Source organism: Oryza glaberrima, chromosome 12 (assembly GCF_000147395.1).
Source record: "Oryza glaberrima chromosome 12, OglaRS2, whole genome shotgun sequence".
Lineage (NCBI taxonomy): Eukaryota > Viridiplantae > Streptophyta > Magnoliopsida > Poales > Poaceae > Oryza > Oryza glaberrima.
The window spans coordinates 12,527,579-12,599,667 of record NC_068337.1 but is presented as its reverse complement, the minus strand read 5'-3'; the positions used below and the strand labels follow the sequence as shown (position 1 = coordinate 12,599,667).

Genomic DNA, 72,089 nt, shown 5'->3' with positions numbered 1-72,089 from the left:
TTGTATCGAATACGAATACGGTGTGGTGTTGTGGACGTAGCTAATTTGCTTATGCCAATGAGGTCACATCTAAGTCTAATCTAATCAAAACTAATTAAATAATAATAACTTTCTAGTCGTCAGCAAAAATTGCGTCTGTGTCAAGCGGATCCGTTAACTTATATGAATATGTGATTGGAGTCCGTTTCAATTTGTGAAATTCGTGGCAAGCGCATAATTAGCATCCTCCAGCGCATGCTCCTCCGATCCGCTGCGGCGTCCTTACGGGCGGCAAGCCAACTCCGTGAGCCACGTCTGAGAGACCACGTCAGCCATCTCGAGATCGTCCAGCCCGCCCTACCTCGCCTCTTCTTATTTCTCTCTTTCTGCAGGATTTCCTCGACCACACTGCCTACTAGAGGTGAGGTGTAAGTGGGTCAGCCGTGAACTTATTTATAGGCTAAAATAAACGGGTTTGCGGCTTATTTTAGTCTATACTAAAAAAAATACTCATGCGTTGCAACGGGTGAAGTCTATTTTAATCTTATTATTGGTATATGGTTTAGATAAGATAAAATTCACTGTGCGAGTTCTCTTGGACATATATAATTTTAGAAAATCATGAGCTGTAGTTAGGAGTTCGATCATCTCAAGTTAACATACAAGTTTTTTTAAATAAATTTCTTATATGATTCCTTTTGTATTACCAAAAGTGAACAATCTTAGAAACCGACTCAAATACGGATATGTATTTCTAAAAGCAAACGAACTTAAAAACCGACTCATACACGGATGACATACCAAAATACTGGCAAAAACATTTTCAATTTTTATAATAGTAGAGATAGAGAAGATATATAGATTAAAACCAAAACATAAAATTAAAACCGACTAAAACACGTATGACGGACCGCGTAAACATCTTTAATTTTTATAATAGTTTTAGGAGAACATGAGCTGCAGTTAGGAGTCCGGTCATCTTAAGTTAGCATGCGAGTTTTTTAAATAGATTTCTTATATGATTCCTTTTAGATTACCAAAAGTGAACGATCTTAAAAACCGACTCAAATATAGATATGTATTTCCAAAAGCAAACGAACTTAAAAACCGACTCATACACAGATGACGTACCAAAATACCAGCAAAAATATCTTCAATTTTTATAATAGTAGAGATAGAGAAATGGGTTTCGTGGGTTAGCCGCTTACACCCCGACCGCCTACCGTGGCGCGAAGGCACAATTTTCGATGCCACGCGACGGCACGCCAAATAAGCTGATGGAGAGCTGCAGCTTCGTCGTCATCGTTGCTTGTTGCTTCTACGAAGAAGGCGCCATGCATGTGGAGGCTAGGAGGAGTGCAGCGCGACGTGACGGATCGATGACCGGCCGCGTGATCTCCAGACTCCGCATGCACCGACCTCGCCGTGCACTAGGCCAGTGCTGCACGCTTGCTGGTTGTCTAGGAGACAGGAGAGATATAGCAGGGAACGCTTCACATGTATTCCTACATGAAGGTGGAGAAGCCGCACGTATATGGCACGTAACGTGGTTAAATTATCGGTGCCGAGAAGATCCATACCACTGTTCCATTATCAGCTCTCGCGGCGCACGTATATGAAACGTAACGTTTTTGTCCTCGTTTCATACATAACAGAGTTAATCCGGAGACTGGTACGGTTGAAGGGACAGATCCTTATAAGTTGGTCCCACTTATACTTACCTAGTGAGGTTGTGCTAATATTAGTCCTAACTTATTTTTAATGGTACGGGTTTAGAAAAGTAGGAAAAGTGGTTGGATGAAAAAATTCGTACTTTACGCTAGATTCACATCTTAGTCCTAGCCTATATATTTTTAGTGCTGGGGTTAGTTGCAATGCATGGCCATACTACTAGTAGAGCAGAAATTATGTTAAGTTTTCTCGTGTAAAACAGTTACTTATTGCTGGAGTTAATTTTGCTGAAATATGAAATATCTAGCTATATTTTCAGGAAAAAGTGATACTTTTGATAAGATTTTTCGTTTTAGCGATCATTGTCTAAAAAGTTGATGTTTTATTAATTTGCCACATAATATCTGTTGGAGGCATGCCATGAAGCCCTTCGGCCGGACCTGCCGAAACCATAGTACCAGTAAGGATTCAAGCCAAAGACGTCAAGACCATTCAGGCGAAGCCCTATGGTGAAAGCCATAAGCGAAGATGGCGAAGGCTGGAAAGCCGCGTCGGTACTCCAAAAGTAAAGGCATCTCGAGCAAAGGTATCTCGGGCAAATTACAAAGACTTCGCTATGACGAGTTCGGCATCAAGGAGGCCCAACAGGCCTCCCCCAGCCTTTTAGGCCCGTTTGCCATAGACCAGGCCCAGCCTATCATCCCATTAAAGGCCCATATGTGCAAATGACACTGTATACCCATGTAAATGTCCCTTTCATAAGGGCAACCATGTAAAATCCCCTGTAACCCTAAACCCTAGAAGGTGCAAGCTTGTGCTAAGGCTATAAATAAACCTCTAGGGCCATGTAATGGGGGGATCCCCAAAAAATTTTACGAATCAATACAATTGCTTTTACATTCCAACTACTGTTGAGAGAACCACGCCTTTCGACGTGGCATAGTTGTTCATTCGACAACAGCTGGCGCCGACCGTGGGAAACCCAGACCGAAAGGGCGAAATGGGACCCCTTTTGCCACACCCACACCCTTCGCCACAGTACCTGCGAGGTACGGCGACAAGGGCTGGGGGCGAAAGTGAGTTAAGTCCAAGCTGGGGGGCTACGAAGCCGCCCAAGCCTCTAGACACCTTTCGCCACACGCCACGCCCTTCGCCATAGTACCAATGAGGTACGGCATCAAGGGTTGCGGGGAACAGGTTTCGCCCACCCACGCCCTTCGCCATAGTACAAATGAGGTACGGCGTCAAGGGTTGCGGGCGAAGAGGTTTCGTCCACCCACGCCCTTCGCCATAGTGCCAATATGGCACCGCGTCAAGGGCTGCGCGTGAAGAGGTTTCGCCACACGTCATACCCTTCGCCATAGTACCGATGAGGTACGGCGTCAAGGGTTGCGGGTGAAGGGGTTTCGTCCACCCACGCCCTTCGCCATAGTGCCAATAAGGCACGACGTCAAGGGCTGCGGGCGAACAAGTTTTGCCCACCCACGCCCCTCGCCATAGTACAAATGAGGTACAGCGTCAAGGGTTGCGGGCGAAGAGGTTTCGTCCACCCACGCCCTTCGCCATAGTGCCAGGGCAAAGAGGTTTCGCCACACGCCATACCCTTCGCCATAGTACCAATGAGGTACGGCGTCAAGGGTTGCGGGCGAAGGGGTTTCGTCCACCCACGCCTTTCGCCATAGTGCCAATAAGGCACGGCGTCAAGGGCTGCGGGCGAACAGGTGTCGCCAACCCACGCCCTTCGCCATAGTGCCAATATGGCATGGCGTCAAGGGCTGCGGGCGAAGAAGTTTCGCCACACGCCATACCCTTCGCCATAGTACCAATGAGGTACGGCGTCAAGGGTTACGGGCAAACAGGTTTCGCCCACCCACGCCCTTCGCCATAGTACCAATGAGGTACGGCGTCAAGGGTTGCGAGCGAAGAGGTTTCGTCCACCCACGCCCTTCGCCACAGTGCCAATAAGGCACGGCGTCAAGGGCTGCAGGCGAACAAGTTTCGCCAACCCACGCCCTTCGCCATAGAGCCAATATGGCACGGCGTCAAGGGCTACGGACGAAGAGGTTTCGCCACACGCCACACCCTTCGCCATAGTACCAATAAGGTATGGCATCAAGGGCTGGGGGCGAAAATAAGTTGCTTCCAAGCTAGGGGGCTACGAGGCCACCCTAGCCTCTGGAGCCTTTCGCCACACCCATGCCCTTCGCCACAGTACTCGCAAGGTACGGCGACAAGAGCTGGGGACGAAAATGAGTTGCTTCCAAGCTCGGGGGCTATGAGGCCACCCTAGCCTCTGGAGCCTTTCGCCATATCCATGCCCTTCACCACAATACCAATAAGGTATGGCGTCAAGGGCTGCGGGCGAACAGCTTTTGCCACACGCCATGCCCTTCGCCATAGTACCAATAAGGTACGGCGCCAAGGGCTGCGGGTGAACAGGTTTCGCCACACCCACGCCTTTCGCCACAATACCAGCGAGGTACGGCGACAAGGGCTAGGGGCGAAAATGAGTTAAGGAGTTGCTCCCAAGAGCAGCCGAAAGAGATTTATCATTTTTCAAGATGCTCCGAGGGGCCGGCAAACTCAATTGGACACATGAGTGTCAAGCCGCCTTCGATGGGCTAAGGCAGTACCTTCAACATTAGTGTAAAAATAAGTTCGGAAAAGCATTTTCTGCCGATTCGGTGTGCCGAAAGAGTTCATTACCGGCAATAACAAGCGGTTTGACTCCGAGAAGTCCAAGAAAATGTGCGAGGGGCTAAAACTTGAAATCGAGTTCACATCGGTTGCACACCCGCAGACAAACGGGGCAGCCGAAAGGGACGACGACAAAACCCTAGCAGCACTAAAGAAATGACTGAAAGCCGGTAACAGTTAAAAAGGTCGAAGTGCTAAAAAGACCGAAAGCCGACAACGGTCAAAACGATCAAAGTACCTAAAAATACCTTTGCCAAAGGCAAAAAGGGGAAAGTACGAGCCGAACAGCCGTAACACACACCACACCCCTTTTATTTGCCAGAAAGCACAAGTTACAGATAAATTCCATTGCCCGCTAAAAGGCATTCGGACTTTACATCCGATTCATTAACAAAAGCAGTCCTCAAATGGCGAAGGACTACCCACTTGAGCATCTTCTTCATCGCTAGTTGTTAGATCAACACAAAAAATTTAGCGGTGAAGAAGGAAAAACGGGGATTATGCTGCGTCGACGCTGGGCAATGGAAAACTGACGCTCAGTCATATAAAATTCATGGGTGTCTTCGCCTTTTTTGTGTATGATATTTCGTGGAAAAACCCCAAGGAAAACGTTTGATCGACGAAAATGCCAGGGGGGCGATACGAATCGACCGAAGCACAGCTCGCCGAACGTTGAAACCGCGACAACTCGTTTCCGGAAAACATACCGATCGTCGCTACACTCGACTTATGCAAATACTTAAGCGTTTCTGGACGCACATGCCAAAAGTCGAGAGCGAATGATGAGGGCTGAAAAGTCAATGTGAATTCCTTTCGCTAACACGCAAGGGGGCCGACACGCCTCGCCCTTCCGAACGTACAAGTTACAAAATGCGATGATAGCGAAAAGAAACATAAAAACACGCACAAGCTCCATCGGGCAAAAGCACATACGTGTTATACAAAGGAGCAAAAAATTACATCATCCGTTTCAGAACATTTTTGCCTCGCCCCTACTAAGTCCTGCGAACACGGTTCGTCATCTATACTGTACACGACTCTAAGGGGGGAAGGAAGCGAAATACACACCGACGTCAAGCAATAACAACTTGACGATTAGTCATTTCGAAGTCTAACCAAAGTGTGGCAATGTCATCGCGGCGCTGGATGTGGCACCAGTCGTAATCCTCTAAGGTTCGACCAGGATGTCTTCGCCTCCAATTCGCCATTTTGACAACCACATAGCTACATAAAAGGCGAACGCTTGATCGACGAAAACGCCAGGGGGCCGAAACGAATCGGCCGAAGCATCGCTCGCCGAACTTTGAAACCGCGACAGCTTGTTTCGGAATAAAGATACTGAACACCGTTACATTCAACTTACACAAAACACAAGCGTTTTTCCCAGCGCAAAATGCTACGAGTCGAAAACGGAAGTCGAAAGCTGAAAAGTCAACAAATCTTTTCGCCAATCCCCAAAAGGGGGCTGAACGCATGACTTTCGGCGAAATCCCCGCTAAAACAATAGGGAAAAGGGGAAAGAAAAAAATACAAGTCAAGAATCGCGCAAAGCAGACAAACTTGGCAAAATATAATCACCCAGTGTCATAATACAGCTTCGCCATTCTCGAAAGGCGAACGCTAGTGTTCATATTTTTTCTGCAGGAGTCTAAAAAGTGGTTTCGGCAGGTACCGTATAGTTTGCACGGTCTCGGCCGAAGCTCCTTACTCACCCTTGCCCGTGAGGGGCTTGTTGGAGGCATGCCATGAAACCCTTCGGCCAGACCTGCCGAAACCATAGTACCAGTAAGGATTCAAGCCAAAGACGTCAAGACCATTCAGGTGAAGCGTTATGGTGAAAGCCATAAGCGAAGATGGCGAAGGCTGGAAAGCCGCGTCGGTACTCCGAAAGTAAAGGCATCTCGGGCGAACTACAAAGACTTCGCTATAACGAGTTCGGCATCAAGGAGGCCCAACAGGCCTCCCCCAGCCTTTTAGGCCCGTTTGCCATAGACCAAGCCCAGCCTATCAGCCCATTAAAGACCCATATGTGCAAATGACACTGCATACCCATGTAAATGTCCCTTTCATAAGGGCAACCATGTAAAATCCCTTGACCCTGTAACCCTAAACCCTAGAAGGTGCAAGCTTGTGCTAAGGCTATAAATAAACCTCTAGGGCCATGTAATGGGGGATCCCCAAAAAATTTTACGAATCAATACAATTGCTTTTACATTCCAACTATTGTTGAGAGAGCCACGCCTTTCGACGTGGCATAGTTGTCCATTCGACAACAATATCATAAGACAATCTATCTATCTATCTATTATATACTAAAACTCCGTTAAACTTCCTAGAAACGCTCTTAAGTCGCCACGTGGCATTCCTACAAATACTCCTAAGCCGCCACATGGTACTGTTTAATCTCACCGTCAATTTTCTATTAAATTGCTAGACTTATTATTTTACACCATTAGATTAGATCTATTATTAAATAAATTAATAAATTCCTCCTACTTATATGATACACAGAGTATAACTATTCTATGGTACGTACGTACGTACCAACGATTGAAAGCAATTACCTGCTGTTCAAAAAAGAATCATACAAAAACTTAGATAAAAAAAGACAGTCAAAATACATGCATCCATAAAAATAATAGATGGTCAATAGAAGTACGTAGGTGAGAGAGAGAGGACAGGAAGAGACTAAATTGTTTATTCAATCTAATCTAATTGTTTAACTACTAAACGCATCGATTTAAATAAAAATCGAGGGCTATGTTTTTTTTAAAACTATCTATCTATGTATATATCTATTATATGCTAAAAGTCCATTAAATTTTCTACAAACACTTCTGAATCGTCATATGTCACTTCTACAAACGCTTTTAGGATGTCACTCGGCGCTTTAATAAATCAAAGAAAATCATAAAAATTCTAAAAAAACAAAATCTAACCATCGATTTTCCTTTAAATAAGGTGGAGCCATCATGCATTCTCTACCATTAGATTCATCTTAATAAAAAAGATAAGACAGGGAAAAGACCCATGTTTTTCTAAGGTGGACTCGGATGGTCTATCATGCTATACAGCACGTCCGGTTACAAGCCGGTTTGGCCGCGGCGGCAAGTTTATCGCTAATTAACTTATCTCTGGATATACGTAGCACAAGCTGATTAGCTCCCATATTATGGTACTACTAACTTATAGCTATATTTATTATATACACGGCAATATATATAAATGGAAGCTAGGAGATTAACACTAAGATTATACATATATAGCTAATTAAATTAGTTATACATGATTTGTCAAAGGAGATTAACGGCAATATAACATAGCTAAGTAAATCAGTTTTGCATGATTTGCGGCAACATTACATAGCTAATTTGAACCAATCCATTTGGCAGTCTCTAGATAAATTGTCCAGCTTAAATCGGTGTATCTAAGATCTAATCTGTTTTAAGTCATCGTGATGTCTTTAAAATTTAAAAAAAGATTTTTTAAAAAACAAAATACATGATAATCGGTTTTAACATAAATCGTTTAGAAAAATTAGAAAAACAAAGTCCCCTCCACCTCACCCTCACCATCACATACGCACAACACTTTCCGCCCCCTCCACTTTTGGGCTTGATTTCTCCGCTCTCCACTTCTCTAACAATGATAAAAGAGAAACAAACAATAATATCGAAACATCCATAGTTATATTAAGCTACACGTCTCATATCTATTCTAATTGTTGATCTATACATAATTAAATCAACAAATTAAGATTCATAATAACTGGTATAAAATAGAAAAAAATTGTCAATAGGGGATAAATTGAACCAATTGTAGAACATCTAACAAATTTGTAAACAAATGGTTCTTAATTTTCACTTAAACTGAAACAGCCGTTGCCATATCAATTAAATTGGCCTTCCCTCTATCTATGATGCCATGGCATTATGAGTTACTTCACGTATTATTATATATGTAATTCACACTAAACTAGGAATATCTAATTGCTTAAAAGTAATATTTGTTAGTATTAGATTTAAATTTTAAGACTCATATTGACTAGGCATATTTAAAAAGCTCTATAGGTCACACGTATCATAGGGAAGCGAGGTCTAGTTTATGTATATCTCCTTCGCATTTATTGATCATATAAAGTATGTGTAACAAATTACGTCAATATGAACAAATTAGAAAGAGGGCTAGCTTGATAGTACAAATAAACATATTTATTAGCAATAATTGTTTTTTAAGATTTGTAAAACAAGGCTCTAAACATTCAATTAAAAAAGAAAAAACATCTTACTTTTTATCCAAACTTAATTTATTAGAAATGTATGGTAAACAAACAAACTAATTAAGTCTACCTTATTTTTAATAACTAGGAAGGCTGTAAATATTAGTTGTATAGATGAATTAAGTACTATTATATATAGTATAAAGCTAACAAATAGCTTAGAAAATTTATTTGAGCAATACCGATATCATAAAAAAATTTGTGAGGAAAATAAACTTATGAAGCATGGTATATGCCATCCGTTTGATATTCCACCCATATAAATTCATCAAAACATAACCATGATACATGCCCGCGCGTATGCGCGGGCTACCTTCCTAGTTATTATATACTAAAAGTCCATTAAACTTCCTAGGAACGCTCTTAAGTCGCCACGTGGTATTTCTACAAATACTCCTAAGGTGCCACATGGTACTATTTAATCTCACCGTCGTTTTTCACTTAAATTGGTGGACCCATTATTTTACACCATTAGATTAGATCTATTATTAAAAAAATTAATAAATTCCTCCTACTTATATGAATACACAGAGTATAACTGTTCTCTCGTACGTATGTACACGTACGATTGAAAGCAATTACCTACTATTCACAAAAAGAATCATACAAACTTAGATGAAAAAAGACAGTCAAAATACATGTATCCATAAAAATCGATGGTCAACAGACGTACGTAGGGGAGAGAAAGGACGACTAAATTCTTTATTCAATCTAATGTAATGGTTTAAAACACTAAACCCATCGATTTAAATAAAAATCGAGGGCTATGTTTTTTAAAACTATCTATTTATCTATCTATTATATGTTAAAAGTCCATTAAATTTTCTACAAACACTTTAATCATCGTATGTCACTCCTACAAACGCTCCTAAGACGTCACATGGCGCTCTAATAAATCAAAGAAAATCATAAGAATTCTAATAAAAATAAAATCTAACCATTGATTTTCCTCTCAATAAGGTGGACCCATCATGCATTGTCTACCATTAGATTCATCTTAATAAAAAAATAAGACAGGGAAAAGACCCATGTTTTTCTAAAGTGGACTCGGACGGTCCATTGGTCCATCATGCTATACCGTGCGTCGGGTTATGAGCCGGTTTGGCCGTGTCGGCAAGTTTATCGCTAATTAACTTATCTCTGTATATACGTAGCACAAGCTGATTAGCTCCCATATTGTGTTACTACTAACTCATAGCTATATTTATTATATACACGGCAATATATATAAATGGAAGCTAGGAGATTAACACTAAGATTATACATATATAGCTAATTAAATTAGTTATACATGATTTGTGAAAGGAGATTAACAGCAATATAACATAGCTAATTCAATCAGTTTGCATGGTTTGCGGCAAACATTACATAGCTAATTCGAACCAATGCATTTGGCACTCTTTAGATAAATTGTCCAGCTTAAATCGGTGTGTCTAAGATCTGATCCGTTTTAAATCAACGTGATGTCTTTAAAATTTAAAAAAGATTTTTTAAAAAAACAAAATACATGATAATCGGTTTTAACTTAAATGTTTAGAAAAATTAGAAAAACAAAGTCCCCTCCACCTCACCCTCACCATCACATACGCACTAACACTTTCCGCCCCCTCCACTTTTGGCTTGGTTCTCCGCTCTCCACTTCTCTCTATATATTTTGGAGTAGCAATGATAAAAGAGAAACAAGCAATAATATCAAAACATCCATAGTTATATTAAGCTACATGTCTCATATCATAGTTATATTAAGCTACATGTCTCATAGCTATTCTAATTGTTGATCTATACATAATTAAATCAACAAATTAAGATTTATAATAACTGGTATAAAATAGAAAAAAATATCAATAGGAGCTAAATTGAACCAATTGTAGAACATCTAACAAATTCGTAAAGAAATGGTTTTAAATTTTCACTTAAACTGAAACAGTCGTTGACATATCAATTAAATTGGCCTTCTCGCTATCTATGATGCTATGGTATTATGAGTTACTTCATGTATTATTATATATTTAACTAACACTAAAATAGCAATATATAATTGCTTATAAGTTATATTTGTTAGTATTAGATTTAAATTTTAAGACTCATATTGACTAGGCATATTTAAAAAGCTCTATAGGTCACACGTATCATAGGGAAGCGATGTGTAGATTATGTATATCTCCTTCGCATTTATTGATCATATAAAGTACGTGTAACAAATTACGTCAATATGAACAAATTAGAGAGAGGGCTAGCTTGATAGTACAAATAAACATATTTATTAGCAATAATTGTTTTTTAAGATTTGTAAAACAAGGCTCTAAACATTCAATTAAAAAAGAAAAAACACCTTACTTTTTATCCAAACTTAATTTATTAGAAATGCATGGTAAACAAACAAACTAATTAAGTCTACCTTATTTTTGAATAACTAGGAAAGCTGTAAATAATTAGTTATATAAATGAATTAAGTACTATTATATAGTATATAAAGCTAACAAATAGCTTAGAAAATTTATTTGAACAATACCGGTACGATAAAGAAATTTGTGAGGAAAACGAACTTATGAAGCATGGTATGTGCCATCCGTTTGATATTCCACCCATATAAATTCATCAAAACGTAACCGTTACCATGATACATGCCCGCGCGTATGCGCGGGATTATAAAGTTTACTTAATTCTAAAGATATTATAAAATTAAAATACGTCGTATCTATTATATACTAAAAGTCCATTAATCTTCCTATAAATGCTCCTACGCCGCCATGTGGCGCTCCTACAAATGCTCCTAGATCGACACGTGGCATTTTAGATCGCTGGCCGCTGCTTTGCTGTGTTCACACTTATATGTCTGTGTCTGCTGCGGGTAGTTATTTTTATATTTGCAAATTTACACAGTAGTTACGCACCACTTACATATGTATTAGGATGTAATGTTGGGATTTACATACGTAATATTAGGACTTACCTACGTAATTCTGGTATTTATATTGTCAATACATTAAAATTACATATGTAATTTAGGGACTTACAATGTAAATACATACCGACTATTTTTTTAGAGTAAAATATGACGCCATAAATATAGCTATCCCATAAAAAACAGAAGGAGAAGGAAATAAGGATGAGCGAGGGAAAAAGAGAGCAAATAAATAAGACCTCCAGAACGATGCGACTCTCTCCCTCCCCCGTGCGGCTTGGCTCGGTTTGTAGACTGCCTTCTTGAAAAAATAACAAAAAAGGGCTGATAATTTTCATTTAAAATGATGGGCCCATTTTTTAATTATTAGATTATAGTCACCATCACATGGCACTCCTATAAACGTTCCTACGCTGCCACATAGCACTCTAATAAATTAGAAAAAACATTAGAAATTCTAAAAAAAGATTTTCAATTAAAGCGGTGGACCCATTATTCTAAGCCATTAGATTAAATCTATTAAAAGATTGCATCCCACCTAACCTTCCACCAAATAAAAAAACGGTTTTACTACATTTCTATCACCAGATTTCTGGCTCCATAGCAGTCAGTTTTGTGGCCATTGGATACACTGTGAGATTCGTGTCAAGTTAAATCTATTGTGCTCATACCATCGCTAGCCACTGCTTTGCTGCGTTCACACTTATATGTATGTGTCTGCTGCAGGTAGTTATTTATATATTTACAAATTTACATAGTAGTTACACACCACTTACATATGTATTAGGATGTAATTTTAGGATTTACATATGTAATTTTAGGACTTACATATGTAATTTTGGTATTTACATTGTTAATACACTAAAATTACATATTTAATTTAGGGACTTACATTGTAAATACATGCCGACTATTTTTTAGTGTAAAATATGACGCCATAAATATAGCTACTCCCATAAAAAACAGAAGGAGAAGGAGATAAGGATGAGCGAGGGAAAAAAGAGAGAGCAAATAGATAAGATCTCCAGAACGATGTGACTCTCTCCCTCCCCGTGCGGCTTGGCTCAGTTTGTAGACTGCCTTTTTTAAAAAGAAAGTGCCTATAATAATATATTATAGTTGTTGGTTTTTTAATTAATCGGCACCTATAATAAATAATAGGTACGTATAATATTGGTGTTTGTTTTTCTCTAAAACCGACACATATAATTGTTTAAAGGTGCCGATTATATATTCGGTCAACATGCGAGAGTGGGTTTATCTATTTCGGCACCAATATACCAACCTTTATGTGCTTTTTTATAGTAGTGCTTCCTAATTCTCAAATAAAAAGAAATAGACACCAAGCAAGAAATTGGTGTCAATGGTTTCTGCTAAGCATACTTGAAGAGACTCGAAACCGGGTTGATGGGTGCATCATGAATGCCAATAACCACTGCCACCGTGCTATGACCACATCTTTAATAAAAACGTTATTATGTTTCTACGTACAAGAAAATATCCGCCAGCCTCCTGCTAAATATATGTAAATTATATAGGATTACATATAATATTAACTATATATTAATTAAAAAATATTACATGAAAATATATTTAGCTCTATCTTTCTCATCCAAATTGTCTGATTTTTTTTAAATAACTAATAGTAGCCACTGTATTCATTTACGAATCTTCAACACTCATATTTTCTTTACAATTTATAGATACATTAACTATATTTTGATTAAACAGATACCACATGAAACCAAAATTTACATTCTTCTATGTCATTCTCATCCAAATAGTCTTACAATTAGTAAAAAAAATAAATTTAACAACATAGATTATTCCATCATATATTATCTCACAAATATTCATAACTAATAGAAGAGAAATATCACTCATGTATTAACACATGCATGTACGAAGGATTACTGCTCGAGCTTTTTTTTTCGTGTGGTTCTTGCTACTTAAGTATTAGACCTTTTAAGAGGTAGATGTAATCAATACAAACAATATGATTGGATAAAGTGCCAAATTTTCTTTGAATTAAATGTTATAGCTTAAAGCTAACAGTTAGATAGAAAAAAATATATATCCAAGCAATGCCGATGAAGAAAATTTGTGAAAAGATATATTACTTTTAAAGTGTGGCAGTTGTCATTCGATTGATATTACGGCCTTATAAATTCTTCAAACAAATATAATCATACATGCCCACGCGAATGCGCGGGCTATCTTCCTAGTTAGAATTAAAAAAGTTACTGGTTTTTATTGGCATTAGTGCATAGTCTGCACACTAAAGATCATTGATAGGCCGTGCGCTGGATGCAATTTGTAGCGGACAACATGACAACTTGGATATCTTTATATATGAGCAGCAAATACGAAGAAGGTTCGGCTTAATTACAACTTGGCTAACCAAACTATGATTGACGTGCTGTACTCCGCCACAAGATAAGAGTTCCTATCACGGGACATTTCTCTTCTTTTCGTACTGAAGCTAGAGAGTAGATAATCCTCCTCTCAGTCTTAAACAAGATGCCGCATGCATTAAACAACTTTGGTCAGCAACAACGACCACACACGAGCGAGCCTTCTTATTACTTCGTTTTCAAGCGTAATTAATTAAATGGCTCCAACGTCATTTTCAGGATTATCTCAATTTATTAATTCCGATCCAACTATAATTTTGTTGGAAATTTGCTATAATTTTGTTGGAAATTTGCTATGCTGGTTAATTTATGTCCAAAAAAGTTACATTTAACTTCTGTTCCAAATCAGAAGTACATCGTGGCACGATGCAAAAATATCAACCACTAATTAAGTATACAAAAATGGGGAAAAACTACGAAGAAATTAATCAACTTGCCGTCACGGAACAGCTTGTACATCGTTCGTGACATCGTGTGCGACGACGACTACACCGGCGCTCCGCCGCCGCCGCCGGCGGCGACCTTGACGTCGGCGCGGCACACGGGGCACGTGGCGTGCGCGCGGAGCCACCCGTCGATGCACGCCGCGTGGAACGCGTGCCCGCACGCCGGCAGCCGCCGCACCGTCTCCCCCCGCCGCACGACGCCGATGCACACGGCGCACTGCTCCGCCTCCGCCGCGCCGCCCGAACCCTTACTGTACTCGAACGCCGGGATGGCGGCCTCGACGTCCTCCTGCCTGAGGCCTCCGCCGCCGCCGCCGCCGTTGACCGCCTGCTGCTGCAGCCGCCCCACCGATGGCGGCATCACGGCGACGCGCAGCGCCTGACCGGGAAGCAGCAGAACAGGCGGCTGCTGCTGCTGCTCCTCTTCCTCCTCCGGCGCCGCGTTGTTCAGGCACAGGCACGTGTACAGGCACATGGCGGCGAAGAGCACGGCGGCGGCGACGGCGGCCAAGACGTGGCTGGCGAACATGAACAGCCCGGCGGCGAAGCCGACGGCGAACGTCCACAGGAGGAGCAGCCTCGAGCAGCGCCCGCCAGACCGCGCGGCGGCGCTGGGCGGCGGCTCGCCGTGGCGCAGCCGCAGGACGACGACGCCCCGGCGAGCGACGACGACTTCCATGGTGATGGAGACAGCCTACGTAGACGATGATTAGTTAGTTGGCTAATGGTGGTTGGCAGTTGGTTAGGAATTATGTCTGCGTGTTAGTGTGTTTATATATGAATGTATGTATATTTGTAAATTGAGCCAGGGCAAATTGATTTGGTTCACTGCTGTTTGAAAACTCTTCTTCAAAACTTGCCCGTCTGTATATATGAATGTTTTGAAGTTGCAACCATGCGATCGAATTGTTACATTCTTTAGGACCCTCCACGTGCAGAAATCATATGATCATATTATCAAACTAATATAAGTTGTTGGACAGGTACCATCACAAGATACCATGATTACCATCAAGGCATCAACTAACATTAATATGGTACTCTAGGTGCAGATGTAAATTTTCGTGTCAAATGTTTGACCGTCTATTTTATTTGAAATTTTTTTATGATTAGTATTTTATTTGTTATTAGATGATAAAATATGAATAATACTTTATGTGTGTCTTATTTTTTTATAAATTTTTCAAATAAAATGGATGGTCAAACATTGGATACGGAAATCCACAAATGCACTTAAAATGGGATGGAGGAAGTATGTCTTTTAGCAAGGGGCGGAGCTATAGGAAAATATTACTGGGGTCACTCAAATTACACTATATGGTTGCTCTCCTCTGCTTAAGGGTGATGAACAGTAATTAACATGGTGTTAGAAACTTTCATCCAGATCATTAGACCCCGGTAATATATAGTAGCTCCGCCCCTGCTTTTAGTGTATTTGTAGTAGGGTTTGTAGTATGGTAAGCAACATATAATATATACATTGTGTTTTAGCAATGTATCTAATCCATATTTCAGTTATTACAAAATACTAACGTGTGTTTTAGCAAAACGTATGTGTACATTGCATTGTATTTTCAACAGATTTTCGGCAACTTTCTTCAATCTTGTGCGATACTCGTTCAACATATTTTCTTAGTTTCGCATCCAAAATAAAAATTCTACTTCAGCCCAAGAGGAGAGAATTGCCACGGTATTTTTGGGTACAGATTAGTTTTGCAATTATGATGTGCAAATAGCATTGTTAAAGCTATTTTATCTCCTCTACATGTTATTTTCTTACTAGTTTTGTACATGAGTTATTCTTCAAAAGCTTGGTTTGCTGGACCTGGTGAGTGTGGCCTGTCCACGATTGGACAAGGTGGTCAAGGATGTGTTTTAGCTGGGAACATAGGCGGTGATCTAGATATCTAGTCTCACAATTGATAGTCCTTAATACTTTTCCTGTGATCACTTTTTTTTAAGTGTATTTTGGTTATGTGCATCTTAGCTATAAAAAAGAGTGTTAGTAATTGACTAATACTAATAAAGCTTCCATTATCTTAAAAAAAAACTCTAGGACAAAGGTGCACTACCGGAAAATGGACTATTAGTGACTACCCCTTACTATCACAAAAAGTCCAAATGCCGTCACAAGGAATTTTAGTGACAACATACCGTCATGATATGCCCCTCACGCTTGATTGGTTACGAAATCCAATATTCCGAGTGTGGCCTAGGAGGATTTTTCCTCGCTCCTTGGGGATCAATCGTGAGATTAATTCCCATAGAATGGGATACACACGTGTGCGCGTTTAGAGCAAGTTTAATAGTATGGCCAACTACTAGCTCCAATTCATCTATAGTTAATCTAATAGCTCATCTATACAATAGTTACATACTACACTATTAATGCATGGTCCCACCTGTCATGCACACACTGCGTCTTGGAGTCCGTGCTACAGCTGGCTACAAATCTGTAGCCCGCTGCTCTTCTCTCTCTTTATTTATCTCCTTAAAATATGTTTGCAGCTGGCTTATAGTGCTATTGTACTGGCTCTTAGCGGGAGTCGCCCACTTTCCGTGCTTGAGGTCCGTGGCGTCTAATCTCTACCCAAAAGTGTGCGCTGAACGCACGTTTTCCGTGTTTCGAGGTCCGTGGCATATAATCTGTACCAAAAAGTACTGTGTGTAAGACACGCACGTGTGTGCATGCGATGGTGCAAGTGTGGAGTTGCATTGATTTGTGTTCTTACTTGTACCTCCAAAAAAGCAAAGTGAAGGGACCTGTAGGGTAATTTAGGACATGTTTGAGACATGTTTTCGTGTGGATTAACTAGTACATTCATTGCTCTAATTAATTACACAATTACAAAGAGTATATGCGTAGAATACGAATACAGCATGATTATATTTAAACCAGCAGCTTGGATCAGCTCAGGGATGTCATTTTAGGAAAAAAAATGATAGTGTCGGAAAATCATTTTATCAGATATGACAAACTAAACGGTAACACGAGAACATTTCAAGAAAAGAGAAACATTTATATACTAATCTCAGATAATAACCACCATCTTTCCCCCCACGGCAGACATCTCTCAAATTTGAGATGACTTCCAGCTTAAGGCCAAAACTTTACATGAGTTGTGCAGAAATTTACAGTGCAGAGTATGAACTTTCATGTCATAACCCTATGTCTTGAAAAGCATATCACTGTTTCCTGCAAAATAACACTTACGTCCAGAACTCTGTTCTTTGCAGTTCAATAGTTCTGCCCCCTGGATGTAACTACTTGTCAGCACACCTGAGTGGCATCATTGCAGATACATAGTATTCAAGATAGTTTCTCCAGAGGACGCAAACATCGATCTGTCCCGCAAAACATCAGGAACGCAAGAGCGGGCAGCCATCATTGTCGGTCCCAAATCGAAGATATCTTATTCTGGCTGCTCATCTCAGGCAACTGCTTCGGTATCTCTGATTGCAACTTACCAGCATGTTCCCTAGATGCCGGAAAGGCAAGAGAGAGGGAGAGGGAACCTGGTGAATCGGTAGGCAATGAATGTTCCTTACTCCGATTTTCTTCAACCTTAGGGGAAAGAAATGAAAACATGGTCTTTCTGGGAGAATTGTTGTCCGTAAGTTCTAGCTCAAAATCTGGCGCATCACGCTCAGGCATCTCCTCGTCATCCGATATATTTACAACGTTTCCTGCATCCACTGTATTTAGATCAAGCGGAAATATGCGCTTTCCATTACACTTTGAGCTTCCTGCCAATGACTGGTCAACTGAATCATCGAAGGAGGAAGATACGAGGGGATGCACCTTGGATGATAGCCTTCCATCACTTGTATTCTCACTTAAACTAGAATTTGCAGACCCAACATTATCCAATTTAATCTTTTTCTGCTCTAGTTTTCCATTGACTTCATCAGCCCAGTTTGCTACCTCAACATTTCTTTTGTGTAGAGTAGCTGTGATGTGCGAGATAAGATCTACTGTACCAGAGTTCACCTCACTACTATTTATATCTACATCCACAAGGTTGTCAGCTTCATTGAGGTTGATTACTCTGATGCCCTTTCCTGGTTTATTAACAAAACAATATGTTGGAGGTGAAAAGTATGAACCCACATTCACGACGTGTTCACAACAGGAAAGAATTACTTACCTATCTCATATACTGAGGAAACAGAGCAAGTAACTGGCACTGTATTAACATCAATAATTGCTTCACAAGCAATACTATTGGAAGAATCCTTTGTATCTTCATCTCCTGAGCAAGACAATTTCTGCACAGGAATAGATAGATAGTATACAGTAAATATATATTTTGAGCAAACATCTGAAAATATTTGAAAATTCAAGAATAAATTGATATAGTAAACATTAAATATATTTTTTGAGCAAACATCTGAAAAAATTTTGCAAACTCAAGAATAAATTGATAAGCAAGAAGCTGAAAAAGCGTGTGCAAGCAACAGGCTCCCACCATGCCTGATAACAGTGGCAGCCTTGCAGGATGACAATCATATGCACCAAGTATCTAGCTATTTTATGGAACAATCCAAAAAATCAAAATTAAACGTAAATTTGAGCTGTAGCATAAAATAATGAGTCGCAAAGCAGATAGCCACAAGCCATCACCTGTTGTTCTGTTGCCAGATCAGTACTGTTATTTGTTGAACTGCTGGCTGTAATTGGAACCTGATGGTGATCTTCTGATTCATTTCGACTCACAGGCTGATTTGATTCGGTCTCTCCATTTGAACACCTTTGATAATTGGTTTCTGTACTCTGGGGACATTGGTAGTCCACACAAGAAACTGACTTCACCAAATCGTGGTCTGATTTAGCACCATTGTTCTGGCCTTCGGAGAATGAAGGGCCAGATGTCAAAACAGAGATGCTTTCATCCACGTCCATCCGATCCGTATTCAGATTGGGCTCACAAGTACTAAATGGTACATCAGGTGGAATGTTCATTTGATCTTTTTTTCTAACTCTGAATACACCCCAAAGAAAATAGAACATGTTCCATCCTGAACCAGTACAAGGCAACATAAAGGTCAGTCACAGTAAAAACTATGACTAGATAAAATCTCACTCAAATTAATGGAAGAATGCTTACTTTGGAAATTCTTTGACAGGATATTGGAAGGGAATATGAGCAACTCAGCTGTTTCTATGTTTCCTCTGAGAGCTAAGTCATTCTTGAGCATATTTTCAACTAATTTACTGTAATAATTTTCATAGCTGCAGAAATAAAGAAATCAAACAAATTTAGCTAGAACTTTGGATTGCAGTAAGATGAGATGTGAACAACTCAAGCAAATATATGCAGGATCAAAGCTGCACGGAACACACCTATCAGTATCTCTAGCAAAGAAGAAAAGACCAATATTCTCGTATGAAGGACCATTTTCCTGAAACTGTGTTGGCCATGAGTTCTGACGAGGAAGTTCCTCCAGCTGGACTTTTGAAGGGAATTTCTTTGCAACTTCCAGCACTTTTGGTGAAGCAGAACATGATAAGTGAGCTTGAAAACCATCACATAGCTCAGGAGATCTTCCAGTCCTCCGCAGCTCAAAACCACCTCTGTTAAAATAAAGTTCACATTGTGTTACCTAACAAAATGATTCACAATGCTTGGCTGATGGCAGCTGAATCAACAGCAAACTTTTTGCAAAAAGCGAGAAATGCTTATGAGATATAAAAGGAGGAAATTCTTACTGCCATATGAAATCCAACTCTGGAACAGTTGAAGATTTGTCCATCAGAGCATCTGGCATAGTTAAGCTGCCATCAACTAATCTTCCTGTCTTGACTGATACAGTCTGGCACTCATTGGGTTTCAACTTGCTACCATCTGTGGAAGCTTTGTTGCTCGAAGTGTTTCTCATATCCTGCTCATTGGTTTGCCCGTACAATTGTGAGGGCTTCTTTACATGGCCAAATGAGGTGGATAAAAGATCTTTAGGCCTACACATTGGGTTGTGAGAAGGACCACATTTCACAATGTGCTCAGATTGATCTGCTGGTCTGGAAGCAGCTTTTTCAGCTGCTATCATATTAGTAGCTTCAAATGTTTTATTCCTTTTAGCAGAGGAATCCTTCATGTTCCGTTCACTCATAGGTTTTACTGCAGATAAGCTAAGTTTGTCAACAGAACAGAATTGTGTAGAATGGCCTGCTTCATTACAACACTGACAACGCATCGAGCGATTGATACTAGAACCACCTGGTCTCAAGCTTGTTGGATCCTTTACTTTATCATCCCGGTGTGCGGGATCTGTGTTCTGGATTACCTTTCTCTGGGCCCCAGAACCAAGAATACCAGAGGATTTCTCAGCACTACTTACAGTTGTACTTCCAGGAGCTTTTGCTACAAGTTGCTTATTTACCTCAGAGTATCCTGAAAAAACAAAATGAAGTTAGCCTACACCAAGTTAGCCAACAGCATGTCAAACACAAACTTACTCCAAGCAATAGAGACATGAATGAAAAGGGAAATATACCAAGAGAGTTTCTTCCACCTTGTCCATGAGTAGTGCTTAAATTACCTGTAGTGAGATGCTGAGCTTTGGATTCTTCTTTAGATGAAACTTGGGTAGTCATCGAGGCAGTAACGGAGGGGCACCCTAATATAGAAGTGTCTCGGTCACTTGTTACATTATGGCTCACCGGTGGATTCACGACTTTTGACTCCTCAGTAGGAGGTAAAATCGAAGACTTTGCTTTATTTGCTGATTCACAAGATTTAGGCTTCTTAAAAAATGGCGACTTAGCAAGTATGCCCACTGGCCCCTCTTTTTTCGCAAGAAAGGGTATATGGTCCTTCATATTGTTGGGCTTCTGTGGAACTTCATTCACTAGCTGTTTCACCTTGGGGACCTTTGAGTTGTTGAAAGAAGTGGATTTGGAAAATTGACCTGCAACAAACCTTTCTATGTAAATTTTCTTTACCTAAGTCTGCAGGGAAGGCAACCAAACCATGGTAACATAATTTGAACATTTTACATAGGTAAAGTGTCTGAATTGAAAGTAATAATGGAAAAAAATTTACCACGAAGTGGTGGTCCCAGATTCTTGGCAGCGTCAAATGCCAATGAAGTTGGTACTTTGGTAGCGGCTTGCTTTCCCTTCTCTACATCCAACCGAAATGAGCTCTCACGCGACAATGGCAACCTTTTTCTGGACTCAGCTCCCATGGATAAACCACAACGTTCAGTAATACTTTGTTTAATCGAGGAAATGATCCCTGCACCTTCTTCCTTCCTCTTCGAATTGCTATTATTGCATTGGTTTGTTGAATTCAACTCTTTCTTATCTCCATTTTCATTCTCCACTTCATTTTCAAAAGAACTTCTGTTCTTCAAAGCAGTGTCAGGTTTACTAATTTTCCCTTCAAGGGCTTCTGAGGTTTCATCTTCATAAGAATTGCTTTTTGATGCATTGGCAATTTTGTTGGTTTTCCTTTCAAAGAACTGGCTTTTTGAGGCACCAACCTTCAGCTGAGATTTTTCTAGTTTCTTCTTCTTTTCATATTCCAACTCATTTTCGCACTCTTCACACAACCATTCACCCTCTGGAACCTCTTCCATCATTACCCGCATACAATAACTGGAGCAAAGAAATGAGACAAAATTTAAGTAGATTAACAATACCCATATTCTCAATGTGGAAAAATATTCTGAAAATAATACTCCTAACTGGCTTGTCTGCATAATAACAGTAGTAGTTTATTCCTGTCCTGAGACACAAGGCAGGCATCCTAATTGTGGCTTGTTTGCAAACTACAAGTGCAACAATCTTAACCATCATGGCATGTCATCAAGCAATCAAAGATGAGTAATTATACATAAAAAGCAACGGAACAAATAAGCCTTACATATGCTCAGCACCATCATTGCATCTAGTGCAAACAGCAAGCCTCTCCTCCTCACCAACATCTCCACAAATGTCACACACTTTCACCTATTGTTGTCAAGTGAAACAAAATATTTAGCTACACAAAAAGATTTGTCATAATTTTAATGCACAAAATTAAAGGTTTTGAACTCACGTCCTCAACTTCTTCAGAACTCTTGTCCTCAGAAGATGTGGCATTCACATGTGTATCAGACACCTAATGGATATTGAAACCATGTCCAAGGAATTTAATTTTGAACACAAATTCAAAGGAATATAAATCAAACTGTATACACACATTATGTTTGGATCAACATGCCAAATTGCCAAACATCAATTGCTAGATTATGACAGAAGCATGACTTAACCACAAAAAAGAAAGAAAATACTGGACATCTGTTGATGGATAAAATATGTACTAGTAGTTGCAGATAAAAAAGGAAAACTGAAACTTACATTATCCATAGGATCTAGAGAATTATCCTCAGGATTAACACTCTTTGCTGCTGCATGCCCAACAGAAGTATCTTCCAGTGTGCTGGATTTTTCATAAGCTTCACTTGCAGAGACATCCTTGCCTGTTGTTTCAATATCAAGCCCATCCTGTTTCACACAAAGTGTAGCTTGCCTGCCTCTCCTATTATCACTTCCCTTTTCTTCCCAAAAGGATTTCTTGCAACCAGTTGTGCTTTCAGTAACCATCTCTGTAGCTTGATGGCAAGCTTTCTCAAACAAATCTTTGGGGTTTGTCGACTGATCTTGACCTTCTGTCTTCCTGCTAGATGGCGACAACGCCACATCAGAAGAATTACCTGAGAGACAAGTTTTTGGTAAGTTAAATCCACCAGTTCTACCAATAAGGCAATAATGCTTTTCTTATTAATGTGTAAATAAATTAGACTGAGTTTTACCAGCCTGGTCTTCTTCTTTAGCATGGTTGCGATTTTGAACAGCATCTTCACCACTAATAACCTTATTACCACTTAATCTTCTAGAAGATGGAGGTGCTCTTCTCCCCCTCTTTTTCTTTACAACCATATTAGAAATAAGTTTAATCTCTGAGATACATGAGCCATCATCATGACGACGTTCCAAACTGTGCCTCTCTTCTGACCCCTTTACTGTAGATGTACAACCATTAGGTGCACTGCCTGCTTCTGACTCCATCAGGACTGAAGAACGGTTACAGTCCGTACAAGAACAGGGTGCACAGCATACATTGAATGTCCCTGATTCAGGTTTCAAGAAGGTTAGAAGGAATGTTCTTCTTTTCTCAAAAAAAAAATTATTACAATAAATAAAATTATATCAAAAACAAGTGCTAATTCTTAATCCATCTTTCCAACAACCAGTACACACATGAACTTGGGAAGAGAGTAAAAAAGGAAGGGGGGGCCTTGACATTTTACAAATAGGTGAGTACACGATGAGGTAATCGCGTACATTGAAAATTCAAGACATATTCTTAAAATGGATCCAGATCAGTTGGAGTGCATGAAAATATAGGTTAGATAATTATTATTAGTCAAGTGAATGTTACCCAGCTACTGGTTGGTATACAAATATCAGATAGTACTGTTAATTTCACAGTTTAATAGAAGAGGTCGAAATTCTTACATTTTAGGTAAATAAAATGCACACCTTTCAATAAAGATGCACAATTTTCTGTTCTCAAATTGGCGATTTTATGAGGACTTGAACATGATGCAACTCAGGCAGATTCACCTATATTAGTAATATTTCATTTTTCCAGTTTCTATCACATTTTTAAGATACCATATTGTCTAGGTTCAGAAACAAGTATGAAGCCTGAAAGTTGGCATGTGTGGTACAGGAAAATACATATAAATTTGATGTAAACCTGTGTAGAACAATACTGTACCTAATGGACTACAATGCATATATCTCGGAAAGAAGAAAAACTCAGCAAGTTTGCTATATAGTTAATAGCCTAAAATTCATCAACGGATCCCCTAATTATTAGAACTGGTGTGACAAGTGTTGGATCTAACATGGGGCATGGCCCCAAACCTTTTTGGGAACCATCAAACTGTTATTAGTATTAAGGTTAAGCCAAAATTTCTAGAACAGAAGCTAGGGTTAACACAAATTCGAGAAAAAGCGCGTGGGTATAGAGAGAGAGATGGGAAAGAGGACGTGCGCAACGGATGCGGCGGAAGCAGCAGGACGAGCGACGGCGACCCCTGCTCGCTTCGCTCGCGCGATGGATGGGGATCAGTGCAGGCGGCGGTGGCGGAGGATGTGCTCACCAGGATGGATGCGGCGGAAGCAGCAGGACGATCGACGTCGCCCTGCTCGCTCGCTCGCGGGATGGATGGGGATCGGCGGAGGCGGAGGCGGAGGCGGTCGGCAAGGGCAAACTGACGAGGAGGCTTCGCGAGGGTAATTTAGTAATTTCGCCTACCACGGATTGCTTGCACATCACATCGTTGGAAATCAGAAAAATAGAAATTATGTATGTCCATCGGTCCTAATCCCATTTTTCGAATGGAGCCGGACCTGCCCTCTGAGATGGTGAATTTTTATTTAACTTTTTTAATATAGTACATAACGTTTGAGCACTGCCCAATTCGGCATGGCTCACGGAACGAGCCGTACTTTGTTGGCCATGAAAACGAGCGGATAATTTTCGTCCACTCAAGAGAAAAAGAATATGGATACTTTTCGGAGCGGATAATTCTCGTATAGTTTAGATACGGATATGAATAGGGTATTTTCTCCCGGATACAAATACGCACATGGTATTAGGGTTTTCGACGGATACAGATAATAATACGAATATCCGGTGAACAGTGCTATTCGGATATCCACTGATATCATGAGACATATTTCATTTCTTTATAACGCTACAACCTTCGATCTATCCTTCTAGATTTTAATAGCATGCCATCTCTTAACACTAGTCCACATTATTAATATTATTTAAATTTTTAAATATTTTTGAAACGTATACTATATTTTATATAAAATGAACTAATTATATATGAAGATGAGGTGGTTTTCGTGTTCCGACAGAAAAAATGTCTTAGTATTCGTGTCCGGTCATATTCGATTCTTATTTATATTCGATATAATTCGTATTTGCGTCCGTATATGAGCTATTTGTATTCGTTTTCGTATCTGACAAAGAATATGGAAATAAAAATGGTATGAGTATTATCCGTCTGTATCCGCTCCGTTTTCATCCCAAGCACGGAGCCTAACGAGATGTTGGGTCATGTCGTGTTGGCATGGCACGATAGATTACGTGGGTTGTGTGGAGATCGGTTAGCCCAAATTTCATATATATACCAAGAAAAAATGCGAACAAAGTCCGTGTCATCTAGTCGCACAAACTTCGGCGAAACTCTAGCAAGGTCCTCCGCTCACTAATAGCACATTTATCTTCCTCCTCTTCAAGCACCATCGTGACCCTTCACTTCCTATTCACTTCGCCCCGAGCCGGTGAGCCCCCAATGACCGACATGCTTAGTGATCGTGCTCGAGAATGGGGTTGGCCACACCACAATGCTACCGTCTAGTCCTACGTCGATAAGTGTCCACCATCGCTTCCTCTGCCCTCAGCCCCTGGCTTTCTCGATTCTTCCATTCTCCTTTCCTCCTGGCTTCTGCTCCAACGGCAGTTGCTCGATTGGCGGTTATTCACCCGTCGTCGATTGCAATTGTGCCACACGGGTGTTAACGACCAAATTTGGTAAATTCTATCAATATTGGCATCGGAGGTGAAGATCAGATCGAAGTGGAATCCAAGATGAAGATCGTTGCGGAAACAGAGTAAGAATCGGCTGCAGTCCAAATCGGCTAAGGTCAGGTCGGCAGAGTTCGAGTCGGACGGGGCTAGCCGATACAGCCGATTCCGATAATATGACTCGGTGTACGTCATCGGGTTCAAGTTGATGTGCTTCAAGATGATTGCCACGCATGGATAGAGTCCTGGGGAGGCAATTGTATCTATTAATTAGGATATTCCTTAGAGATATGTTTGGGCAGAAGTCTGCCGTAAAGACTTATGGTATCTTAGAGTTTGTTAGAGATAATAGTCGTGTCTGTTATGGACGTATCTTGTAATTCTCGGGTAATAATAGACCCGAGCCCTATGTAAAAAACAAAAAAAAAGACATCTAATACAATCTCGGCGCATCGCCACCCTTTTTACTTTACTTTCGATGAGTTCATGCTCTCGGGTTGAGCTGCATCGGTTCCGATCTTCAACAAGAGGTAAAACTTGTCATGACGACTTATGTTCTCAGGATTAGTGCTTCCATCTTTATGATACTCTAATCTTGTCTATATAATTCGTCGAGTTATCATATATCTCACATAATCTTCGATAATATCTTTATCTAACCTGTAATCGACTAACATCTGTTGATGGAAGGCAGCCGATTAGGTTAGACAATGACGTTAACTTAGATTATGTGATATATCTACCGCTCTATGAAACTTCCAGCGGCTTGATTGTCTAGATATTGTTCTTCTTTTAATACTTAATGCTGCATCAGTTGAGTTTGATCTATTAAGTCATGCTTAGAATTGCAATCTCTAACCTGCTTTCTGGTTGCCGATTAGGGTAGTATCGGAGTTTCAGCCGATCTTATCTGATTTAACTACTTTTATTCCATATGCTTAATCTATATGTTAAATTTGCCCTTTATGTTAAGATCTTGTCGCATCTAAGTATATTAGACTTCTGTTTGGTATATTTTACTTGCTTTAACATCTTAATATAGAGTAGTATCGGAGTATTAGCCAATACACGCTAGATCCATTTGATCGGCTATGCTATAAATGCGTATAATCCCACTATTAATATATATTTCGATCTAAGTGATTTATACTATCTCGGTAAGGCGACCGATCTATCCCAATCACTTGATTTAAGTATATATCGATATAAGGATTATATATCATTAATATTTACAGCCGATCGAGTAGATTTAGTTATGATTTGCTTATTGATATTTGCCGATCGATGCACGCATGACATCGGCTTGAAATAAATGATATGTCATCGGCACCTAGCCGATCGGCTATCATTTATAGGATTAATTGCGGTTCCTTTGTTCTATTTCTTGTTGATTGCAGGATCAAATCAACTGGCACGCTCATATATCCGAAGGCAAGCTTTGGACCTGCACTAGAGTTAAACAAATCTCCCAGGCCTCGTGTTTTCTGTCAACACGCTTTTGGCACGCCCGGTGGGACCAATTAGGAGTCAGAAATCAATCTTCCTCTTGGCCGAGAAGTTGCCACCGTCGCCATCCTCGGCTAGCCCAGGTACTGTTAAAGCAGGTACTGTTAAAGAGAAAATCCAAAGACTAGGTTTGAGCGAAGTTAATGAAGAGAATATTGTGGCTGTTGATCCGGAAAAGCTCACACCTGACCAGAAGAAGGATTTCGAAGCAATGATGCAACAAGCACGAGAACAGTTCTTTAGGTCATTCACACAGACTCGCAAAGGAACATTTATTCAAAAGTAAAAGGTAAAGGTGGTTCCCGATGAGCCTGAGACCAGTACCTCTAAGGAGGAAGAAGGAAAAAGAGTTTTAGATGGCTCGGCTCAAGAGAATCAGGGTGACGGCTCTCAGGAGGTACATGCAGTTCAATGTGATGGTGCTCATGAGCCACAAGGAGGAAATCTTAATCAGAATAGTGAGACAGCACAAGATTTCTTCAACAATTTCCAAGATCGGGTGGACTACGCTGTACACAATGCTCTGATCAATCAATCTGGACTATTAGTCAACACCTTGTCCAACATGATGAAGACGATAGCCGATGGCTCAATAGCTGAGCATCAGGCCACAGGCCCGGTCTACTTGCAAGGAGGCGTTTTTCCAAATTATCGAACTTTGGTCACCAATGCTCAGCCAGTCGTGCAGGCAGCTCCATCTATCGCATCTGCAACTCAACCAACAGCACCAGCATCAACACCTCTACCTGCTGCATCAGCCGCGGCGTCAGCTCAGCCGATGAACCCTCGACTGCTAATAAGGGATTACCCACAGCCTGTTGGACAGACCTCGAATCAGCCGACTCAAGATCAGGTTGCTGCTATGTTTCCCCCACCACCACCGGTTGTTGATCCAGTACAGCAGCAGCCGATCCAGCAGGCGCCACCAATTCAGCTGGTGGTGCAGCCGATACAGCAACAGGTTGTATAGCTAGAGCAGCAGACACTACCAATTCAGCCGGTGGTGCAGCCGATCCACCAACAGGTGGCGCAGCAAGCTCAGCAGGCACCATCAACGCACCAGCATCTCCAACCAATCCAGCAAACACCGCCGAGGCAACGGCTTCAGCCGGTCCAACAGACTCCGGTACGGCAGCAGGGTGCTCAGCCGATTCAGCACCTGGGATCGGCTAATGCATCGGTTGGGTTTGCAGCACCTGGGGGGCAACTTGCGCAGCAATTTGTGAATCAAGTTGTCCCAGAGCATTTGGTTCATCATACGCAACCGGATGGCACTGTGATACCGCAGATGGTTCCTGAACACTTGGTACGTAATATTCGGTCGAATCTGCATAACTACCAAGAGGGCAACTTAGGCTATCAGTATCAGCCTCCATTCCCGCAAGCCCAATATCAGCTAGGGGGATCGGCCCAGCAACAGTTTGCTCCCCAGTTTGGTCAGTTCGAGTCCATGCAGCAGCAACCGCAAGGAGCAGCTCAGCAACGACCGTGGGCTGATGTGATTGCCGATGTAATGAGAGAACAATTTGGGCTTAAGCTGAGAGATACTGGAAAATTGTATCGGCAACCTTACCCTAAGTAGTTTGAGAAAGTCCCTCTTCCCAACCGATTTAAAGTCCTAGATTTCTCCAAATTTTCGGGACAGGATGGTGTGTCAACTTATGAACACATTAGCCGATTTTTAGCTCAGTGCGGCGAAGCATCAGCTGTAGACGCTCTCAGAGTTAGATTATTCCGGTTGTCCTTGTCTGGGTCGGCTTTTACATGGTTTTCTTCTTTACCGTATGGGTCAGTCAATAGTTGGGCCGACTTGGAGAAGCAATTTCATAGTTATTTCTATAGTGGAGTTCATGAGATGAAGTTATCTGACTTGACAGCAATCAAGCAAAGGCATAATGAACCTGTACATGAGTATATTCAGAGATTCAGGGAGATGAGGAACAAGTGCTTTAGCTTAAGTTTGACTGATGCCCAGTTAGCTGATTTGGCTTTTCAAGGCATGATTCCTCCGATTAGGGAGAAATTTTCATCTGAAGATTTTGATAGCCTGTCGCATCTCGTACAGAAGGTGACATTGCATGACCAGAGGTTTGCAGAGGCCAGGAGAAGCTCTAAGAGGGTTAATCATGTCTGCCCTTACATGTATGGATCGGATGATGACGACGATAACTCTGAAATAGCTGCAGCCGAATGGGTAAGGAGTAAAAAGGTTATACCTTGTCAGTGGGTAAAGAATTCTGGAAAAGAGGAGAGATATGATTTTGATATTACCAAAGCTGACAAGATTTTTGATCTGCTGCTCCGGGAGAAGCAAATTCAATTCCCCGCTGGTCATGTGATTCCATCGGCTGAGGAACTCGGCAAAAGGAGGTATTGCAAATGGCATAATTCTGGATCTCATTCTACTAATGATTGCAAGGTTTTTAAACAGCAGATTCAAGTGGCCATTGAAGGAGGGAAGATTAAGTTTGATGATTCCAAAAAGCCGATGAAGGTTGATGGTAATCCTTTCCCTGTTAACATGGTGCATACCGTTGGTTGGACAGCTGATGTAGGACGAGCGAGAGGTTTTCGCGTGAATTCGGCTAAAATTATAAATAAGTATCAGAGGAAACACGACAAACAACAAGAGAGGCATTATAAAGAAGATAATGATGGTTTTGATCCTCATTGGAATTGTGAGTTCTTTCGGTTCTGCTGGAACGAAGGTATGAGGCTACCATCTATTGAAGATTGTCCTAGATGCAGTGATTTTACAGAGAGTTCAAGCCGATCGTACAATGGAGGCAATCGGCTGAAGCAGGCGAGAATTCCCATTCATCAAAGGTTGGGCCCGGTAAATCAAAATGATTGCTTGGAGGAAGACGAGAACGCGAAGACTCAGTGGTGTCCTTCTGGTATTTTTACAAAGAATCAGAAAAGAAGGGTTCAAAGGTTGAGGAGCAGGGAGCGCTTTCAGGAGGTTGAGCAAGAAATTGGTCATCGGTTGAGAAAAGCAAAGCCAAGGAAGGAGTGGCGTGTTAAGAATCAAGTTCTTGGAGCCGATGACATTGCAGCCGACGAAGCAAAAAGGTTGGCAAAAGGGAAAAGTATTGTAACGGCGCCGATTAACATGGTCTTTACTTTGCCAGCCGAATTTGGGATTGGCCAGGCCGATGTTGACAAATTGGAAGAGGGATCGGCTAAGTTGGTTCTATCACCAGAACGAGCAATCTTTGAAAAGCCCGAGGGGACAGAAAATTGGCATCTTAAACCATTGTATATAAATGGCTATGTCAATGGGAAGCGGATGTCAAAGATGATGGTCGATGGTGGGGCTGCGGTAAATTTGATGCCTTATACTACGTTCAGAAAGTTAGGTAGAACTACCGAGGATCTCACCAAGACGAACATGGTGCTTAAAGACTTTGGTGGAAACCCATCGGAAACAAAGGGTGTTCTGAATGTAGAATTGACAGTCGGCAGTAAAACTATCCCTAGCACATTTTTTGTCATCGATGGGAAAGGTTCTTACAGCTTGTTGCTCGGAAGGGATTGGATTCATGCCAATTGTTGTATTCCTTCGACCATGCACCAATGCTTGATTCAATGGCAAGGCGACAAGGTTGAGATTGTGCCAGCCGCAGGTCAGTTAATGTTGCCTGTGCCGATCTAGCTCTTTGGGAGATGGATGGCCTTGATTGTTTATCCGGGAAGATTTGGGTTGGAGATTTTCTAAAAGTGTCCGATTCTGATATACAGCCGATTGAAGATGAAGAACCCAAGCTATTATTTTGAGGGCGTCGTGGAGGGTTCAAGTGTCTACGCCAAGGACACGGTAGATGATCTCGATGACAAGCAAGGTCAGGGTTTTATGTCGGCCGATGATTTAGAAGAAGTGGATATAGGTCCGGGTGATCGACCAAGGCCGACATTCATTAGTAAGAATTTGTCTTCAGAATTTAGAACCAAGCTAATGGAGCTTTTGAAAGAGTTTAGAGATTGCTTTGCTTGGGAGTATTATGAGATGCCAGGACTCAGCCAATCGATCGTCGAGCATCGATTGCCTTTAAAACCAGGGATTAGACCACACCAGCAGCCTCCGAGGAGATGCAAAGCTGATATGCTTGAACCTGTCAAGGCTGAAATCAAATGTTTGTATGATGCTGGTTTTATTCGTCCTTGTCGATTTGCTGAATGGGTTTCTAGTATAGTTCCTGTTATCAAGAAAAATGGTAAGGTGAGGGTCTGCATTGATTTCAGGGATTTGAATAAAGCTACCCCGAAGGATGAATATCCGATGCCAGTGGCCGATCAGTTGGTTGATGCTGCTTCAGGACATAAGATACTAAGTTTTATGGATGGGAACGTGGGGTATAATCAAATCTTTATGGCCGAAGAAGATATCCATAAGACAGCCTTCAGATGTCCTGGTGCAATCGGCTTGTTCGAATGGGTTGTAATGACTTTCGGCTTAAAGAGCGCTGGAGCTACGTACTAGAGGGCTATGAATTATATATATCATGATCTGATCGGATGGTTGGTTGAGGTCTATATTGATGATGTGGTTGTTAAATCCAGAGAAATAGAGGACCACATAGCCGACTTGAGAAAAGTTTTTGAGAGGACTAGGAAGTATGGTCTGAAGATGAATTCGACAAAATGTGCTTTTGGTGTATCGGCTGGCCAGTTCTTGGGATTTCTTGTTCATGAGAGGGGGATTGAAATACCTCAGAGGAGTATCAATGCGATCAAAAAGATTAAGCCTCCGGGAAACAAGACAGAGTTGCAGGAGATGATCGACAAAATTAATTTTGTTCGAAGGTTTATTTCTAATTTGTCTGGAAAACTGGAACCTTTTACACCATTGTTAAGATTGAGAGCCGATCAGCAATTCACTTGGGGGGCAGAACAACAGAAAGCTTTGGATAATATTAAAGAATATTTAAGTTCTCCTCCAGTATTGATTCCTCCACAAAAAGGAATTCCTTTCCGGTTATATTTGTCGGCCGGTGATAAGTCAATCGGCTTAGTCTTGATTCAGGAGCTTGAAGGAAAAGAGAGGGTTGTGTTTTATTTAAGCCATCGGCTCTTGGATGCAGAAACAAGGTATTCTCCTGTGGAGAAATTGTGTTTGTGTTTATATTTCTCTTGCACTAAGTTGAGGCATTACTTGTTGTCCAATGAATGCACTGTAGTGTGTAAAGCCGATGTGATTAAGTACATGTTATCGGCTCCGATTTTAAAAGGGAGAGTTGGCAAGTGGATATTTTCTTTAACGGAGTTTGATCTTCGGCACGAATCACCAAAGGCGATTAAGGGACAGGCTGTAGCCGATTTTATTGTGGGTCATCATGATGGTTCAATCGGCTTGGTTGACATTATGCCTTGGGTATTATTCTTTGATGGATCTGTATGCAGTCATGGTTATGGTATCGGCTTGGTTATAATTGCGCCTTGGGGGGCAAGTTTCGAATTTGCTTATGCTATTAAACACCATGTGACTAATAATCAGGCTGAGTATGAGGCGGTTTTAAAAGGGTTACAGTTGCTTCAGGAAGTTGCAGCCGATGCTATTGAAATCATGGGTGATTCATTGTTGGTGATTAGTCAATTGGCAGGAGAGTATGAATGCAAGGATAATACATTGATGGTTTATTACGAAAAGTGCCGAACGTTGATAAGTGAATTTCGGCTAGTGACTCTGAGGCACATATCTCGAGAACAGAATATAGAGGCTAATGATTTGGCTCAAGGAGCGTCGGATATAAGCCAATGACAAAAGATATCGAGATAGAAATTGCTACAATTACAGCCGATGATTGGAGATATGATGTGTTTCGGTATTTACAGAATCCATCTCCATCGGCTTCACGGAAATTGCGTTATAAGGCTTTGAAATATGCTTTATTGGATGATGAGCTTTATTATCGAACGATTGATGGAGTATTGCTTAAGTGTTTGAGTGCTGATCAGGCTAAAGTTGCAATCGGCGAAGTTCATGAAGGAATTTGTGGTACTCATTAATCGGCTCATAAGATGAAGTGGTTACTTCGACGTGCGGGGTATTTTTGGCCGACGATGTTAGAAGATTGTTTCAAGTATTACAGAGGTTGTCAAGATTGTCAGAAGTTTGGAGCAATCCAAAGGGCGCCGGCATCGGCTATGAATCCTATTATTAAACCATGGCCTTTTAGAGGTTGGGGAATTGATATGATCGGTATGATTAACCCACCCTCGAGTAAAGGACATAAGTTTATATTGGTGGCAACCGATTATATTACCAAGTGGGTAGAGGCGATTCCTTTAAAGAAAGTTGATTCTGGGGATGCTATACAGTTCGTTCGAGAGCATATAATCTATCGATTTGGTATCCCTCAGACTATTACAACTGATCAAGGTTCAATCTTTGTGTCTGATGAGTTTGTTCAGTTTGCCGATAGTATGGGTATCAAATTATTGAATTCTTCACCGTATTATGCACAAGCTAATGGGCAAGCTGAGGCATCTAACAAAAGTTTGATCAAGTTAATTAAAAGGAAAATTTCTGATTATCCTCGGCAGTGGCATACTCGTTTGGCCGAAGCGTTGTGGTCTTATCGCATGGCTTGTCATGGATCAATCCAAGTTCCTCCTTATAAGCTTGTTGATGGACATGAAGCCGTTTTACCATGGGAAGTTCGAATCGGCTCAAGAAGGACAGAGTTGCAGAATGATTTGACAACCGAAGAGTACTATAATCTTATGGCCGATGAACGGGAGGACTTGGTTCAGTCGCGATTACGAGCACTTGCTAAAGTTACTAGGGATAAGGAACGTGTTGCTCGGCATTATAATAAGAAAGTGGTACCTAAAGACTTTTCGGAGGGTGAACTTGTCTGAAAGTTGATTTTGCCGATTGGTACTCGTGATAGCAAATTCGGCAAGTGGTCGCCAAATTGGGAAGGACCATTCCAGGTTCATAAGGTGGTGTCTAAGGGAGCTTACATGTTGCAAGGACTCGATGGAGAATTTTATGGTAGAGCACTAAATGGCAAATACTTGAAGAAATATTATCCCAGTGTTTGGGTTAATGCATGATCGGCTAGTGTTGCCGATACATGATAGCCGATGTATTTGCATCGCCTTGAGATGGCCGATATTGTTATATCGCCCTTAGTTGTTTTTCATTATTGTAATCAGTTGTGGTTTGCCGATGTACAAATGGCCTATATTGTTATATCGCCCTTAGTCGTTTCTATAATTTTGTCAATGTTTTCAACATTGTAAAATTAGGGGGGCACATACATAGAGAATTGCAAAGAAAATTGAGAAAATTGAAATTTTTGAACAAGCCAGCACAAGGATGGCAGCAAAGTAATTAGGGTGTCTTAGCCGATTACAATAGTTTTCTAAAGACTATTACATGGAAATCACTGAGACAAGTATCGCTGGATAGCCGATATAGCCCTTTGCCTAATTTGATCTATTTCTTCGATAGCTTGGGCGTCTTGAGCATCGGTTCCAGGAATGACTTTCAATGATTTAGTCATCTCAGCAATGTTCTTGATAGTTGATTTTAGCCTTGCCTTCTGTTCTTCGACAGCTTGCGGGAGATCGGCTAACTTCTTGTGCTCTAGATCCAGTTCAGCATTGCACTCTTGAAGTTGTGCCAAGAGTTCAATCTTGCGAGCTTCAAGCCGATCAATATTAGATTTGATCGGGCCTTCAGATAACTGATCAAGCTTGGCTTTCTCTTCATGAACACGCTGCCGATTGGTTTGGATTATGGCCTCGAGGTCCTTGCACTCCCGGCGATCGGCTAACCTCTGCCTGGCTTTCTCCAGTTTGAATTGATGTTGCTCGAGGTAGATAGCTGGAGTAAGAGCATCAACTAATTTGTCCGGAAGAGAGGCTTGTATATCTGCAAATCTTGCCCGGATCGAGCTACAGTTGGTCACCAGGTTATCTAGTGATGCTCCTAGCCGATGGGAGATGTCTTCGAGTGTTTTCTTCACATCATCGGGCAGGAGAGCTATCGCTCTACTTGTGATGTCTTCTTCTGTTTCATCGAGGTAATCTTTGATGTCAAAGGAGAACAGATCGGCTAAGACCTGCAAGAGACAATATCATGGATGATTAAGGATCAAGATATGATTGGCCGATCTCAAATTTATGTTAATAAAACTTACTGGAATAGTAGGTGCAGCTAATTGCTCCTCCTCTTCAACATGATGACTGCCTGCAGCCGATGGAGTGCGGCCGCCTGATTCTGCCTGCATAAGAGGGGAAGAAGGAGGAGGAGGCTGCTAAAGGGACAAATATTAGATATAATCAGCCTAAATCAGTTAATGAGGTGATAAAAGTATCTTACTGGAGGATCTGGTTTAAGGGTTGAAGTAACCGATCTCTTCCTCACAACAATTTTCTTTCTCTATATTTATTAAAATTGTGAGGAATCGGCTATAAAGAGAATGACTGCAAAAGTGGACAGAGAAAGTTGCTTACCTTTGCCAATTGAGCTGAAGCAGAAGGGGATGGAGGAGCCTGGTTAGGTGAAGCCGATGGTGTTCTTTCAGTATCGCTTATTTCGGCTGCAGCTTGGTCGATGTCTTCTTCGATTTCTTCTTCATCCAGAGCTTGTTCAATGGATGGATCTAGGGCAGGTAGATCGTTAGCTGGCTTAGCTTTCTTTGTCTTAGCCTTATTCTTTGGAGCCGGGGCTGAAGTATCTGCAGCCGATGATCTGGTTCTCCGCTTCTTGCCGGCATCGGCTGGTTCTCTGATGAGCCCTTGAAGAAGTGCTGAAGACTTGGGGGCATTTAAGCCGATGGTAGAAGGAGATGGCCCACTTCCATTTGGAATTAGACCCGGAGCATACTTAATGACCTTGCCGCTATTGCTCTGGCGAGGAGGAGAAGATTCTGTTGTCTGCAAAACAGAAGAAAAGTTAGTCAAGGTTCAAATCGGCTGAATGACTATTCAAGCAAGATTGAAGAAATGAAGATTAACCTGAGGGATAGCATCAGGGAATAAGTCTGTCATGTACATAGAAGCCGATTGATGGAACAGATGCAGTTTCCACTCACCCCACCATCTGTCAAATGCCCTACTCCTGAACCTTGCCAGCTTTATGTTCTCGATGCTGCCCAACGGAGGTCCATGGATGTTCAACAGCCGATCCATCATTAAAGTTGAGGAGATGTCGCCTCTGCATTGGATCTTGTCGGCAAAGTACAGGCCGATTGGCAATTGTCCCATTCCAAGTTGTCTGGCCGATGACATCGGATGATAAAACTCGTAGAAGACTTGGATATTTCTCCCTTGATGGATGCCGACTGGGAGGATACATGGGCTGATAGTAGTAGTAAAGATTTCTCTGGATTGCTGAAATTTTTCATGATTAATATCCTCGAACCTGAAATCGGCTGGCAGTTCAAAATCCATTAAGTCGGCATAGAAGAACCAAACTCGGGCATCTTTTTGGAATCCATCATAAAAGCTGAAGAACCAGTCCTTCAGAAGTTCAGCCGATAACTTTGCTCCTGCATCGGTTGGTGTAGATGCATATTCTCCGTATGACATACATCTGCGATGGGTGCGTTCTTCTCCATCATCTTCCACAATCAGCTCTAACCTTGGAAATTCAGCTTCTGTCACAGATGGCTGATTGACAACTTTCATGGCTACCAGGTTCAGCCAGGATGGCAAGAGCCACCATGGTCCACCTGCTCCAACCACTGAGCCGATGATTATCTTGGCCGATGCGTTGTTTAATATCTGGTATAGATAGCCGAGAAGGATTTTGCCTAAGGGAAACTATTTCTTCGTTCCTAGGGCCTCGGCTAAGAATTGCCAGTTGGTTGTAGGACCGCAGCTTGATCCGCAGAAAAGGAATTTTTCCAACCACATCAGCAAAAAAGCTACGTGTTCTCTAGGAGTGACTGGCCCTTTGCCCATATATGCTGTGATATATCCTGACCAACCCCCAATGCTCTTAGTTTTGAACTCAAAAGTGTTCTTAGTGTTCAGGTTCATGGGGTTAGCTGATGAGGTTACATCTAGGCCAGTGAGCATGATAATATCCAGCAGCGTTGGGGTCATCGGCCCTTGGTTGAAAAGGAAAGCATTGAGAGTGTTGGACCAGAAATAAGTTGCAGCAGCCATCAGGGGTTCATCTTTGGCCGAATTTGCTATTGTGAGGGCTAGGGCTTGGCTGATTCCGATCTCATTCCAATGGGCTTGTTTGCTAGCCGATATCCGCTTATACCATATAGGCCAGCTTTTCTCCAGAGAAGGCCAGGATTTGAAGGTGTTTTTCCAATGGCTTGTGCTTGGATTGGCCGACCTAAAAGGGGTTCTGTTGGTTTCGGCTATGATAAACTCAGTGGGGTCTAGATTGCCGATTGGACCGAGAAAGTATTGTTGGTCATGCAACAGGCTGGGAACCGCAACGAGATTGGAAAGATGCTACAAGAATAGAGAAGAAGAAAACAAGATAAGGTGAGCGAGAACCGATCTGATGAACGCAAAAGGGGATCTAGCCGATGGGGACTTACCTCAGCATATTCGGCTGATGATGCGGCGGTCGAATTGGTGGAGGTCGACATCGTCGCGGGTGAAGATCTGGCCGGAAGTGGAATCGCCTGGAAATCGCCCTGCGCGTTGAGGAGGTCGCCGGAGAGAGAGAGAGGACGGGATCTGTTTAAGCGGTGAAGACGGAAATCACGGCGTGAAGATTCTTTGGGGAAACGGTTAGTATTTAAAGCAGAGCGATAACGGCCGGGAAAACAGCAAGTGCGAGTTTTTCTCAGAGTCGGTATATGGCAAATCCGAAACATTATCCAATATTCCGGAGTTGGGGGGGCATGTGTTAACGACCAAATTTGGTAAATTCTATCAATATTGGCATCGGAGGTGAAGATCAGATCGAAGTGGAATCCAAGATGAAGATCGTTGCGGAAACAGAGTAAGAATCGGCTGCAGTCCAAATCGGCTAAGGTCAGGTCGGCAGAGTTCGAGTCGGACGGGGCTAGCCGATACAGCCGATTCCGATAATATGACTCGGTGTACGTCATCGGGTTCAAGTTGATGTGCTTCAAGATGATTGCCACGCATGGATAGAGTCCTGGGGAGGCAATTGTATCTATTAATTAGGATATTCTGTGTAATTTCCTTAGAGATATGTTTGGGCAGAAGTCTGCCGTAAAGACTTATAGTATCTTAGAGTTTGTTAGAGATAATAGTCGTGTCTGTTATGGACGTATCTTGTAATTCTCGGGTATAAATAGACCCGAGCCCTATGTAAAAAACAAAAAAAAGACATCTAATACAATCTCGGCGCATCGCCACCCTTTTTACTTTACTTTCGATGAGTTCATGCTCTCGGGTTGAGCTGCATCGGTTCCGATCTTCAACAAGAGGTAAAACTTGTCATGACGACTTATGTTCTCAGGATTAGTGCTTCCATCTTTATGATACTCTAATCTTGTCTATATAATTCGTCGAGTTATCATATATCTCACATAATCTTCGATAATATCTTTATCTAACATGTAATCGACTAACATCTGTTAATGGAAGGCAGTCGATTAGGTTAGACAATGACGTTAACTTAGATTATGTGATATATCTACCACTCTATGAAACTTCCAGCGGCTTGATTGTCCAGATATTTGCCGATCGATGCACGCATAACATCGGCTTGAAATAAATGATATGTCATCGGCACCTAGCCGATCGGCTATCATTTATAGGATTAATTGCGGTTCCTTTGTTCTATTTCTTGTTGATTGCAGGATCAAATCAACTGGCACGCTCATATATCCGAAGGCGAGCTTTCGACCTGCACTGGAGTTAAGCAGATCTCCCAGGCCTCGTGTTTTTTGTCAACAACGGGCCAAGCTGTGTGCTATTCCTGGGCCATGTCGTGTTGGCTAGATGGGTCGTGCCAGCACGACCTATAGCCAAACAAACCGTGTTGTTCCTGGGCTGTGACCTGCACATGCGTGCTAGGTCAGACAAGGAAAGTCCCAGCCCATTTGACAACCTATAGAAAGATTTGGCAAACTCGTAGCCATTCTTATGTTTCTACCGATAAGATCAATTAAGACACCTCAATCACACCTAATTAATTTTATTAGTGTCGAATTAAAGGGAACTATTTTTTAAAGATGAACCCTTTCATTATAGCGTTTACTCTCCAGCCAACACTTAAAAAAATAACACACTCTTTTCCCAAAATAAAATGCAGGCACAATACAATCTAGAAACGGTAAATTGCATTGGTAGTACACAAACTTGTTCGGTGGGTGCAATTTAATATATAAACTTGTAAAGTGCTCATTTCAGTACACGAACTTGTCTAGTTCGTGCGATTAAGGACCAAATTAACTTGGCAATGTACATTTTACGAAGCGGATGTTGATTAGGATGCGACATGCATATGTGTACTGAGTATGCATAAGATAGCAATATGTATAAATTTGGTCTCTACTTTATCCTTCATCATATATATTACTAACCCTTATATCGTTTCTCAGCTTTCTCTTTATCTTTTTTCTACTATCATTATATCCCATTCTATTTTTTATTGGGGAGGTGTATATCTAATAGCAACCTTCTCATATATATATATATATATGATGAAGGATATATATCCTAATCAGCCCCTAAATCAATAAGATTAGTCATGTAGAGTTCTTTTCGCCTTCATCCGCACGCATCAGACAAGTTCATGCACCAAAACAAGCATTTTACAAGTTCATGCATAGGATTGCACTCCCCTAACAAGTTCATGTACCGGCAAAGCAATTTTCTCATCTAGAAAACATATATGTTTTCTTCTCTTTTTTTATTAGATCAATTTCAAGTAGCGTTCTGAGAGATAAAATTTCTTTCAATATGTAGAATGAGGATAAACTGAACTCATGGGGATATACATATTTGTGTTGCTTATCTCATTGGTGAAAAGAAAAATATTTTCTCATTAAATCAATATTTGTTAAGAGAGTTAATTAGGATAAATTAATCACAGCTAGTAGAAACAAAGAGATGCTAGAAATTTTTGCAACCATACTAGGTGGTTTTTAGCAACAACTCTAGATGATCTACACCACACAAAGAGTCGGAGTCAACACAGAGCGGACGGGGAAATATCCTCGAGAAACCCATCATGATGATTTCTCTTCCTTCTTTGGCACAATTATGCAGGGATACTTCACCTCGAAATATGAGATATTTATATCTTTTTCTACCATTTCTAATTGATTTTTCCTTTTTTATTATATATTATTTAAACTAATGTTTTTAACCAAATAAATAATTATTTTTTAACCCGAAACAAACATATTGTAAAAAATGTTAAATGTTAATTTTAATGAAACTAATTTAGTGTTGTAGATGTTAATAATTTTTATATAAACTTGGTCAAACTTGAAAAAAAGTAAAAAACGACTTATAATAAGACAAAACGGAGGGAGTAGTAATTATTGTGACATATTAATGATATTAGTTTATATATACCTAATAGAAAATATATAAGGAGGCAGTGCACGGGCCATGAGCCACCGGCGGTGGCACCAACGACGAGCGGCGGCGCGGGGAAGCAGCAGAAGGAAGCGGTGGAGGCGTAGGAGGGAGCTGGGAGCTCACTGGTGGCGCGAACGGCAAGGGTGGCAGTGGGGTTTTGGCAGCATAGACACGGGTCGCGGCAGAGGCGAGGTCCCGGCTATGGCTTGCGAGCGGGGAGCGGCAGACAGAGGCGGGTGCAACCTATGGAAGGAGATAGGGGTTAGGGACAGAAGAGCTAGCGCGGCATGACGGGAAACACCGGCCAGAGCAGAGTGTGGTGTACACGGCACTCGGGTACCCAAGGAGAGGCCTTTGGGCCGTATGACATGGAGTGGGCCAAGAGCCCTAGGCCCACAAGGATATGTTATAAATTAAGTAAGAGATATTCTCGGGATAAAATATAAATCTCGGGGATCATGCATATCTTATATAGATAGAATAGGGAGATCTAGTTGTAGTCAACTGGATACTTTCCTCGTAACCCTCCCCCTCATCCTATATAAGAGGGGGTAGGGGTCCCGAAATCGGGTATCATCTCCAGAACCCAGCATACACGCAGGGGTTATGCATTCTACCATTCACAGCTGACACAGATCCAATCCACAAACAACTGGACTAGGGTATTACCTCACATTGAGGGCTTGAACCAGTATAAACAACTGTGTCACCATCTCTCCTTGATTTCGTGCACCCTAGAAATTAGGGTGAATGAAGTGTTTCCTTTCCTACCATTCGGACCACTCAAAATGATCATAGGAAGATTGAAGGAATGTTTCCTTCACCACTGAAAACCATGGGAAGAAAGAAAACCCACTCAAATCTCTTGCTACAATTTTCTATGCATGAGGAACGAGGACAAGCATCATTTGTTTAATACCTCTCTCCATACAAAAATATAAGGCACAACTACTATTAGCACAAAACCAAGAAATCTATACTTTCTATATAGTAGTACCCAATAATAATTATTATAAGCTAAAGCTCAACATACAAGTATGCCACATCATCACACACTAGCAATTACTATTTTAGCCTATTTAAAATCCCATGCAAGCATGCCACATCTTCACTCACTAGCAATTACTATTCTAGCATAATCATCTACAATATAATGTTATAGAAATCGACAAGTATGTGTCAAATCATCTTCCTCATATTATTTTCTTAACATTTCAACTTTCATCATTTTGACAATATTTAGCATATACTCATCCATAAATCCCACAGCAAAGCGCGAAGTATCACCTAGTAAATACAATACATACACTCAATGGAATTAGAGATTTTGAGATTGAGGATTTAAAGAAAAAAAATAAAGGAGAGTGGGAGCACGTCTTGTATTATAAAATATATAAAAAAATAGTTGTGACTTATATTTTAGGATGAAGGGATTAACTGGCCCTATTAGCATGAGGCCCATCTTTAAGCTAGTTTCATGCTTGTTTAGTCCTTGCAATAATAGTTGTGCCGCTGACTTCCTCCGGCGAGCCCACCCGAGGCGGCTCGCTGCGTTCCTCCGCCGGCAGTGGTGGTGGCGACGTGGGGGGAGGCTCTCCTGCTCCCGCGTCGTCGCCGCCGCCGCCTCGTCGCCCATCGCCCGTCGCTAGCCGCCGGAGTCCCGCCTCCCGCCTCCCCACTGACCTCCTCCCCACCCGCCATTGCCCTGCCCAGTGAGAGAAAAGAAGAGAGGAAAAGAGGTGGAGAGGGGAGGGGAAGAGGCTGACATGTGGGACCCACATGGGCCCCACGCTAAGTCAGCTGCAATGTTAGACAAAACCAGGTCAAAACCGCTGAGGGACCTAGTTTATACTGGTTTTGTAAGTTGAGGGATGCATTGTATCCGGTTTTGTGGTTGGAGGATGATTTTGTAATTCAATGACAAGTTGAGAGACCTTCGACCCCTCCCCCCCAAAAAAAAAAAAAAAAAGAACCTGCCAAGAGCCCTTTACAGGCCGAAACCAGCGTCGGCCTCCAAACTAAAATGCTCTATACAAAGTACACTACCATGGTACCATGGTACATGATGAGCTGCAAATTTCATATGTCGGGTAATTATATGGATCAAGTCATATATATACAAATAGTTGATCCGTGATATACTGTACTACATTACAATTCCAGGACATTACAAAGATTTCAGATTCGCATTGCGGCGGCATGATCATGCCCCCGCCACGGCCGGGAGGAACCAGGGATGTCAAAGGCTCAAGGCTGGCAAGCCTTGGTGGCGATGGCAGAAGCATACTCAGAGATGGCTGGATCCGGCGATTGCCTCAGGTGCACGATGACCGGGAGCAGCTCCGACGATCGGAGGAAGAGCCGGCAGGCGGCGTGGTCGCACATCTTGCGCAGCGCGAAGAGCACGATCTTCAGCGGAGATTCTGTTAGCACGTCTTTCCTGCTGGGGCTCAGAGCCACGGTGGAGTAGCTACTGACCATCTTCAGCAGGGCCTGCATAGCAACAGGTCAGGGGATGAAAGAGTATGTTCAGATAGGCCAAGGTTGATGATAGCAGAAAAATGGGTGTAGGTTATGTTTTTTGTCAAGCCATCCAATTGTATAAAATGCCATTCATTTGATGCATGTTCCTGCATCATGTTTAGTTTCTCTAAAATGCATCATTGAGATAATACTACCACTGACTCAGCACAGTAATTTTGCATTTGCGGCTGATTTCATTTAGTAGCTTCATTCATTCAACCCACGATAACTGCAAGTCGTTTCCCTTGCTGTACAACTTAACAACGATAAAAATTGTGGACCTGTATTGAGAATAAGATGCATGAGCATGAGCAGTAAGCAACAGTTGGCAAACCTGAATTGCGCCCTGGGAGACAATGTCTTCACAGAGTATGTTAGAGTTCCTCACTAGGTTACTCAACGCTCCTGCAGCATTGCCCTTGGTTTTATCCTCCTCAGGTGCAAGAAGTAGCTTGGTGAGTTGAGGAATGGACCGTCTAAGTTCTTCATATAGCATGTCGTTGTGATAAGCAGCATTTCCTACCTGAAATGGTAAGGATAAATCAGATTATGAGGTTAAACACATTAACAACACACTATAAGCACGATGCTGGTCTCCTGTTGATTGGTAAAATGCAACAAATATACAAGATCGCTTTAAAAACTTACAGCAAAGCATGCAAACTTCCGAGTGCGCTTGTCCGGGTCAGAGCATCTGTCAACTACCAGCTCAATTACCTTATTTGTTGCCTGTTCGCGGAAAACAAGGTTAAATATCTCTACAATAGTCCAAATGTGAATAAAATATTTTCTTACAAGTGAACTGTAGAAGTAGGAACTGTGGCGGCACATGTTGCCAATTGCACTGCAAGCTTTTGCTCTTAAATCAGGGTCCTCATTTGATAGAAAGTTCTTTAAATAACCAACCATGCCTGCTTTATCAATTGGTTCATAAAAGTCCTGGATACAAGCACAATTTGTGTTAATAAGTATTCATAGCCAAGATTCAACATTTCCATTTAGTAGCATATTTCTAGGGCACCTTGGAAATATGCCAAAAACGAAAGCCAATAAATGACAAACCTTTGACATCCGGGCAAGATCAGAAACTATCATGAGGAAGTCAAGCAATGTCTCTTTAGCAATAGGGCCTTTCAGTAATTTTTCAACCCTGCTATGATTTAGTAAACCTTCTCTAAGAAGCTGAGAAGCAAGTGGACGATACCCAACCATTTTGGCCACTATGGCCAAGGGCCTTGATAGATCTTCCATGTTAACATGATCAAAGCAGTGAAGTATACACCCGGGAACACTAACCTGAACGAATAAAATAAAGATAAAATTATGATCATGCACTAGTAAACAACAAGATTAGAGTCGATTGGTCAGACCTCTAGTAGAACTTGAATGTACTGAGCCATGTTTTTCTCAATAGTTTTCAGCATTTCCTTATTCTCAGTACCGATTCTTCCACCAGGTGATGCAATGTTAAGAAGGAAACCACTATTGATGGACGCCGATGTTGATGGCATGTTTGGAGAACTCTGCACTGCAACAAAGGGAAATGCTAAAATATCAACGACCGAGTTTATCAGCTCCCGAACTCCCTTTTTCCCACCACCAAGACCAGTCCAAGCTGCCAATGCCTTGAGGTGTGTATCAGACAGTAGGTCAGTTAAAAGCTTTACATGCTCCCTTCTATACAAAATTTCACGGAAAACACCACCAGGTAGACATTGAGATAAAGCCGAGAGAGTCCAGACAACTCCCAATGGTGATAATCCACTACGGTGTATTGAACCTTCTTTTTCATCAGATGGTTCCTTTGAGAATCCATCAGTAAGCAAGCGAATTAGGAGTTGTGGGATGCCAACAGAGCAGGCTTGTTCAATGGCCAATGGCCCACCCCATTTCAGTCTTGTTTCCAACAGCCCAACACACCCATCACGAAGGCCGAACAGATTTAGCAGACCAGCATTATATCGACAGAGTGCTTCACTACCATCAGATAGCCAAAGCTTCAGCAATGTGTGTATTGTTGCCATACGAGGAAACAATGCAAGGGCAGTTTCACACAGAGAAGATCTACTTTGCCCTCCATTTTCCAATGAAATAAGCGACGATAGTGCAAGCATTGCAGATGCACAGTGTGGCTGGAGGCAACTCTTGACTGTATCATCAACTGAAGAGAGATGCGCAAGAACAGAAAGTCGGGACCGCTGTTTCTTCTGGGAACTCGTTAAGATAATTGATGCTGAAGAATTCCCTTCTGACTTCAGGCATGCAGCTATTGTTGCCAGTGCAAGGCAACAGTGCACTACTAGGGCATGAGGATTGGATAGCCTGCATTTCTGATTACTGTTTTGCTTGGACTCCTTATTCAAATATGAGCCACACAGTGACAATAGAGAAAACATGTCAGATACAATTGTTCCATCTCCACCATGTTCTACTTCATTGACATTGGATGATGGATTTATTGGGCCACAAATCATAGCACAGAAAGAAGCATCCAGTAGACAAGCTCTTGAGATTAGCTGAAAGGCAACATTTCAGTGCATAAAGAATTAGAATAAGAGATATAATTTCAGGAGCAACTAAAGACGTGCTAAATTGCATTTTCAAAGTAAAAGAAACATTATAAAATTACTTACAAATAGTTCTTAGTGTAAACAAAGATTCAATCAATTGTGCTGTCCTTTTGCATTTACAATAGTTATAATGCAGATTCCAAGAAAAATCAGAGCGTAATACAAGCTACGTTGATGTAAAAATATGTCATGTTTGTTTTTTTTTAAAAAAAATGAAATCAAGCCATTTTGATTTTATTCTTACTCATCAATCTCGTATGATAAAATCAGAATTTGGGAGAATAAATAGTTAAAGTAGTTTGATGATGAAACATGGTAGAATCAGAGAAAAAGGCAATGGATGATATTGTCCAAAAGTTGATGAGAACAGAAATAGCACTGAAGAATGTACTAGTTGATTGGATTATACTCCCTCCATTCCATATTATAAGTCATTTTGAGTTTTTCCTAACTCAATCTTCTTCAAGTTTGACCAAGTTTATAAGAATGATACAGCAATATTTTCAACACAAAAGAATATACTATAAAAAGAGATTAAAATGGTGAATATTTTCAACACAACAGATTTGGTGCTGTAGATGTTGGTACATTTTTTCTATAAACCTGGTCAAACTTGAAGAGGTTTGACTTAGGACAGACTCAAAATTACTTATATATAATATGGAAAGGAGGGAGTGGATAATAGCACCAACATCGCAATTGAGATTGATAGAATTAAGGCAATTTTTAATCCCATATTTTTAAGATTTTGTTAGACCCATAGCATTGAAGAGAGACATTTCAATATAATGTATTGGTCTGTATATTAAAAGCATGATAGAATTACCTGAAGAGAAGCATGAATAGCAGACTCCAAACCATTATGCAAGCAGTGATAAACAGCAACCTGCATCGGTTTTGAAGCCAGGAATGATTTGACAAATATATTTATCAGATGGGTAGAGTCTATATCTGATAATGAATCTTTTTTTTGTGAGGCTGGCAATGATCCTTGATCTTGCATTTTACCATCCAGTTTTGCATGAACTTGTCTCCATGAGTTAGCTAATGGAAATGAAAAATTATGTGTGCCAAGGGACATAATGTCAACAGCATGAGCTAGATACCAAATGGCCTTGCATGCCTCACAAGCTGCTGGTACCATGTTAGTGGACCCAGATACTATATCTGAACCTGAAGCTATTAGACACTCACATAAGAGTTCTAGTAACTGTGAACTCCTTGCATGATTGATGATCTTGATGAGACTTTCTTCCATTGGCTTTGGACTCTCAGAGGAGATACTTGTTTTCAATCCAGAAATAACCCGAGATAACATCAGAGCAAGGCATGCAGTCGACTCACGAGAGATTCTTCCAGATGGATCAATTGTAGAAACCAGAATCTGTAGGTATAAAAAAAGACCCTTGATAGTTAAATAGAAGACATGCACGCCAGATCAATGAAGCCTGAAGTGAGTAGCAAAGTGTGACCTGAGAATAAAGCTCATATAGAGAGGACCAGTGTCTGTCATAAGATTGCAGCACAGGACCTTCACTTGTATCAAGCAGCTTTCGTCCAATGGCTAGGCACTGACAAAAATACATCGTTGTGAAATGGAGTTAATAGCACCAAATAAATTTAGAAGAATTACTAGTATATTTTTTGAAAGAGTAAATTTCACAAAACTACAAGTATTTTGACCAAATTATCACAAAACTATAGATTTAAGGAGTTGTATCACAAAACTACATATTTAACACCAAATTTATCACAAAACTACAGATTTTAGGTTAAATATCACAAAAATGCATATTTAATATTGAACTTATCACAAAACTACAACTTTTGGAGTTTAAATCCTTAGCACCATTGTTATGGTGGAGCTATAAACATTATTAGTTGTGATTAAATTGGTTCTAAACCTGTAGTTTTGTGATAATTTAGTTACTAAACATGTAGTTTTGTGACACTTCATCTTAAATGTGTAGTTTTGTGATAAATTTGGTGTTAAATGTGTAGTTTTGTGATACACCGAGTTTAATTTGTAGTTTTATGATAATTTGGTCATAGTATCTGTAGAAATTGTAAATTGCAAAGCATGTTATTGATATATGCCACAGAATGGGGGTTGCTTAAATTTGCTATTCAATCTTGGAGAAGTTCAAAAACCACCGTACCTTCACTGCAAAGCTGTAAGCATCTGAAATCTTAGTTTTGATAATGACACTTGTACACTCAAGAAACATGCAGATTATGTCATCAATTGCTGCAAAAGATTGATATGACCCTGCTTCAATTAAATTTTTTACAATCCTGAGTGATTGGTTTGCATCATCAATATTCAGTTCCCTGTGTAGGTTGACCAACAATAAATTGCTGTTAGATGATAGCGGCATATTGTATACATGAAATAGATATCGGATGCATACAGGCCAAAATAATAAAGTATGAGCAATGCTCTTGATAATTTGTGTGCAAGTGCTAGCAACTGTATTGCAATAAGTTCCTTTTTCATGTTTCACAACAAAGCAATAAAATTAATGGTTCATGTCAAAGGATAAAGCATTGGCAAATATACCTGGGTGAAGTAGAAGTATTGCTCAACCAAATTTTGATGGGGCTGAGGGCAGTTGACAGCACTTCACTATCTTCAATAATGGCATTTGCACCTTTTACTGTTTGTGAAGTTTTTTCCAGCTTATCTAAAGCTGAACATTCTGCACCAAAGTGATAGAAAAGCCCATGCTGTTTAGTAGGTTATAAATGTTCACGGTTATAAGGGTTAAGAAACTACAGTCAGATGTATATTATGATAAGATACCATGAGTTATGTGAATATGTGATTCCATTAATACTGTGAACTGCCATGGTTTCCCAAAAAAAGGAATCAATCAGCCATCTACACATAGATGTGTCCACACAATCCAATTACTAAAGCAAGGGTGAAGTCCACTTTTGGATTCTAATTTTTACCCTAAGCTCAAAAGCAGCTTATTTCAAAACAAATAATAGAAAAACCTTATCCGCCAGAGGTTTTGAATGACATAGGGGTAGCTTTCACTGATATAAATTCCTATCAGGTAAGTTTCATTGACATAGACCTAACTAGTGGTATCCATGTCACCTCTACACCAGTCATATTCAATGAAAACCACAATACAATATGTTCCAATGTGTTATTTGTTCAGATTTAAAAGTTGAGGGTGAAACAGCCATTTTCAGTTCTGGTGAAAAATGGACTACACAAAGAGTGCTAAAAATGGGCTTCAACCTGAAAAAAGTTCTTATAGATGCCCCAAACATACTTATCTACATTGACCTATCCACCAGAAATTAGTATAGAGCACACCATTGCCACCACAGCTTGCGGAGAAATATATGTTGATAAATGTTTTTTTGGAAAATAGCCACTACCCCAATTAACATTACTCACAAGTCATAATTCGAAAAACTGTTTGGATAATAACATGCCTGACAGAATGCTGATGTCAGAACCAGGACCAGTAGCTGAACCATGATGATCCTCAGCAGCATGCTTAGGGCCTTCCACTTTTTTGTTGTTTTGTTTATCGTAAACAATTTCCCTGTTTTCAACAGTATTTCTACCTGCCATGAATTCAGTTAGGTTCAAAATTAAGAACAATATTAAATGTCTAGGATGATGGAGACAATTTACTTTGTGGATCAGTAACAGGAGGTTGTTTCCTGGACGTTTGGATTTCATCTGCTTTCCAGGTAGCCTCAGATCCTTTAACTTCATAAGGAACAGTTCCATTGTCCTGGGAAAATGTAAAAACAATACTATATTATCACTACAGAACTTTATGTTATGCAAAATTGCAAACATATATTCTGTAGAAACTTACAGCAGCTGGCTCCACTGAATCGTCTTTGACAAATGGGTGCTCCAACAATGCTGGCCAGGTTAATCTACTCTGAGGCGACTGCTTTTGTCATATACAGAATTAGCAAAGAAAAGGATGGATCAACAAACTCAATAGCTGCAGTCAAGGAGAAAAATAAAATCATTTGGACCTTATTTAATAAACCCTTTAAGAAGCTCTTAAAATGTGCACTCATATTTTCTGGATATTTCACAGGATCCTGCCACGACATTATATAGACCATATGTCAATTTTGACAATGAAGATAAGGTATTTGAAAAATGAAGTCAATGAGCCAACCTTGACAATGTGCCGTATAAGTGCATAGACTGAATTTGTATAAAAAGGGGGCTGTCCAACAAATAGTTCATACCTGACCAACCAACCAGAAAAGTTAGCTTGAGGTGTCAGGCAAGTTGGAAGTGGTGGAATATTGTTTTATATATAAAAAAGAGCAGAGCAATGCATTTGCCATGATCATTTTCTAGCAGAAGGCCACCAACCTTGCTATGCAAGGCTAAGCAAGGGTGAGAAAGGGAAGCAAATATACCCTTAAGAAACAGATTAAGTAGATGAGTTTTTCATTGAAAAATTGCGCATGGACATCTTCTAACATAGTAAACTAAAGAGAAGAACAAATCTAGGCATCATGGCTGGCAATTTATGTACATTTAATCCACAAGGAGTGTTATGCCTTGCTTACATCATCTGGGAACAACTGGGATGTGCAAACTGTCTTGCGATGTAAAAATGAAATGGATTGTGGTTCTCACTCTTCAAATCATGCATGCGCTAGAGAATGTCTGGAATCAAAGATATATTATGTTGGTTTGTTCTATTTATCTCTAACGGTGGTTTGTGCCTACAGCTAAGCCATACAAGTCACACAAAAGGAAACAAGAAAGTATGGCACTACATGTACAAAAGTCAATGACAAGAGATACTTATTTAGTAACAGAGCATCGATACAAAATAAGAGCCCACATACAAGATGACACCAAGGGACCACAAATCTGCTGTGTGGTTGTAAGGTTGTTCCCTCACAAGTTCTGGAGCCATGTATAGAGGTGTTCCTGGGTGGAAGAAGAATGTTTAGTAGAACAGGTAGCCAGAAAAAAGGAAATCAGTTCACATGAGTATACCTGAGTCACTATAATCTAGGAAAGGACCAGAAAGGGGAATGTCAATCAAAAGCAGGCATCATAGCATTTCAAGTATTGGTTGTTCATGAAAGAACTGTCTAGGATTATTGTAAAGTCAACTACAATATCTACTTTCAGAAACAAACCTGTTGGAAGACAGCTATGACATGTATTTTACAGTTTATTTATCCTTAATGATTATTATTATTTCAATATTTGGGAAAAACAGCATGTTAAGTTTCATACCGAATTGCCAGTAGCTAATATATGGATAGAGGAATGGATTTACAAGACTAGAAGGCATATAGTGCTAAATAATAACTGAAACATGCTAAAAGACACATACAGAGAAGTACCTTCCATAGAACGTAAAACAACAGTACTACCATGGAAAGAAGCTCAACTATCATGCAAAGATGAAAAGGTACCTTTTATAGAACGTAACACAACAGTATTAGCTGACATGGCACGAGCAAACCCAAAATCACAGAGCTGGGAATAAGAAAAAGGAAATGCAATTTAAAACAAATATATATAGTAAATAAGAAAAAATAAAGCAAAACAGTACGCAGTTGTGTCATATACTCATATATAGTAGCAATCAACTCCCAGTGCATAAATAGGACTATGAGGTAAGGATTGTGGTTATTGAGACAAGACTTCTTTTACAAACATGAATAGACAATTAGAAACAACTATGAGCATCATACTGTGAAGCTAGACAAAATCAGAGAACTTAAAAACATAGGATAGTGTTGCTGCAAGATATAGAATTAGGTGCAATGTATAACATTTTCGATGAAGCAAATAGTCTGCAGAACAGATGATATACTAAAAGGCATTACTTTTATCTAACAAAAAGTGTTTAGCTAATAGAACAAGCAGCCATTGGCAACATTGATGTGGCAAAATATATACCTTGACAACAGATCCTTTCCCAATAAGGATGTTCTGAGGTTTCATATCCCGATGGATAATACGATTGGAGTGCAAGTAATGCAGTGCCTTAACCTGAAATAAGGAGATTTGCTGAAATGAAGACAACCAGAGAAGTCCAGTAGTGTGTAAGAAACAAGAAACTTTTTAGTGCATACCAGCTGCTTAGCAATTGCTTGAACCTGTTCTTCTGGAAGGCACTTATCATCCTCAAGCACCTCAAACAGCTCTCCCTGAGACAACCATTATATATGAAGTTTAACCAACTAAATTCCACTGCAAAACCAATTGTTGGTGAAAACTACACTGAAAAATCAACCTGTACCTGAGCAAACTCTGTTACCACACAAAATTCCTGAGGGGTTTCAAATGAATCGATCATTTCGATTATATTCTCATGTTTGAGTTTCCTCAGAATCTAAAAAAATGATGGCAGCAAACAGTAAGATGGAGGAAGCGCCATATTTAAGATATGTAAACAAAATAATTTCTACTAGTTTGAAGTTCTAGCTACATGCGAACTAAATCAAAGCAACATTTGTGATTTCCAAGGTGCTGTATATATTAATTTTGCATTGTTCAGTAAACCATGAGAAATGTCCTGTGGCGAACTAAACAAAGCAACATCTGTGATTTTCAAGGTGCTCTATGCATTAATTTTGCAATGTTCAGTAAACCATGGGGGGAGCTCAGCCGTATCCCACAATAAATTCATCCTCAAAATCAAATTCCATCCCCATTGCCACCTTAAAAGAATCCAAAACAGGCATTTGAAGATTTCCGCGCAGATTCTAGCCCCCAAGGGTCAAGGGTTAATTCAATTAGCACTAAATATCAAATTGTACAAACAAGGCATGAGACCCTTGACGTCATGAGTCCTCAGAGAAGCAGCGCATCTCCCGGGAGCACTTTCAAGTAGAGATGAAATTGAAACATTTTATTCCCTAAGCAGAATCTCAAGTAGATAAATTAATAGCTACGATTACCTCAATCTCCTGCCTTAGATTATGTATATCTTTGTCAGTCTTCCCATGCTTAAGGATAAACTTCATAGCTACCGTCTGAAACAAATTTAAACAGAAGCAATCAAACTTCCGAGCAAAACTAGCAGCAAAAAAAAAAGAAAAAAGAATTAACCATTCCATTTCACCGTACGAGCGGAATCCAGAGCACGAACCTGGCGAGTGTACTTGCGCCTTCCCATGTACACCTTCCCGAAGGAGCCCTCCCCAACGAGCACGATGACATGGTAATCTTCTATCCCCATCACCACCCACCCACTAGGCTCACACAAACCCTGGTAGCAATCCACACCGCAACGATTAATCGCGCGAAAATCAAAGCCCAAAAATACAGTGAAGGTGGGGGAAAAAAATAGTCACCGGTGATCGACTACCGCCTCCGGAGCAGCAGCCCGGGTGGGCGGAACCCTACCTTCCCAACGACGAGACAATCGAGGAGGTTCCAGTCGAGAGGGGGACCTGATTCGTGCGGTGCGCGGCGCCGCGCGGCCGATGGGGGAAGCACGGAGCGGAGGCGGGGGATCTCGCGAGAGCAGAAGACTTGGGGGCGGATCTCGTCGGGGGCTCGCCGGAGATCGCCGGATCCGGCCGCCGGAGGGGAGGGGGAAGGGAGGAGCTCGTGGGGGGATAAGGCTATGGGCTTTCTCTCTCTACAGGGTTGTGGGTGGGATATTCCCCTCAAATTCTAGGGTTTCAATTATTTTCCCGCTCGCTGCGCGAATTTGGAACTGACGAACTAGGCGTCGCGGATAGAGAGGACAAAGCTGGCTAACGGCCCACTTCTTATTGGGCCTAGTAACGGCTAGTTTCAGTCTCACCTGCATATTTCACTTGGAACAAAGTCCATTAAGTAACATAGGTCAGGTGTGTTTAGTTCACACCAAAATTGAAAGTTTGATTGAAAATGGAATGATATGATGGAAAAGTTGAAAATTTATGTGTGTAGGATAATTTTGATGTGACGGAAAAATTGGAAGTTTAAAGAAAAAGTTGGGAATTAAACTAGGCCTTAGTCTATTCGCTCCCTCAACTGTTAAGGCTACATTCATTTCTACAGGTTCCGACTTCCTCCCTTGTTTTTCACGCACATGCTTCCCAAAATTCTAAAAGGCATGTTTGACTAAAAGATATTCTATATGAAAATTGCTTCAAAAAATTTTTGGAATTATTATTTATTTCTTGTGACTTACTTTATTATCCCAAGTACTTTAAGCGCAACTTTTCGTTTTCTATATTTGCACAAATTTTTTGAATAAAACGAGTGATCAAACAGTATAAACAAAAACTCAAAATCCCTTATATTATGGGACGGAGAGAGTATGTAATTAATTATGCGCTAAGCCATCCTATCGTTTTTGCTTGCTGACTATCGACCCCCGATTTTGGAAATCAGAAATCTTCTTTGTTTATCGGTACTAATTCCTGGATCGGCAGTTGATATACACATACGTAGCCAAATCATAAAATATCATGAATGAATTCAGGATAAAGAGTTAAATACTTACATTTGGATCAAGCAGGCCAACAACTATCAGAGAATAACAGCGGGAGACAAAATAATATAAGGGCCCAGTTGACATGCCACGAGCAGTCGACTAGGGAACGAGACCTAGAACGAAACCACACTCCGGTCATCTTGTTAGGTATGCAAGCATACTAACAAGGGCTTCTCTTCAACACTCTACTAAAAGATATATATATAGAGAGCAACAATGAGTACAAAAGTACTTAGCAAGCCACCACACAAAATGCAATAATATAAGGGTATTACAAACAGTGGCTATGCCTAAGATCTAGCATTGACTGATCAAATTTTAATTCCATCGTTCATTAATCAGCGACGGTTCTGTCCACTATCCATTGTATTCCCAAGGATAGCTTCCTGCCACTAGCCGACGGCGGGAGCGGCGTGTGTGCAATTGGCCGACGGTGGTAGCGGAAGGTGAAGGTGGCCATCAGCACATCCTCTCTCCTCTCTACCTTCATTCCTTCACCCTCCATGGCTCGATCCAGATGGGGGTGGAAGAACAAGATGAAAGTGACAGCTGCGGAATAGCGCGAAGAGAGAGAAACGTCAAATTTGTCATTTCTCTCTCCGGACGGTGGATGCGCTAAAATTGAAGGACGCTATGGCACATGTGTTGATGCCCTTTTTCTTCCCCAACACGCTATTTTAGAGGAGTTGCTGGGTTGCTCGTAGGATAATAGACTTGACATCGTGTGAATCCAATCCAATAAATAGATAAAAGCAGTAATACTACCTAGGACCTTAAAATGGTTCTAGGGCCTTGTTTAGATAAAAAAATTTTGGCTAAAACATCACATCAAATGTTTGGACACATGCATGGGGCATTAAATGTGGGAAAAAAAATCAATTGCACAGTTTGCATGTAAATTGCGAGACTAATCTTTTGAGCCTAATTACGCCATGATTTGACAATGTGATGCTACAGTAAATATTTGCTAATGATAGATTAATTAGGCTTAATAAATTTATCTCGCAGCTTACAGGCGGAATCTGTAATTTGTTTAGTTATTAGTCTACGCTTAATACTTCAAATGTGTATCCGTATACTTCAAAAACTTTACAACTAAAAGAACTATATAACACACCACATAACTAACTAAATTTAGAGTAAAGTCCATCACCGGTCCCTAAACTTGTACCTCTGTGTCACCCCGGTCCCTAAACTCGCAAATCGACCGTTCAGGTCATCAAACTTGCTCGAATGTGTCATCCTGGTCCCTAAACTTGCATATCACTCTTTTAGGTCCTCCAACTTGTTCAGTTGTGTCACCCCGGTCCCTAAACTTGGATTTGAATATCATTTGGATCAAATACGACGGTATAAAGACTTTATATTTAAAAATAATTCATAACTTTTTCATGTGAACTCTAATGAAGATAAACTTTATGTCAAACTTGTAGCCCTCGACACGATCTACAACTTTGTAGTTGAAATTTTTTATTTCAAGTCATTTTTTGTCCCAAAATGTAATTTTAAAATTAAAATTTCAAAATCTATAAACATGCAACAATATTTTGGGACCCTAAACAGTTTTAATTCAAAAACTTTTCAGCTACAAAGTTGTAGGTCACGTCGAGGGCTACAATTTTCATATAAAGTTTGTCTTCATTAGAGTTCACATGAAAAAGTTATGAATTATCTTTTATATAAAGTTTTTAGACCGTCCTGTTTAGGGACCGGGGTGACACAACTGAACAAGTTGAAGGACCTAAACGGGTGATCTGCATGTTTAGGGACTGGGATGACACAGTCGAATAAGTTTGAGGACCTGAACGGTCGATTTGCGAGTTTAGGGACCGGGATGATACAGTGGTACAAGTTTAGGGACCGTGATGGACTTTACTTAGAACACACCTAAACTGCAACACCTGCAAGGCCAGCGAGGCAGGCGGCCGGGCAGACGGCGGACGGCCGGCGCCCGATCTCTGCGATGTGGTTTTTTCCTGATCTGTGCGATGTGTGCGGCCCATCTATGCGATGTGGATTTCTTTTTCTGATCTGTGTGATGTGTGATGTGTTGTGGAGATGATTTTGTGATTTTGTGAATGATTTGTGATGTATTTGGAGTTAGAAAATGCAGCTTGATGTATTTGGGGATTTTGTGAATGATCTGTGGTGTTCGAATGATTTGTGGATAATATGAATGATTTGTGGTGCTCGAGATCATGCAAGCAGCAAGGAAAAAAAAGAAAAAAAAGAACATTACTCCCGGTTGGTAACTCCAACCGGGACTAAAGATCCATTTTTAGTCCCGGTTATTTCAACCGTCCTGGATTCGTAGTCTCGGTTGCATAACCGGGACTATAGGGGATTGTGAACCGGGATTAAAAAGGGTTTGTCCACCAGTGTTGATTCATTGCTCACATAATGAGGACGACGGTGGCTACAATGTTGAATAGAAGGCCAACTCGGCATGCTGTGGCTAAAAGTGCTTGCTTTTACACTTGAGAGCAAGATCAACATCGGCGGTGGAACTGTCCTCACAGCACGTTGGTGGAGGCCAAGGCAAAAGCTTAGATGGCGACGCCTACGGGTGTCATTTCCTCGTTGGAGGCATCCTTTTTGTCTCCTCATCCTGTTGTGTTTGGATTTTACGGGTGTAAACCTAGCCCAACTCTTGGGCCGATGATGGCGGGTAGCTTGGTGTCGTGACCTTCCTGAAGGCATTGTCGAGCTAATCCTTAGTAGTTTCATAGTCTTGCTCTGTTTTGTTATGGATGGCCTTTGAGAAGTCGGAGCTGTTGCATCGAGGCGGTCGACGAGCTTGGCAACGATAAATCGAAGCCATGCTTGTCAGGCGGGGTTTGGCTAGTGTCCTCTTGTGAAAGTTAGAGCTGCTGTGCAAATGCAATCTTGGCAACGATGACCCAAGTTGGAACTCGCCCTTTGAGTTTTTGCTCCAGTGGGCGGTAGCATGCTTGTTGATCGGCAAGCATTTCTTGACCCTGGCGTTTCCTAGCAAAGTCGGAGTCACCTATGATGGTGTGATGACGATAATGCTATGTTCTGCCCATGTAGGGAGCCTTGCTTGATCTTCCAGCTCATTACTGTTTTGAAAGGCCAGTGTAGGCGCTGTATCCGCACATTTAATGCATTCTATGAGACAATATATTGTGCTAGAACCGGATGGGATGTATCCTAGTACTACGAATCTGGACATGCCCTCTGTCTAGATTCGTAGTGCTAGGATACATCCCATCTGATCATAGGTTGCTATATTCTGAGACGGAGTATATTTTAGGACAGAGATAATAGTTACCGTTTCTAAAATCTCTCCTTTATTCGAGCACTCCAGGATTGTATGTAACCTGTCACTTTCTGAGCTGTTTTTTTTTTTTTGGCTGAATTTCGCTGTGGCACATTACAATTTGCACAAGTGGCTGCCCGAATCAGACCAGATCAAGATTTTTTTTTTATTTTTTCAGTAAGTAACCAACAGAAGGCTAGCTGCTGCTTGTTTTATCAGCTACTAGCCGGAGTAGCTGCCATGCCATTGCTATGCCGACAAGCAATCATGCTTGTGGTGGATCAGTGTCGGAGATTACAAAAGCTTCCTTTTACATGACAAAACGAATCCGTGATGGAACGAACAAGACGCATGTTCGTGTGTGTAATAGTCTGGTTGAGGCTCCTCATGAAGGTAAAGAGACAGACCGGTCACTCTCTAACTGCGGTCTGTTTCGGATTTGCCTCTAGACCACTGGATTTTACCGACAAAAAAAATCCTAATTTTAAAATTTTGATCAGTATCCGGCCGAAAAATTCCAATATAATTGAAATTTGGAAGCTGAAATTTTGAATTTAAAGACATCGTTTCGCTAACCGATCAACGGCTTTGGAGTTCAGACAAGTGGTAGATATGCTATGGGGGTGGTGAGCCCGGCAGGGAGGGCTTGAGCTGCTACCGGTGTTGGATGGGACCTAAAATTTTCGACCATGGGTGTGTTTAGTTCACACCAAAATTAAAAGTTTGATAGAATTTGGAATGACGTGACGGAAAAGTTAGAAGTTTATGTGTGTAGGAAAGTTTGATATGATGGAAAAATAGGAAGTTTAAAGAAAAACTTTGGAACTAAACTTAACCCATATATAAAAGGTATAGAGGTTTGTCTAGTTTGTTCAGTACCGCTGCTATTATTTCTTAGGTCCGCCTTAGGTTCTGATAAGCCACAATTTATTTTTCAAACTTTAGTGACAGCTATCCTTTTTTTTTGGGTGGGGGGTTTGAGGGATCCCACTATTGGCTTTTGGACTAAGGGAGCTTTCCTTATAAGGAGTGTTTAGATGCAGGGGCGTAAAGTTTTGGCGTGTCACATCGGATATTATATAGGGTGTTACATAGGTTGTTCGGGCACTAATAAAAAAACTAAGTATATAATCCGTCAGTAAACAATAAGACAAATTTATTAAGCCTAATTAATTCGTCATTAGCAAATGTTTACTATAGCACCATATTGTCAAATCACGGAGCAATTAGGCTTAAAAGATTCGTCTCGCAAATTAGTCGCAATCCGTGTAATTAATTATTTTTTAGCCTATATTTAGTACTTTATGTAGGTGTTCAAACGTTAGATGTGACAAGGTAAAAAATTTTAGGGCCCCTTTGAATCGTAGGAATGAAAAAACGGAGGAATAGGAAAAACGTAGAATTCTGACAGAAATATAAGTGTAAAACAGAGGATTGCAAAACACAGGAAAAACACATGAATGATCGTTTGATTGGACCACAGGCTCAAATGAGATAGATAGACTTAGAGGATTTTTTTTCCAAGAGGTTGGAGCTCTTGCTAAGTTTCCTCCAAAATCTATATGCTATAAGCCATTCCATAGGAATTTTGTAGGATTTGAAAAACTTCAATCCTTTGAATCAAAGGGATACATAGGAAAATTTCCTATAAGATTTCAATCATATAAAATTCCTTCATAATTCCTTTGATTCAAAGGGGCCCTTAAGGTGGGATCTAAACAGGGCCTAATTTTCTATAATACATAGAGCTGGAGCTTTGTCTAGTTTATTCAAACTTTCTAGATATAGCTAGGATTTACACTTTCGTTTTTCAACCAAATTTTTTAATTTCGGTTGTCACCGAATTTTCAGGATTTTCTGAACTGTGTCAACATTATTTGAAAATTATTTAACAAATTTTGAATGAATTTGTATACATTTTAACCAATTTCAAATAAACTTTAAAATACCCGAGAATATCGGGTGAGATATGGGCTTGGCAGTGGAGGGGGTGAAATTACCGAAATTCCGAAAATCTCGTAACGAAATGCAGTCCCACGATCCACATTCCACACACCAGTTACCGCTGATTTTTGGAATCGCTGAAAAAGTAGTACCCCATCGTTTTTATATGCGTTGCATTCGTTTAGTACTCTACTTGCTTGTTATCCGATCCAACCAGCAGCTCTGGGAGTAGTACGATGTACGTGCCCTTGCCTTTGCTTCCACGGTCAGCTGGTTGCTTGGCGTCTGCAACAAACTGAATTTATCCTCCTCTCTCTATCATCTGTCCATTGCTGTCTATCCAACCTCAGCCAAACAGAAAGACTTCATGCAGAGAAAGTTTTTGTTGTTCTAGAAATGCTACCTGCATATACATTTGGCATCCTCACATTTCATCTTTACCCTTTCCGATCCAAAAAAGAAAAAAAAAAGAGATCATCTTTAGCCCATTTGGTGCTAGCCTTAAGAGTTCAGGCTTGAGAAGTTCAGAATTGAGTTCTCAGCAAGTGAATGCATGGTACCGAAGTGACATGCATTTTCTTCAGCTTTGACCACACTTCACGCATTGCAGGTAGATCACACCAGATTACCCCCTTTTACTTTATTTCTTGGCCACATTACAGCAGGAATGAATTTGCAGCAGGAACAGTGTGAGTCAGCACAGCAAATGCTCACCACAACTTCAGATCATCCGAATGTCTGAAAACCCCAAGTTTCCAGCAGCAGCACTTGGTCCAGATGCCATGCAAAAACAAGCAATTCCCAACCAACCATGCAAAGCTAGAGACATAAAAGAGGCATGGAAAGGGCCATGGGGATAGGGGTGATAGGTGGAAAAAGATTATTCCATCCGTCTTTCGCGGGATATCTGGGTATATTACTTCTATTATCTTAAAAAAATATGAACGCTCCGTCACATGCTAGCCTGCTAGGGGGCAGATATGGAAGAACAACATATGAGAACAGCAGCCATGGAAAAAAAAAAGAAGGTCCCACGTCAGCCTGTCAGGAGGAGAATTTGTTGGGAAGGCATGGATCGGAGCAAGACACCTGATCCAAGGCAGGAATACCTGCAGGGACGGAAAAAAAAATGCCAACTATGCACAGAGGATGTTCACTGGAAATTTGGTGCTTAAAATTTCAAAAAGGAATTGCAAAAAAAATGTTTGGGGAATTTGAAATTTGCATTGATTTACACTAATAAGTCTTAAAGTATGTCATGCTTTAACAGTATATTGTGATGGGTAAATCTGAGCTACCAGCTGAATCAAATCTACCGATGGATGTACAGTTTCTTGTCATGATATAATTGCTCGATTTGCATGATAAGACTGTCACGTGCTTCTCGCCCAAGAACTGGAAACAATAAAATATAGATACATCACACATGTGTGCAAGACATTATCTAAAAAAACTTCCGTGTGCAACAAAGGCGGCCCTTTTTATTTTGTGGTTGGAGAAAAGAGCAAAGAAATAGTCTAGCTATCTTGTTAACTCATCCTCCAACAACCAATTAATCGATTCTGACGAGCGACGACAAAAATTCGTCAACAGAGACCATAATACAAAACACAGTTACAAAAGCAACTGCCTAACAGTAAAAATAAATAAGAAATAAGAAGCAAACATCAAATTCCACTGATATTCACTCTCTTTACACGCAGCCGACACAATTACTCAAAAAATATGATGAACCAAACATGATTAGTAAAAATAAAGCAAAACAAATCAAATTCCACTGACCCACTCTCTTTACACGCAGCCGACACAATTACTCAAAAAACATGATGAACCAAACATGATCAGTAGTACTAGCAAATTAACCCATAGTGTGTACACGTGCATACACGGGTGTACAAATCCAGTGTGTAAACCGGGTGCATCGAATGAATTCGGACCCATCTCCACCTTTCTTGCCTTTCTTCCCCGCAACCACAAGATTCCTAGCTCAGCAATGCTCCTCCCCTCTATATATATGTGCGTGTTTCTGCACTCCTCTCTTCACAATTCAGAGCTGTATATCTTGTCTCGTGTCTCTTGTCCAGTTGTATCTCTCGCATACAGCGCCAAGGTTCTCCCTCACCTACCTACCCAGATCGAATCTTTGGGCACAATTCGCATGAATTCGCACATGTTTTTGTGGTGCTCATCTTGTTCTTGAGTTCTTGCCAAGTTAGTTACAGAATTCGTTGTTTGTTGTGTAGCAGGCAGAGGAGGAGAGATGGCAGACTGCAACGACAAGTCATCAGCCTCTTCCATGGAAAAACAGGTACTTTTGCAGCTTTCTTATTGTTTCTCTGAATTGTTCTAGTCGCGATTAAGAATGCTCCTAATTAAGTTGTAATCTCTTGTTTGTGGCTGCCCAATTTCGGCGATTCAGAGTTCGATTAACTATGGATTCAGCACTTTTTTCCTGCTTAGGTTTTGATGTTATCCTGCCTGAGCCTTCTGAATTGCAATTCTTTTGATTTTTTTTAACGATGTTTGTCCTGGATCAATTTATATTTCAAATTTGAATTCCAATATAAGAAGGGCATTTTTTTTGGTAACTGTTCATACTAGGAGCTCCAGTTCATTTCTCTCCCCTATATTGATGCTCCAGTGATTTAGCAGAAATGGAGTTCTTTGTTTTAGGCAAATGGGGTTTATCGGTTATGGCAATTTTCAATATATATTATATTTTTGATGTTGCTCTGCCCCTGCTCTGTTTGATAGAAGATAATGCAATGCAGATCTTTACAAACTGAATGTCTGAATATCTCAGGCACCATAATGTTCCTCAGATCCATGCTTGATTAATTGGGACATATGATTTTTTTTTTTGCTGCGAAATTGGGACATCCGATTATTCCTGCCACCAAAAATTTTAGCTTTTAACGATTTAATGTGAGAAAATAGAGTCAACTTGCCATCTTGATGCCTGGTTAATCGCAATGGAATTTCCGATTTGATGCTCCATGTTTTTCAAAACTGCATAAAAGTACCTCGCCTAATGCGGTTCTTCCACTTGTCCCTAACAACTACTACAAACTGTCAGTCCATGTGACAGTAGGAGAGTGCCTTTGTTGACTGTACACACCAACCACAAGAACAATACAACCGTTGAACTTTCCACGGTCTCTAAAGAATGTAACAACCAAAATTCTTCTGGGGCCTGAAGAAAAAATGGCCAAGATTACCCGCATATATATGCACCATGTTCATGATAGAATATAATATATATAACGCACAATCCTTTTTAACTCATCCCTTTTCATTACTGAGAAATAGAATTTTGGAATCTTTCACCATCTTGCTTTGCATGGATTATGTTGACCCCTCAATCATTTGAGTGGATTTTTGGCTGAAAACAGGTTCTGGAACCCTGTCCTTGTCAAGGATAGGCTTTGTTAAGGGATCAACATCAGTGTTGCATGGTTCACATGCTTGTAGTGCTCTCCCAAAAAGCACAGTGTTTTTGCATCATGCAATTATGAATGATGTATGGTTGCATGGACTTTTAGGGAAAAAAGGTTTAGGTTTTTAGGAGTAGATTTCATGAGTGTGCTTGTGTTAGTTACATTACTTTTGATGCATTATCTTCTTCTGATGATTAATTGGCTTTGCACAAAGTTAGAGGATATATGCCCATATTTGGTCATAGTCTGATGTTTGTACCTAACATATATCATATATGTAATAATAATATTAGAAACTCTCTTTTAGACGAAAACTAGCAACTCTAAATTCAATAAGACTTATAGCTCTTTGGGTTGCAGACCTATGCTCAAAACAAGTATGGAGGAATTACACCCAAGAAGCCTCTGATTTCAAAGGTATTGGTCCATTATCTTGACTTCCAGTTCGGTAGAAAAGCAAAATCTTGACTTCTATTTACTACCATGGTTCACTCTCACAATAATCAATTCACCACAACCATGTTTACTGGCATGTGTTGAATGTCACATTAGTACCATTTTGTGAGACAATGGTTGGAACTTTGGCAATAATCACTCAAAGACTCATGGAATTCCTTTTGAAGAGCACTTTGTTAATAATTTCTCTGTTCCTCAATTGGATTATTTGATTTTGGCTGCAGGACCCTGAGCGCGCCTACTTCGATTCCGCAGACTGGGTCCTAGGCAAGGTACACAAATCCTTGCAATCCAGAGACAAATAAACATACCATGTACAACAAAAAGCTGTTCTTTTTTACTGAAGCTTTTGCTTTCTTTTCTGATGATGCTTTGCTTCAGCAAGCTGCAAACGGCAGCGCAAGGGCAGCAATTGAGTCCTTGAAGCCAAAGCTAAAGGTGAGTAGTACACAAGAGGCCAACTAGTGATTCTGATCCAATTGAATTGACTGCCCTGCACTTCAAGTATTTGTGTCAATTATTCCTAGTGTTTGCATTGTTGTGTAAGCAAAATTTTATATGCTCTTGTCTGTGCTTGCAGAGAACGCCCCATCACCAGCTCCCCCCTCGCAACCCGACCTGTGCATCCAGCTGATCAGTGCAGCAAAGGTAGTAGTAAATTAGGGTTTAATATATTGGTTAGGATATTTCTATCTGGGTACCAATAGTTCCGAAATAATTTGTAATTTAAACAAAAAATGGTCAAATTTGAACAAAGTTTTGCTAAATTCACGAAAATCTGAAAAAAAAATTGAACCCTGGTAGTAATCACAGATCTGAAACTGCAGCTTCTGAGTTCTGAACTCTCTGCTATTGCCTGATTGTCTGAACAGCCATTGTCATCTGGATCATGCAGGTGAAGCTGGAGTGCTCCCTGGCTAGCAAGTCACAGGGGATCGAAGATGGGAATAGCAATTTAAAATTAGCTGGTTAATTAATTACATACGTTAGGAAAGAAAAGCCAGGATTGAACTCTGCAAATTGGATTCTTGATTCTTGGAGGAGCCTAAGCTAATTGCTTGCTATGATCAAGTTAGATGTTGTTTGGTTGCAAGTATTTTCTTGCAGAAACCCTCCGTGTATTCTCCAATCCATATTTGAATGTCTTATACATACTTTCGCAAGAAATTGGACAAAAACGCCCACAATTTGGGGAAGGGAAGTATGGATTCTTTTGGACATTTGGATGTGTGTACCTCTATCAAAATCGAAGCCATATTGTAAACAAAAAAGCAAAAAAAAGAAAAAAATCCAAGCAAATCGAGCCCAGAAATTTATGATCCACATTGGTCTGTGTAGTATTTACTCCCTCCGTCCCCAAAAAAGACAAACCCTGGTTTCCGTGTTCAACGTTTGACCGTCCGTCTTATTTGAAAGAATTATGAAAAAAATTAAAAAGATAAGTCACGCATAAAATATTAATCATGTTTTATCATCTAACAACAATGAAAATACTAACTATAAAAAAATTTCATATAAGACGGACAGTCAAACGTTGGCACGAGAATCCATGGTTTGCCTTTTTTTTGGGACAATGGGTCCCTCAACTATCAAAATTAGATACAATGGGTCCCTCAACTATCAAAATCGGTGCAGATTAGATCCCTCGGCGGTTTTAGCTGACGGTCTACATGGCTGATTTGACTTGGTCTTCATCTGACGTGGCGCTTACGTAGCAATTCAATTCGGAAAAATAATAAAACCCGTGAGACCCACATGTCAGTATCACACAAAAAATAATAAAAAATGATGAAACCCACTTGAGCCCACATGTCAGTCCAACTCATCCCTCCTCTTCTTCCTCCTCTCTCCGACTCTCCCCATCTCCCCTTTCTTCATCTCTCTCTCCAGGTGATGGAGAGAGCGGCACGTGGCGGCCAAGAAAGACAAGGAGGCGGTCACCCCGGTGTCGACCTAGCTCAGACACGGCCACTCCGGCGTCGACCTCGGCCGTAGGCAAGAAGGCGGCCACACCGGCGACCTCCGCCGTGGCCGGCAAGGAAACGACCACACTGGTGACCTCCGTGGCCAGCAAGGCAGTGGCCAGTGCGTCGGCTGGGCACGCGAGAGCCCAACCCACGGAGGAGCATCACCAGCAATCCTGCTAGCTCTTGCCTGTTCATGTTGCCTCTGGCCACGGTGCTAGACGGTTGCATCGCCGCTGCCAAGGCGAACGTTGCAGTGGTGTTTTCGTGTGCTGTCGTTAAACTTTCAGAACCGTTATATATGAAACTGATTGATGACCATCTGCACGGGGGGACCAGTTCTATCTGGTTTTACGATTAAAGGAAAAATTGGATTCGTTGACAAGTTAAGAGACCTCGTATGAACTTATTCCATTTATTTATTACTGGGCCTTGGAGACAGAAGATACATGTAGTTTGATCAGGTTGGGCCATGGCCAGCAGACCTCAAAGCTGGGCCTGGACTGTTCTACTTGTAGCACGTTGTAAGGCTGTGTTCTTTTGGAGGGAACCCCTCCCCTCCACACGCAAAATGAAGCAACGAATTAACATATGATTAATTAAATATTAGCTTAAGAAACTTAAAAAAAATAGATTAATATTATTTTTACCACATTTTTTCTATGAAATGTTTTTTTGGAAAAATTACACCTTTATCAGTTTGGGAAGCATGCGCGTGGAAAACGAAGAGGTGAAGTTAGGAACCATGACTAAGTTCTCTCGGATTATACTGCTGTGTTCGTTAGATGATGTTTGAAGCTAATCTTTCACGCACACAAATACTTACTAGTGCAATTAATTAAGTATTAGCTTTTTTAAAAAATAGATTAATATGATATTTTAAAATATTTTTTTATAGAAAACTTTTTAAAACACACAGTTTAATAGTTTGAAAAATATAAGCGCAAAAAAGAGAGAGACGAGGTGGAAAAAGGAGGGGAAAGAACACAGCCTATATAATCCACAAAGCCTAAACTCTGTTATTTCTATTGGAGGCTAGAAGCCTAGAACATGAGCAGTGTACGCGTGATATATACTGCTAGATGACATAGGCGTGAGAGGTGTCGGGAATTCAATCATCCTTCTCATTTGTTAAAAGAATTTCAGAGACATAAAGTAGAACCCTGGAGGTAACTTTCCATGAGTAAAGAATCACATCCATTGGAGTAAAGAGAACCATAGTAGTGATGTGAAGAAGAACAACAGTACAGTTGTATCAGTCCATATTTTGCACCGTGCAAATAGAGATAGTACCAAAGGCTAGTGCTGGAGCCGTAGCAGTGTGCTACTGTGCTGTATCTCTCCGTAATATTGATTGGCTTGCTCAGTCCTAGGCCCCTTTTTTAACAGAAGAGCAACAGCTCCTCTCCTTTCCATTAAGGAAAAGCATCAGTTCAGCTACATGAAACTGGAAGAACGGGAAAAAAAAACCACTGGCCAATTGCACAACAAAACAGTGCCATCCCACCGCTCTGTGCAACCCCCAACCACTAGCTGAAACAAGCTAAGGCTATGTTCCTTAAACTCTAAATTTTTATTTTCTTATTTTCTGTTAACATGTTTTTCAAATTTTAAATGATGCGTGTTTTTCTTTAAAATATATATAAATAAGTTGTTTTAAAAAAATCAAATAAATATATATTTTAAATTTACGGTAATCAATAGTACTTAATTAACCACGTGCTAATAAGCTTTCTTGTTTCGCGTGTGCTGAAAATCTTTCTCCAATGACGTATGCTCAATTCTGGGCTTAGTACACCACGACCAGGAACAGCTAGTGAAGTGGCTAATTGGTTCTATTACTGGAAATACCAATTTGTGTATGTGAAAAACGCTATGAACAAGCTGTTCTTTAGTGTTGCTGTTACGGTTCAGCTGGGAGAGGCACACATATTCTTTTTTAATGGATTTTCATTAATCCGGTCTTTCTATTCATAAAGGATATACACAGCTAAAATGATAAAAAAACATTTGGACTCACACCTTAACAAGAAGAGGAGAGCACACAACCATTCTCAGGCGGATAAAATAAAAAACGCTAGTGAAAACGTAACCGGAGGTCCCTGTTTAATAATTGTTTGCGGAAATCAATTTTTACAAGTGGTTGCCTTAACATAATTGCTTGTAAAAATACCCCTATTTTCACAAGAAGTCGTTTAAGAGGGTCGCTTGTGAAAATAGATACGCACAAACAGTCCTCTTAAATACCCGCCATGAAAAATACCCCTTTGGAGATATGAGAAAAAAAATCCTCTAAAGATTACCTTATCCCCTCCCACCAACCACCATACCCTTCTCTCTTCCTTACCTCACGTCTCCCACTTACTCTCTCCTAGATCCGACGACGGAACGGCAATGGGCGGCAGATTCAGTGGTCACGTAGGCACCGGCAGGGTTGGGCACAAGCGAGTTTCGGTGGGAAAGCTGTGGTGCTCGGCGGTGTCAATGGCAAGTGGACGCAGCGGTGCTTGCGCGGCGGGTCGATGGCAAGGGAAGGCAGTGGGGCTCGCGTGGCGTCGGTGATGGCAAGGGGAGGCAACGATGCTCGGCGGCGGCGACAGCAAGGGGAAGCAGTGGTGCTCGGTGACAGCAAGGGAAGGCGGGGGTGGGGGTGGGGAGGGTGTGGCTGATCGGGTACGCGCGGGGCTGCACCCGCACGGTCAGTCCGTCCCATCTAGTCCCATCAATACTATACACATTTGTATATAAAGTGTAAGTGTGTATATATATACACACACATGTACAAACTTTGTATTCGAGCATATAGAAACTTTGTACACGTATATATTAAAAAACCCAAAAATTCCAGGTATACAAAATTGTACAGGTATATTAGAAAAACGTAAAAAAATGAAACAAAAACAAAAAAACCCCAAAAAAAACAAAAAAACCCCTAAAAAAACCCCAAAAAAGAGAGAAAACCGCGTCATGTGCTCCATCTAAATGCACTGTTCCACCGTCCCCTCTCCGCACACGCTACGTGGCTGTGCCGCACGGTCGGGGGCGCGCGCGACCATCCGTGAAGTAGCGTTTACGGAGGTAACGGTGCTCGGCGATGGCGGCACAGGGGAGGGTGTCGCTTGGCGATAGCAGCCTTGGTGACCACATCGACGATTGGCATAGGGGAGCAGCGGGAGCGCAGATCTGGCGCCGGCGAGCCTCCGTAGAGCGGATCCACCGCCGGCCGGCGACGCCCTTCCTCGTCAAGTCCATGCTCCCTCGCTCGCCAACCTCCGAGCGCCCTCCCGCCGGCAGGTCCCTCCGAACGACGACAGAGGCAAGGTCGATCTTCGATGTCTGGCAGTTGAGATGCGAGGGAAAACCATTTTTTGTGGATTTTGTGCTCATTGAGCTGTGGTTTTGTATTGTGACATGTTCTTGTTATTGATTTTGCTTTATAATGTAGATAGGGAATGCAGGGTTGCTGCATCTGGGCATTTTCAATATTCCTTTGAACTTCTTTGCTAGCGGTCAGAGAGCAGATGCATGTATGTATTTTCAATTTTTTTTGACCCAAAAATGAGCTTCGCAGGCGGCTGTCTTAACACATACGCTAGAGAAAACGGATTATCACGGGTGGCCCATATAACCATATAACACAGCAGCCAACAAAAACCGATTGTCGCTGACGATTCAAGTCCCGCCTGTGAAGAATTTTCATTTTCATTGGCCTTTGGTCAAAAGCTGCTACCCTAACCGCTAGCAAAGACTCATTTTAGCCTCTAGGAAAAACCATTTTCATAGCATTGATTGTAAATATTTTTTGAACACATAGCAATGCTCATGCTATAATACTATTTATCTAACTCAAAATTGCTGCATCAAGCAATGAAGCTAAAATATCCAGTGCATGTGTGCCTATGCTATCCTGCTGGGAGGCCAATCCCAAAGCCTCCCAAGCTTACTACTCTACAAAATAGGATCGTGACACCGAATTTTGCTGCCCATTTGCAAGAGATCGATCTGCCATTGTTAAGTGTACAAAAACAGGTTTGTGACACAGGATGTCTTGTGTTTGCAGCCTGGTGTGCTGACACTATGTCTGCAGCATGTGCATGCCAGCGGCCACACTAGCTGTGCTAAAAATTACTCCTCATCAGTCTCAAAATATAAGAGATTTTATACAGATGGAACACTTCGTAGTACTTCCTACATCCAAAAATCTAAAATCTATTTCTTTTGGCACCAAGACCAATGAATAATTATTCATTCACAACCAAGACCAATGAATAATTATTCATTCACAGTATGACAAAAACCAATGAACACGCAACCAATAAGTAATCAAATAGCTTCTTGAGTTCCGATCAACAATTGAATTTAGCACATAGTAACTATAAATAGGATTTAGACTTTGGAAAAAAAAAATCAAAGAATGGAATAAGTCTTAGACTTTTAAAAGGAGGGAGTACTGTAAATCTGAACATACTTCATATCCATATTCTTAGTAATAAGAAGTGTCCCATCTGTCTAAAATCCCTTATATTTTGTGGCGGAGGGAGTAAAACTTACTCCCTCCGTCCCATAATATAAGGGATTTTGAGTTTTTGCTTACACTATTTGACCATTCGTCTTATTAAAAAAAATTAGAATTATTATTTATTTTATTTGTGACTTACTTTATTATCTAATTTATTATCTAAAGTACTTTAAGCACAAGTTTTTGTTTTTTATATTTGCACAAATTTTTTAAATAAGACAAGTGGTCAAACATTGCAAGCAAAAACTCAAAATCTCTTATATTATGGGATGGAGGGAGTAGTTTCTAGTTGATTATTTTTTTTAATAATAGATTAAAACTCGGCCTCTACACCAACAAAGGTGTATATAGCTAATTCTATTTGGTCTTTTAGTTTCTCTGCATTGGCCGATAAATTAACCGACATACCAATTAATTCCTATCTAAATTAAATCTTACATGTTAATAAGTCAATTTCTGCAAAATCCAATCATTAGATGGTCCAAGATGCAATGATTAATAAGATCACCACGGTATTGAAAGTTCAGGGTGAACAATGTCTGGTTTTTGAGTTTAGGGGGGTAATTTGGTCGACTGTGATAGTTCGGCGGGGTGGGCGGTGGGGGGGGGGGGTAATTCGTACTTTTTCCCATCCAAAATGCTCTAGAGAAAGCGCTTCCCAATGGTAAACTCTAGGGAACCCGCTCTAGCGATCATTTCTAAGGGAAAGCCTAGGTACCCTAGAGTTTTTATGTAAAAACTTAGGAAAAATTTTGTTGCCTAGAGTTTCAAACCACAGTAACAACAATACACGTGGCAACTCATATGGTTGTTGGGTATGCGGTTGTTGGGTACGCATATAGTAAGATGCCCATGAGTTGCGCAGATTTCTATATATACTCTTTTAAAATGGGGTAGTACTGATGGTGAGGGGTGAATTTATCACCACCCCCACCACCAACTCTAATTTTTGAAAGGAAAAAGGACGGTGTAGGCTAGAGGGCTCACATGTCAGTAATAAATTTATATAGATATTTGAAGAAGATGTGTACAGAAAATGATGGTACTAATGGGTTAATTTCATTAATTAAAGTCCACCGCAACATAGGAGCAATATGCTAGTTTTGTATAAAACAAAAAAATTAGTGTTTAGTGTCCGTAGTAAGTCGATTAGGCACCTAATGAACAAATATCAGGTTTATGATTTTTGAAACGTAATGAACAAATAGCTGGTTTATGATTTTTCAGTTCCATATACATCAATTGGTCACATTAAAAAAGCAGTGTTCATGATTGGGCCAAGGGTATATACAGTATTTGGATTTATTATGGCATTCGCAGGTTAATTAGCCCAAAGCTTAATGGCCCTATACGGTTCCAACTTCCAAGGAACCTAATCAATCATATAATTTTTTAGAAAATGGATAAAATCCGGCCTCTACATTCACAATGGATATGATGTACACAGCCCAAATCAATCATATCTTGGCCCGAAAAGATTAATTAATTTAAGACACCCTCGGTTCTGCAAAATTCCCATTACAAAACAAGCCAATCCAGCACGTATGTCCTTCGAAAATTTGTATTAGCCCATTACAATTGTATGAGGAAGGAGAAACAACCCAATTCGTGGATGCTGATCTTGATTCATACACCCTTTTCTCTTGCAAATAGATACAAACATAAACGATCAAACGGACAACAGATGCAGGACTTTTGGCGCGAGTTGGCGAGGGAACCGTGCGACCGGTCCAGACTACGCGACGATGGATGAAAATATTTTCCAAAAGACTTAACGTATTTTTGAAATATAGGTATATAAAATTGTGGAAACTAAAGAGTACACAACACGACAGCACTCTCAGAGTCACGGCTAACGTCGTAGGGAGACAGAGAAACGCAGCACGTACACTATCGTTCCATCCAACTTGGTTAACGGTGAAAATCTTGTAGTTTGTCACAAAAATCAGCCA

General features: G+C 40.8%; 3 protein-coding genes and 1 pseudogene across 5 annotated transcripts; 1 reads left to right on the top strand and 3 right to left on the bottom strand.

Annotated features, from left to right (window-relative positions):
- Window positions 1–14,232: 14,232 nt before the first annotated feature.
- LOC127757944 (E3 ubiquitin-protein ligase EL5-like) lies at window positions 14,233–15,200 on the bottom strand. Its single transcript, XM_052283535.1, has one exon. It carries the CDS (start codon window positions 15,068–15,070, stop codon window positions 14,432–14,434), a length of 639 nt encoding a protein of 212 aa, XP_052139495.1. The 5' UTR covers window positions 15,071–15,200; the 3' UTR covers window positions 14,233–14,431.
- Window positions 15,201–17,390: 2,190 nt separating this feature from the next.
- LOC127757178 (uncharacterized) lies at window positions 17,391–24,724 on the bottom strand (annotated as a pseudogene).
- Window positions 24,725–43,045: 18,321 nt separating this feature from the next.
- On the bottom strand, window positions 43,046–53,772 carry LOC127757384 (serine/threonine-protein kinase TIO). Its single transcript, XM_052282883.1, has 23 exons — window positions 53,402–53,772; window positions 53,197–53,316; window positions 53,006–53,080; window positions 52,345–52,437; window positions 52,178–52,252; window positions 52,002–52,094; window positions 51,512–51,575; window positions 50,930–51,014; window positions 50,242–50,314; window positions 50,093–50,161; window positions 49,924–50,001; window positions 49,734–49,836; window positions 49,529–49,663; window positions 48,636–48,774; window positions 48,235–48,406; window positions 47,548–47,646; window positions 46,902–47,459; window positions 44,876–46,021; window positions 44,568–44,801; window positions 44,301–44,444; window positions 44,154–44,234; window positions 43,840–44,028; window positions 43,046–43,475 (listed from the first exon to the last, which is right to left on the bottom strand). The coding sequence occupies exons 2-23, from the start codon at window positions 53,284–53,286 to the stop codon at window positions 43,230–43,232; spliced, it is 4,041 nt and encodes a 1,346-aa protein (XP_052138843.1). The 5' UTR covers window positions 53,287–53,316; window positions 53,402–53,772; the 3' UTR covers window positions 43,046–43,229.
- A 7,952-nt stretch (window positions 53,773–61,724) lies between these two features.
- On the top strand, window positions 61,725–64,977 carry LOC127756803 (uncharacterized). Of its 3 annotated transcripts, none has more exons than XM_052282176.1 (7): window positions 61,725–61,871; window positions 62,005–62,069; window positions 63,559–63,615; window positions 63,879–63,926; window positions 64,036–64,092; window positions 64,235–64,302; window positions 64,550–64,977. In XM_052282176.1, the coding sequence occupies exons 2-6, from the start codon at window positions 62,022–62,024 to the stop codon at window positions 64,286–64,288; spliced, it is 264 nt and encodes an 87-aa protein (XP_052138136.1). In that variant the 5' UTR covers window positions 61,725–61,871; window positions 62,005–62,021; the 3' UTR covers window positions 64,289–64,302; window positions 64,550–64,977. The 3 variants fall into 3 exon arrangements, with proteins under 3 accessions (XP_052138136.1, XP_052138137.1, XP_052138138.1); XM_052282177.1 differs by having other exon boundaries at window positions 64,235–64,305; XM_052282178.1 differs by having other exon boundaries at window positions 61,795–61,871; window positions 62,008–62,069.
- The last annotated feature ends 7,112 nt before the right edge of the window (window positions 64,978–72,089 follow it).

Bases quoted from the DNA above. Each gene is read 5' to 3' on its own strand.
- LOC127757944 (XM_052283535.1), bottom strand. From the start codon at position 15,070: ATGGAAGTCGTCGTCGCTCGCCGGGGCGTCGTCGTCCTGCGGCTGCGC.
- LOC127757384 (XM_052282883.1), bottom strand. From the start codon at position 53,286: ATGGGGATAGAAGATTACCATGTCATCGTGCTCGTTGGGGAGGGCTCC. The intron at 47,460-47,547 runs GTCACACTTTGC...TTATACCTACAG, and splicing joins TATATGAGCTTTATTCTCAG to ATTCTGGTTTCTACAATTGA. The intron at 44,235-44,300 runs GTAAGAAAATAT...TTCCGCGAACAG, and splicing joins CCTACTTCTACAGTTCACTT to GCAACAAATAAGGTAATTGA.
- LOC127756803 (XM_052282176.1), top strand. From the start codon at position 62,022: ATGGCAGACTGCAACGACAAGTCATCAGCCTCTTCCATGGAAAAACAG. The intron at 63,927-64,035 runs GTACACAAATCC...GCTTTGCTTCAG, and splicing joins CAGACTGGGTCCTAGGCAAG to CAAGCTGCAAACGGCAGCGC. The intron at 64,093-64,234 runs GTGAGTAGTACA...CTGTGCTTGCAG, and splicing joins CCTTGAAGCCAAAGCTAAAG to AGAACGCCCCATCACCAGCT.